The following is a 69,992-nucleotide window of genomic DNA, read 5'->3' on the forward strand; positions in this document are numbered from 1 at the left end:
TTCTGTGAAGCGGACACGATGTTCTGCCAGACTAAAAGAGGGTGTCCATCAGTTATCAGTGTTTTCACTAATGGACAAATGGAGAGCTATATGAGAAAGCTTCTGCACATTAAAACGGCTGCAGTTTCTTAGCAAACGTGATGGTGCACTTTGGTTTCAACGCCACAGGAGTTATTTGTTAGCACAGGATGAAAACCCCAAAGATGAAAAACTAACAGAGAACTAGTACTGACCACCATGCATGTTTTTTCGTTTTGGGAAAAAAATATCCCCCGGCATTCAAATTACTTTCAAGGGCCACTTCATGAACAAGCAAGGAACCATACAAACATTCTAATCCCATGCAGCGGGATTGCTCCTGAGATCACCACGTCTTCTCTGGAACATCTGCGGTCAACTTGAGTGACTTTACACTATCAGGTCTCCCAGAACTGGGAAAAAAAACCTTCCAAAGTAAACACTCACCCACTCACTTACATAGAGCCCCCAAAACAGGGCTTTTTTCCTGGAAAAGTCTGGGGGCATTGTTTATGCCTCGAGTTTACGCTATAAGAGTTTGTGAGGACACAAAATGATTACAAGAACACTGACCAAATTGCCCAAGCTCCCTTGTGAAAACAGTGCGACACAAAACCATGACCCCCCCCCTCCCCTCCTCATACACACACAAACACAACCGCTCACAAAAGTATTGAAATGAGGTCAAATGACTTGTGTGTTGTCTGAATTAGCTGTATGTGTTATCCACGAAGCTAAATTAATCTTCGACATCCCCATCTCGAGTATGCCAAACATTCCTACCATCTATGTATACAACCTCTGATTTGAGTGAAGAGAGCTTTGATGGCGTGCAGGCCGTGCCCCTGGGGTTCGACATCCTTTGGAGTTCCCCTCGTACGGACAGACAATCCAGCTGCATCACTACAACTGACGTACATGGCGTTTTGTTTTGTCCCCCCAAATTAGCATGGAAATGAAGTGGAAAATGGGATATAAATGGCAGTGTGGGTGAGAGAGGGCTTGTGGCCACAATAGGAGCGTATACACAAAACCAGCACTGTGTGGGGAGAGAGAGAGAAAGAGAGGGGAGATACATCAACAAGGCTCCCCTCTGTCTTCTCCTCAAAGCCACTCTGCTTTTAGAACAAAACAATGTCTCCCCACCACCACAATCTTTGGTCTCCCCCATATGCCACTGGCAAATAAATGAAGGCTGGGTTAAAAGTGTACTTGTGCATGTGTGTAGTGTGCGCGTGTGCATAAAACGTGTTAAACCACATGAACCGCAGCATCCCTATTGTGAGGTGAACAATCTACGATCTACAAGCTCTCCAAAGAGATTTGGTGTAGAGGGAAATAAGTATGGGACCAAAATAAATATAGAGCCCTGGGGGACCCTGGTCAACTAAGTATATAGGGCTAAAGGTTATAGGTTTTTATCTTTATCTTACTACTGCAATTATTAAGTGAAATAATCTACCATTTGGCTGAGATTGGCTTGTTTCAGTGTTGCATGAACAGTTTGAAGCAAATAATGCAATTGCCCCTTGTTTCAAGAAAGTGGCTTGGTTAAGACTAGCTAAGTTGTGTTGTAAAGCCACATATGGCTCTTTGCTTGTTAAAGCTGTGTTGTGCTTTTTAAAGCTGTATTATGTAAGTCTTTTTAGTGAATGAAATGTTATTTTGTCCAATCAGTATGGTGAGTATGTTAATAGAATATAACTTATACAATGGGGGTGGTTCTATTTGGTCTCCCTGATCTTCTATTGAGACATTTAGAACTGTATTTAGGCTAGACACGACATTTGACACAATCCTGTTTCTGGTTTGACACAAATTGAATTTTCACACAAAGGTCAAAACGATGGTCAAAATTCAATTTCCCAGCCCGGACCGCAATCCTAGGCTACAATGTAGCCTGACAGCGTGTTGCGGGTTCGAGTCCTGATCCCGACGGCTTTTGATGTGTGTCACTCCCCATCTCTCTCCCCCCATTTCCTGTCAGCCTACTGACCTATCAACAATAAAGGCATAAAAAGACCAAAAATAAATCTTTTTTAAAAAGCAAGCAGGCAGGTATTATTTGCTCAGTGGTAAAAAAGTAAAATAATAATCATTTTAGCACCTTTGCAGGAGACCCAGGTTCAAATCCGGGGTAGAACAGGATAGTTACTTCAATTACCATCACATAATAATTTTTCCATTTTCGTTTGTGTTTGTTGTACAGCTCATATTTATCTGTATCCTACTGCTTTAATATCAGTGGTGGAGTTTTGCTGAACTTAATGGGAAACCATTCTGTCGTTACAGTACGTCAAGGCTTCAAATCTACAGCAGCATTTCAGCTCATTCCATGCTAGCGTGGATACAAAATTAACAAAAGATACTGAATGTTACACACAAAAATGTTACACTTAAATAGTGAGTCTGAAAAACAGACTTCTGAAAATGTTTGAAGCCTTCCGAGACAGTAACATCATCTCAGATGGAGTTGATTGAACTTCCATCAGAAACTCCTATTCTGAGGCAAGTAACTGTTGAATTCTGGGAAACTGTGTTTTCTACCCTTAAACGCATGACATCAAAAACTCAATCTGTTATTTCTAACACAGGTGGAAGCATTTCTGAGTAGCCACCCACAACTAGATCAAAGTCAAATTTAAAGAGGATTATTGAAGTCAAGGAAAGCTAAAAGTCCCACTGAGTCAAAAGCAGCAATATGCACAATAATTGGTCTAATCAAAGTCTTGTGAATAGTCATTGCAAGTAAATGTATTATGTACATTTTTATTGTCACTGTCTGTCTGTACACGAGCGCTCTTGTGCGTGTGTGCGTGCGTGCGTGCGTGCGTGCGTGCGTGCGTGCGTGCGTGCGTGCGTGCGTGCGTGCGTGCGTGCGTGCGTGCGTGCGTGCGTGCGTGCGTGCGTGCGTGTTTGCGCGTGCGTGCGTGCGTGTGTGAGAGAGAGTGTTTGTGCCCGTGTATAGCCTATGTATATGATGTGGCTCTTTGCAGTTGTGTTTTCTTTCATGCTCTCATGCATGCATGCAGGCACACACACACACAAACACACACACACACACACACACACACACACACACACACACACACACACACACACACACACACACACACACACACACACACACACACACACCATACAAAAGCAGGGAGCTTTAGAGTTAGCTGGCAGCTGAGCTCGGCCAGTGCAGCTGCATGCTAGCTACTTTTCCACAGGGCTCCCCAGTCAAAAACAACCCTATAAACACTATTGTGCTCACCTGATTGATCTTTCATAGGCCCGGGGCAGGCCAGACAGGCAGACTTTGGTGGGGAATGGTGGGACTGGCTGGTGAACAAACAAACGGACCAGTGTCTGCAGCGGAGGAGGCTGGGCCGCAGGTGGCTAGGAGGCACGCTTGGGTTGGCGCACTAGCCCTCCTCAGATGCCAGCAGTGACATTTCCTGACTATGCCTATACACAAGCAGGCATCCCGGCAACAGTGCCGTGTCCTGGGGGAATGAAGAGCAGGCCCCTGGGCGTCCCCATAGCACACACAGCGACAGAGAGGAACAAGGAGTTTAGACATGTGTGTGTATGTGACGGCACGCACAAAAAGGCACATATACATTAAACATTAAGGTGCACACACACATTCTTTTCTCATTTGCGAACTAAAGAACTAAAGAAAGACCCCCTTTCTCCGTTTCTTTTACACACAGACAAGCTCTCTCTCTCTAACACACACACACACACACACACACACACACACACACACACACACACACACACACACACACACACACACACACACACACACACACACACACACACACACACACACACACACAAACAGACACCCCTGTCGAAGCTCATCCGTTGTTGAGGACAAGCAGGGCAGGGCTCTCTGTGGAGAGAGTGTCGGGGGCGCTGACTGAACTGAAGCTTGCTGCCAGGAATTCCACAGGGGTGCTGCAGAAGTGGGAAATCAATTTATGTGTCCCTGTGGTCTAAAACAAGCATGCAGTGACAGTCCGTCCGACCCCTCCACTCTTCCATCCCCAACACACCAGTCCCTAGGACAGAGATGTAAATCATCCCACACACACACCGCCTCCCTTGACTTACTACCAATCATGTCGACGAAAGTTACTCACAAATCATCTTTTGTGCCTGTCTGTGCTGCTCGGGGAAGCTTTCCAAAGAGCCACACATGGTACTGTGTAATACAGTCGTCATAGCTCCTTCAACAATGAGGAGCAGTCCAGGAAGGTTGAACGTTCAAATACTCGTGTGTGTGTGACCTCTCAAGGAAGTGCTCCTTTCCGTATTAAAAAAACAATCCTGCGATAAACATAGGTGTCTCTGTTTTGTCTGTGGTTATTTTCAGGTGTGCAATGCATTGTTTGCTTTCCAAGAGGATGGAGGAAATTGTCCCCTAGATGCAAATCCGAGCACCTTGGGAAGAACTTTTTTGGAGCAGGCAGGACACTGGGCAGCCCTCCTCGGCCCTCATTTGGCAGTTCAGCACGGTGAGGATGTGAGATAAAGTCGGCAGCCTTATGCGTGGAGCTGGGAGATTATTTTTGGTCACCCTGTAAACGAAACTACAAAAGGTTAGTCACTGCGGGCTACGCGCACAAGTGAGTTGCAAGGACACGCACAGCATAAATAGGCGCACACATACACCCAGGCCCTGGTTTCACACGATGTCTGTTTGCATTGGGAATCATCTTCCAGTTGACATGGCATGTGAGAGCAGGCAGCTCTTCCTCGGAAGCTCGTTCCCCACTCCAAACAACCCAGCCTCCCTGTCTCTCCTGGCCACCGCCTGCAGCCTGGGAGTATGTCCTGTTTATTTTAATGGCCTAGCGATGCCCATGCAGTGGCCTCGCTGAGAACCAGTGTCCTCCATGTATAGTGGATGTCTCCCAACACCATTATGATTGATGCCAACTTTAAAGCTGCACTGCGTTATACTTTAAATGCAGAGCATAACTCACTATCAGTTTAAATATAATTTAAACTGGTCTGTATTTGAGTCATTGACTTAATTTGACCTTGAAGTAACCAATGGGTTGATTTTTTTTTTATTTAAAGTAGTCCTGAAACTAAATGTGTGTCATGGGGAATATCTAATCACACTTTTCAGTAATTGTATCATGATAAAGCATGAGTTTAATATGGAGATTACATGGTTTATTGGTGTAACTTGTATTTTTTAATGAAATGTTTTTAAGTCCATAAACATGAATAAGGACACTTATAACGGAATATATGAAAATGTTCTGTTGGCATGGGAGAAAGATTTGTGCGTGGACACACATGGTTTGAGTATAGCCCATATGGTTTGGTTTTGGCATGGTCTAGTTGGCCAGGCATGGCATGGCTCTGGTATGGGAGTTCATTACATTCCCAGTAGGGGTGAGGCCTGACACACACTATGGACCACTCTGGCCCAGCAGGGCAAGCTGCTGTCTCAGCTGTAAATACAAAACCCACAGGGTGGCAACTAGCCATGTAGTTTTGAGGGGAGCACACCTAAATCAAGCTTAAATGGCAGCTTTTTTAAAGCTTATGTAGCCTTATTTTTGATGTTTTACATTATTGGATACTATATCTACAGTATGTGGACCAGGCCTCAAAGGTGATTTGTGTCACAGACAAAGAATCATTGTGGTGATATTGACAAATAATTGTGTTGTTAAAATAGGGATGCCAAGTTTAATGTGGTTAAGTCTAACAAAACTGTTCATTTCTAAAAAAAAAAATATGGCTGTCATCAGGCACATTTTATTTTATATAATATATATATAATAACTTCATGGTAAATTGCTAAATTCATGTTCAAGTGCAAAATCAATTCTGAACCAGTGGTGTATGGCATAATTCCAGATCAACGTAACTGTCATTAGACTGGTGAATAGCTAGCAAAAACAGCATTGTAAAAAATACATTTATATGATTCTGAAATTATATTTATATTTATTTAAAAATAAATACAAGCAGCAGTTTGTCTTATAATAATTGACAATTGTTGAGTCAGGCGACTCACGTGATTTAAAAATATATATTTAATTATTATATATCAGATTAATTCATCAGTGGCTGGATGCTTGCTGGTGTGAGCAGCAGGTAAATAGCATAATTAGACAGTAATTGTGCTTTATTGTGTATAATATACGTTTTATTGACCTCTACATTACTAATGATGACATAGCCATTTTTTTAAATGAACAGTTGTATTAGACTTAACCACATTAAGCCTAATGGCCCTCCTTTTGGTATATGCGGCGATGTGTGTGCCGAGTTTGAAGTTGATCGTTTGGGCGGTACACAAAGACAGACTGACAAAGATTTCACGCATTTAGGATGTCATAGGCTTATATATATATATATATATATATATATATATATATATATATATATATATATATATATATATATATATATATATATATATATATATATATATATATATATATATATATATATATATGTTTTGTGTCAACATAGAAACATATATATATATATTATTTTTTAAATATATACTATATATATATATATATATATATATATATATATATATATATATATATATATATATATATATTAAAAATAGCCAATCTACAAGCTCAAACCGCGTTGTTTCTTCTTCTCTATATTGTATCGCAATTTTGACACTGTCCAGGTGTATTTAAAAGCAGCTCCGTATACTAAAGGAGCCACAATTAACACTGTGTCAGCAGCCACAGAATATACATTCAGTTTATAAGTTGAGTATCTTACCACATCCCAGCACTACAAAAATCTATATTGATATAATAATTTGGTCATTAAAGTAATACTCTCACTTTGATAAAGTCTTGCACGTGGGCAATGATGGGATGTTTTTCATGGGGAGTGTTGCTTCCAGTAAGTCCCCGCATGATGTCCTTGGGTTGTCAAAGATCTCCATTCATTTATCAGTCACCATCAGCCTTATCGGGAGTGAGGGAGGAGGTGGGAGGAGAGAAAAGGAAGTTGTTCCAGAGAGAGGAAGAGGAGAGTGATGGGAGAGGTGTTGCCAACGAAGGCTTCCACGCCCCCATCCCCCACGGAGAACAGTCTCCCTTGTGCTTTCATTTCCCTCTTTTCCTCCCACCTTTCTTTGAGTTTCTTTCTTTCCTCAGTTTCCCCTTTCTTTCTTTCTTTCTTTCTTTCTTTCTTTCTTTCTTTCTTTCTTTCTCTCCTTCCTTCTTTTTACTTTATTTTGGTTGAAATGCCTCCCCCCTCTCTCTTTTTATCCATTCTTTCTAGTTCTCTTTGAATCTCTGTCTCTTACAAACACTGGATGCTCACATCTGTTTTTACTCTCACACGCACGCACGCACGGACGCACGCATACACACACACACACACACACACACACACACACACACACACACACACACACACACACACACACACACCTCTCTGTTGTTGTACGAATGGAACAGTTGAGTTGAAGCTCCTAATAACATTGTAGCCGTCCATCAAGCATGGCTCACTGTGATCAATAAGCACTTTGAGAGTACTCCACATACCGCACCAAGCTCACAATGCCTCTCTGGCCATACTTATCACACTGCTGACGAAGCCCTATTAGACCCAGTGCTGGACATCTATTACAGTACATTTAACAATATGTTTTAGTGCTACGGTGTGTTTGCAGCATCAGTGTAATACCTAATGGATCTCAGGCAATCAGCTGTTTTCTTTCCCCATTTCAATTCATCATAGTGAAGATTCAAGAAGTACTCAATAAATATGGTAGATGTGCGCGATGGCGTTTAATCAGTGTTTTAGTGTTTTGCATCACTGACATTATTGGCGACAAAAGTAATTGGAACTGAACTGACCTCACAGGTTTGTCTTTCAAATACATCATTCGGTTTGTTCAGTCCTATCCCGTTCAATAATGTATGCCGGTTATAGCTTCTCATAGTTCAAAAAGCATGCTTGCAAACTGGACATGCTCTCCCCTCCTCTAGTAAATACTGTCAGAATACCACTGAGCATTGCACTTAACCCCTTTAAGTGGAGATGCATCCCAACCAGTGCAACAGTGCCTATATGCAGTATGCCTAAGTACAGTACACGTGTGTGTGTGTGTGTGTAGTACGGTCAAAATATGCAAAGTGTTAAATAATGAGATACAGTAGGTGGTTGAGGAGTGCTACTGCATGTGCGATTGTCTGTGTGTAGCTGCCTCTACACACAGGCAACATAAGGGTTTAAAAGACATACATTATATTATCTACATAATAATTATTATAGAATCAAGCCTTGCCATTATCCAATATGTGTGTCTGTCTGTATATATATATATATATAGAGAGAGAGAGAGAGAGAGAGAGAGAGAGAGAGAGAGAGAGAGAGAGAGAGAGAGAGAGAGAGCAAACAAATGGCTCATGGTACACACAAAAACGTAACAATTAATAGTATGGTCAGGTCAGTTCAGTGTTGTTTTTTGTGTGTGAGGCTATCACTTCATGTAAAAGAATTATGGAAAATTCAAGTCTGAAGCGTGGGAATTGAATACATATTTTCCTTTAGATGGTGAAGTGGTTAAGATCCCTGCCTGTAGGCCTAGAACTGAATCCTGACAGTCTGCTCCAAGTCCTGGCTTATAAAATTTTTTAAAAAATAGCAAGGAGTGTGGGCTGTCCACTTTTTAAAAGAAAAAAGGTTTGGCTCTAGTTGAGCTCAGTTTAAAAACAAATCATAAGACTATTCTGGAGGATATAACACAGGGCAGAACAAATTCCTTATGGTTTTCATGTGGTATAAAAACCACAAAAATACACAGCCCAGAACTAATCTGGGTGTTCATTTTTGATGCATAGGTATAGAGGCGTTTAGCTCTTCTGTGCCTGGTTTCTTTCCATCACCAAGGAAATAACTTTACTTGTAATAAATTATAGGGTTAGGGAGACGTGCAAGAAGGTAAACAAACTAAGTCCTTTGACTGTGTCTGGGCAAGAGTAGAGAAAAACAAGTCGGGACATTCATGTTAGGGCAGGTTTTTATGAATGGAAGTTTTTTCTCTCTCTCTCTCTAAACTTTCCCTCTCTCCTTTTTTGTGAATGAAAAACAACTGGAAAATCCAGTATAAAAGCCCGCAGAATTCTTGGTGTGGATTGGCTGTCGCGACGCTAGCTCCGCCCCTTGTTGCTAGGTACCGTGACTTTCGGGTCGCTGATTGGTCGACAGGGGGAAACCGAGATTTCATTCATAAGTCGGGGCATTCATCAGGACAAAGACGGAGAAACTCGAGCCCCTGAAAGAGGAAATCCACCAATCAAAGTAAGACAGACAGAGAGCGAGAAAAGCAAGTCTTCCTATTTATACCCAAATCAACACTTTGAATTGACACGGCAGTAACTGGTATTCAAAATGACTTCACAGTGTGGTCGAATTCAACTCATTTTAACAAAATAAGTGTAGTCATTGTCGCATAGTTAATGGTTTAAATTGAATACTTTTCAGATCTGCGTGAGACGCCGCACACACACATATGTTTCTTTTCACGCCATGCCAGTTTCCTTCTCTCGCACGGCGCCGAGCTCTCTGTTCCCCCCAAAGCTAAACTAAACGTAGGCTGAAAGTCAACAGAAGTTGCAAATGTCACATCAGTGCTGAATAAATAGCTGCCATTTCACTTTGGGGGGTTTTACAGCGTGTGGAAACAAATGTGTATTTAATTGTATTAAGCCCATAATCCCTATTGATTGATTGATTGAATACTTTATTAACAGTTAGGCAAAAAAAAAGCACAAAGTATAGTTCTATTCAAAAGAATGCTAAACCTAAGAAAGCACTATGGCTTGTTTCCATTGGGGTCCTGTGTATTCAATTCATCGAAACATTGAATGACAAGACAAATATACAATACTATGCAAAAACATATATAATGTAACATTTCCATCTACACTTAACGCTGTATGTAATAGGCTACATTTAAAAGAAAGAAGGGTAAATAGCCTACTAAAGCCTACCTACACAAATCATTTTGGAACTCCGATAGTGTAGCTACTAGCTACAAATGTAACCAAATGGACCACTCGGTTACATTTGTTTACACGCTCTCGGGGAGTTGGGTTAAAACTTGAGGATTTTACACTGTTTATCTCTACCTACTAGGCTGCCTAACATGTCCTGATGTCCTGACGAGACATTAGAAGGAAAAACACAGCAGATCTGTAGTATACTGTAAAGAGGGCAGCGGCAGGCAGTCCCCGCTGGGTAATAATCACTTGCCGTCGCTTCTCCTTGCTGTGTTTTTTTTGTGAATGGGGCTCATTATGCATGCAGCCTCCACGCAGCTCCATTCACAACTAACCTCGTCCCTCCGTCTCTCTCCCTGCAGGCTGGATCGCAACTCAGCCTAAATGACCACAAACGGTTAACGCATGGATTATAAGATGGATGGATATTTGGATCAGCAAGTGCCTTACACTTTAGCAAATGTACGTATGGATGAACTCTTTTCGTTACATTCTTTGCACTAATTTTTAGGGACTTTATGGCTGCCTTTGGCTTTCTCTTTCGATCGTTTTTCTCCACTGAGTTTTGTTTCAAGCAAGTCATAATATGCGCGATGGAAACTAATTTTCAATTCGCTGTGAGCTATCGCAAGATCGCCACCGACTGCTGCAGTGACTAAACATAGTAATTATTGCATTTTACAGTGTTTTGTCAATGTTCTGCTTTTGGTGTGAGAAGCCATCAGTTTGTATGCCAAATGGTCAATGTAGTTGAGGCGCCGAGAGCGCATTTGTTTTTCCGATGTTGGGATAGCCTGCATGCTGTTTAAGTTCACCTTAGCTTAAATGTAGATATGTTTTGGCTCTTAAACATGTAAGTGTGTAAGATCCTTGTGACATAATAAATATAAAACATGAAACAATATATTTTTAAGGAATAATAATAATCATTATAATAATAATAATAATATTTATTGATTACATTGTGTTGTATTGTTAGTTGTTAATTTATGAATCACTTTAGTGTGATGGTACTACAGTAGACATGATCTATATTGGCATTATCTGCTGTATTTGACCTATTGGGAGTTTGTTTTTTCCTCTCACTTCTGTTAAATGTTTGTTATTCTGCAGAAGTCACAAGGAAATGGGCCCCTAAATAGACTGTTGATGGCAGCGAAAAGGAAATACATGGACACAGAATTACCCCCTCAGGAATCAGAAGGTAAAGTACAGTTAGAACTCGGAGGGAGCTGCAATGGCCTCAAGCCCCTTTACGATTATGTGACACAGGCTTACTTTGATATATATGGGAGATGTCCCATCTAAGTACTTGGATATTATGGAGATGATATGAGGCAAACTAGACTTTAAGTTGTCAACATTGTGACTAAGTACGGGTCTAGTAGTGAGTGAGTAACTTTCTTGAGAAGCTTTGATGTTGTGGTGCTGCAAGGGATTAATCCTATTCTTCCTATTTGTCTTTTCAGACCTCTTTCAGGATTTAAGCCAACTCCAAGAGACATGGCTCACAGAAGGTGAGACTTGCCTGCAGGCAGCGTTTACTTTAATTTGCATGCTTCACTGAAGAATATTGCTCCATTTGTGGCATTTGTGGATGATAAGGCTGACTTGTGTGGCTTGGGAAATGTCAACGTGATGAATTAAGAAAATGTGAGAGAGGATATGAAAAATCGGACTATTCTATTCACCGTATAATGACATGTTATGTATTACACACTCACACACTCACAGTTCTTTCAATAATGTTTTCCACTGCGGAACCGGCCGTGAATGTGTCTTATGTCAAAACGGGGCTAATAACCTGATTTCCCGTTTCCTCATTATTAGTGTGTGCACAGCATTTTTAACGTGGTGTTAGAAATTGCCACAGATGTTTGGGTTGTCTTGTTTTCTGTGTAGCATTTCAGAGGAATGCTGGAGGCTAGTCCACTCTTTGAGTGTAGCAACCTTCTGGTATAAAGATGACCTTTTCAGTTTAGGAGGGTTGAATTTGCAGTAAAGAGTCTCGTGGGGAGCCAAAACGCTCTGATGCAACACACATGCTCATAAACTTTACAACAGCACAAAGAAAGAAGCAAAAAAAAAAAAATGTAAATTTAGAGTGAACACAGACCAGAAGAGTATTAGCTTTTGAGCATGTCCTATTTTGGCCATGTTGGCATGTACTCTGCATGCCAAGCCTGCAGCCAATGCAAACAAACAGTGTATTTGGCTTGTGTCACTCAAGGCACATAGCGATGAAATGGAGGCCAGTCGGAGGCAATTGTCAGCCTGTAGACTTTATAAGTGCAACGTTGACGTGAGCTCTAATGGAGCAATTATATGTCAGGACGGGACAACAACGCTGTGGCATGAGTCATTAGGCCTGTTTGGTAATGTTTGCTAAACCTCGTGCACAGCGGCAGCAGGAACATAGGCCTGTGTGCTGCAAACAGTAACAAGAAAGGATGAGTGCTTTAAAAGGGTTATTTGTTAGCTGGTTGATTTGATGCATTTTTATTAACCAATTTCAACCCGGTGTACCTATTTTGTCCATGTAATTATAGGCAACATTTTTCGAAACATTTCCAGAAATCTAAAATGAATGAAATAAAAAATATATTTTATTACATTTTTTACAATTTGCAAAAATGGTGGAAATAGCCATTCTACAAGCTCACCACGCATCATGACAGCAAGTGATGAGTTGTGAACGTGTAGATTGGCTTGTGAGCTTGTAGATGGGATATTTTCGCTATTCGTCTACGACCAAGTAGGGCGTAAACTGGCAATGCCACTGAGTTTTGACATTTTACACAGTATGGTTACCCATGTTCTGTTGATCTTATTTAGTTTTGGCTGTGGAAAAAAAATGTTGCATGTTGAGTGTAAATATTTCCCTTCTCATGCAGTGAGGAAATCGGTACATGTTGAATGGGTGGTGCCCTCAGTGCTGTTGTTGTGGCCAAAGGGGATTTCTTCATATTCCTAAGCACGAGAAATTGCTTATGTCGCCGTAACTCGTTGCAGCCTTTCAAACGGCGTGTCCTGGCATTGACTCTGAGTCATGTATAAAGGGAAGTAGGGAAGTCAATAGCAGATGCCCAGAGAGACACTTTGAGGAAGCGGCCGTGTGTGTGCTGGAGTTGAGCAAGACGTTTTAGCCAGGGCCCAGGGCCTACACCCTGACAGGACTAGCTGTTTATGGTGCGAGCCGGGCAAACAATCCCGGACCCACACCTCAGGTTCCTCACCTAATTCTCATGCAGCGTCAAAGCAGCAAGTTCATTTCACACCAGTGTTTCGCAGACAAAGATAAAGCCAATGGCCAATAAAACAGGCAACAATGGGAGACGCTTCAAAGTGTCATTCCATTGATGGACATTTATTTGTATTCATGCACTTGGCCACAAAGGCCTGCACAGTGTTGAGATATTAGGCACTGTGCCTCCGTTACAAATTGGGCGGCGGTGGATCAGCGTGAGAGAGAGACGGAGACAGAATCAGGGGTGGAAGTTGGTAGTGTAACTTTATCAAAGTGTTATTTAACCCTAAGTACCGGCTTGTTTTTCAGCCTCCCCGGCTAAGACCTCTCCTTTCCTGTTGAATTAATTAAAGACCTTATCACGCCTGATTGTGGTTATGAGGGATTCACCAAGATTGTAAAAACTGGGTAGCTGGAGGGTTTTCTTTTTTTTTTTTTTTACTAAAAGAGAGCGGAAGAGACGGAGAGAGAGAAAGGGGGAGGGAGGGGAGAAAAGTTCTGAATGGTGAGAGTTCAGGAGCTTGTCACATCTTGCCACAGTGGCCTTTAGCTTTATATGACTGAGAGCTCTGGCTCCGCCCAGGATCTCCCATTGAGAAAAAAAAAGTCATTCAAGGTGCTTGGAAGCACCGAGGGCAACATGCGTCCACACTCGTATAAACGCACTCTCCTTCTTGTGCTGACTTGCATCTCAAAGCCCCTGACGAGGTGTTCCTGGAAGCGAACCTTGTACGCGTGCACACACACACACACACACAGACGCACAACGACGAGTGTACAATCACAAGTACATACACATGCACAAGCAAAGTCAAGCATGCATGTGCGTAGAGGCCACGGAGACATGCACACAAAAGTAAAGCGCGCGCGCACACTCATTGAAGCCATGTACACAACAGGAACACACACAGACACCCACACGCACACTTCCTAAGAATCAGGGTCTTGATCTTGTCTGTGAGCCAGTTGCTCTGACGTTCAGACATCCTTAATGTTTTTAGTATTTTTTTCTCCTTCTCTTTCTGAGCGCTGTCCAGTGTATTCCATTTTAGACATGTTGAAACCAGTGGGAAATGATTTATATTTGATCTGTTGGACTAAATATTGGCCTCTGGTCTGTCTCATAAAACAGCTTTATTCTTCTCCTCGGGGGCAAAAGGCTGAAAAGTTAAAGCGGGGGTAATAGTATTACCGTATAGCAAGCCACAGAACGTGGCATTATACAAGAAATCAATGTCATTTATCTGAACATGCTCCAAAACGCTATCATCCGGTTTCCTCTGCACAGGAAGCAGGGGCAGGACTACAAGCAAGAAAGTGGATTTGAATTTCTTATTTCCTCTTTTTTTTCTTGGTGTCCTTAACCAGCCTCTCTCTCAGTTGGTCTCCATCTCTGTGTTTTGGTTTCCATGCTGGCGTTTTCATGGTGCGGAACCCATAAGTGGACTTAGTGTGAGAGAGAAGAGGCTGCTGAGGTTGATGATTGGTTGTCTGGGCTCCGTTCTTTTGCTCGCTTGGGTGAGGTCACAGTCCCAGAACTTGGCAGAATGTGGTTACTGTGGACTCTGAACCTACCACTTTTAGAGAAATACAGAAGTAACTGCAACTCCTACCAGGAAGCTGCGTTTGGTCAATACTTAAGATTTGAGAGAGAATGTCGTTGGTGTCACATGGTCCTGTGTAGTGAGCTAAAGATGCTGAGGGGTTTATGATTGCCCACAGTGTGGTGCCATTTTATTTTTGTTAGCCATCATGGTCCAGATTGGGTTCATGATATTTAATGATAGCCATCAACTTTTCCCTACCAGTTAGCTTGCACCATGACGTAAGTGCGAGGCCCGAGCAATGGAAACACTTTAGAAAACCCAGAAAGCCTTGTGGACTTGGACCGATGCCAGATTAGAAGTTTGCTGGCCCTGGCTCCGCTCTAGGTTTGGGGTTAGGCCATTAAGCCCAGGACAACGAATCGAATGCCAGTGTGCTCATGGCTCAGCGGGTGAATTTGACCTTTTCACCCCTATTTGGGCATTTGGCGGTCGGATGATGGGGGGCTTTTCTGACCTGTTTGTGCGAGTCAAAATCCAAAGCTCCAAATGCACAATTGTGAATGGGTTGGTATTCCTACAATTAGGGCCACACAATAGCGTCTGTCTAGCTCCACTGCACCTGGGCTTGGCATCACTGACTGCACTAATTCAGTTAGGCTCTAAATGAGCCTCATTATGAGAGAACACGTAATCAGGAACATTGATACTTGAAACTGTATCCCTGCAGAAAACCAACTGGGTAACAGTATCCCAGTGCCAAATAACACGGTACACATACTATATCTACGTATTGACTTATCTATTTTTGAAAATCAGTATTTACTGTAAGCTCACTGTATATTGTTTCTGAGGACTATATACATTGTGGGACAGCAAACGCTTATATAACGCATTGTAACGGATACAGGGTGATATATGAACTGTAGCTCGCTACATTTACTCCTTGGCAGGAAAAGTACGCCGATCACGTCTTTCCGACATGATTAAGTACTGCCGCAGAAAACACGTCATTAATTCACAAGAGATAATGGCCGGGTGACAAAAGTTCTAAGTAGCTTTAACCTTAACTTGCCCTCTCGGTTCATCCACACTTCCCCTCTTTTCTTTGGTCTCTTTGGTTTCCTTGCCTCTCCATAAACACTTCTAGTTTGACCTCAAGGGTGACTCCGGAGCACCTCTCAAAGCAGATGACAAACTCCAGAGAGCTTTCTAGCCCCAGAAAATGTCCCCAATCAACCTCAGATGGATGGGAAGAGAGGGCTACTTAGTCATACCACATTGACAGATCCTCACTTGTTTAGCTTGAACAGCCTGTTTAGTCCGCCTGAGTTTCTGTGATCAAAAATAATTAACCAAATGAACCTTAACGTACCTCTTCTGGGCATGTCATAATAGGCGAACATTCTGTGAAAATAGCAGATCGGCTATTTTCAGTAATGACATTTGGTGTAGACTGAAAAATGAGCTGTCCAAGGATATATACCTCCTGCGGGACTCCGGTTAACTAAGTATACAGCAGGCCAGTTCCTTTTAGTTTTTGTCAAACTGACCAGGGTTAAAGTGAGTTTTATGATTTGCCGGTGGTTTGTGTAGAATGGTACACAGTAAAATTCTTAGTGTTAAAATAACCCTGTGACTCTCAGCGTCGGATCAACTGTGACACTTACAGGTCAATTTACACTCTAGTTAAATTAACACTGAGGATTTTACAGTGTAGTGACTATCTGCCGTGGGGTCCATTATTAAGCGGATGGTGAAAAGATAGCTTTGCCTCCCTATTGATCTGCCATCAGCTTGGTTCAATAGGTAGTCTGTGTGAGTGACAGTAACTCTGGCTCCACTATAAGTGCTGCTCTTAAAGTCTTAAATCACCCCGTGGCTTTCATAGCGATGCGTCAACTTGAATCATCGGTCATGAACGATGCTCAACGACAATGGTCTCACAAACCAGTATTTACCGCTCCGCTCGCGATGGGGACCACCGGACATTTAAAAACTCTTAATACCGAAATTGTAAATATTGACGAGCAACGAAGGTTACGTCCCAATTTTATGGCATACGTATGACTTTTCATGTGCTTAAATCTCATACAAAGGCCAATGCCAGCAGGTTAACCACTTTCAACCTGAAATCCTATAGGCAGAAACTTTAAAAGTGAAAAAACTAACAATAAACTTAAATAAATATATACTGTAAATAGGAGATATTCAAGCCCACAACATGGCACACACACAGCGACACGTGAGTAGATTGGCTATTTTTGTGGCATTTTTTTCTCTGCCTGACACCATAGTACGACTACAAACTATAAAACATGGCTTAAGTGGTTAGCAGTCATCACCGAGGATGTTCGGGAGATCCTCTCAACCTAACTATGGTGTATTGATCACAGAGAAGTGCTGGCACACAGTAAAAGTTGGGTGGAGGAGGTGAAGGTCACTTGGTTGCACAGAGGTTAGGCCTCGCTGTGGCTCGTGTTTCAAGCCCAAGAAAGAGAGAGAGAGAGAGAGAGAGTTTGTCACCCAACAACTCCTATCCTAACAGCTTCTGTTTTCTCCTCTAATTTCAGCTCAGGTCCCTGACAGTGACGAGCAGTTTGTTCCTGATTTCCACTCCGAGAACTGTAAGTACACAACTCTCAGAAATGTGCGTGCTCATGTGTGTCTTTGAGCGAGTATATAGGGTTGCACCTGTGTGAAGCTGGATGTGAACACACAATTCGGACCCACACCACATAACAGGATGGTCTCGCCACACTATGAGATATGGTCAGAAAAACTGTATTAGGTCCCTCTGCCGTGAATCCATTATGTGCGCTTGCCTTGTCTGTGTGTCCTTTGTGTCTTTTCTCTTTTGTATCTGAGTGGCATGTGTGTGTGGTGTACTTATGATGAAGTGAGAGTGAAACCAGCGGTATAGGGTTAGGTTTGTGCTGTGGAACTGCCAGAGGCTAGGGTGAGGATACTGTAACTTGGTGGTGATGTTACAGTAATGTCCTTTTGGAGAACAAAGCGTTGCTGAGACATGGGGCACTAATGACCCAGTGGTCCTGAAATGCATTTCGATGCCAGCATTGTAAGCCACCGTCGCCCATTTGCATGGCTTTGAAAAGCTGAATGGGTACAGCACAGGAAACCAGTATAAGATCATTCAAGGGGCCAGGTACAAACATCGGCCTTTGTGCTCGTCGGAAGGTGTAAAATGGGAAAGCAAATTCCAGGGCCGCACGGACTGGAGTGGCTGCTATTTGAATGGTTTTCCCTTTTTCGTTGCATGTCTAAACAATGGCAATTCAGGATCTGTATGGGGGTGTATGTGGTGCTGTACAGCACACTGCTAACACTTGGGTTTTCTGCCATTCAGAGAACTACGGTATTCTCCGTTCTTGGCAACGCTGCTGACGTCAGTATACTTAACCACTTTCAACTTGACATCCCTATTTTGGGCATATTTTCCAAAAAACATTAAAAAAGAAAATCAAAAAACGTAAAATTTCGAATCTCAAACATATTAAACTTTTTTTAAACAGCGAAAATATCAGATCTACACGCTCGCAAGCTTGGGCTTAACAACATTGTCATTCGTGATTGATTTTAAATGAAACGTAAATAATCCTTAGATTCTAATCTCAAAAGTATAGGTGTCAACTACCTGTCAACCTCAGTCAATGCCACTTCCTCCCATGCCAAGCCCCATACAGCTTTTGTGGGTAAACATTGTGTGGTTTAACCGTCCCTAAGTCACAACTGGCGAACCCCTCGGTGACACATGCCCTGTAGAAACATTGTCCCCGTCTGTCGGCCAACAATGGGCAGGAGGAAGTGGAGATGAACCCTGGGGCACGCAGAGGTCATGTCTACTTAACCCCCGCGGCCCCGTCATCCAATCAGCTGTCAGGGTCCCGCTCGCGGACGACGGTATGATCCGCAGGGTCAGGGGGCCAGGGGTTTGACGGGCAGCTCACTTATAAGCAGCAGAGACGGTTCTGCGCTGACAGACAGTGCCCCCGCTGTTCACAGTCAATGGGCCCACAGAGCGCAGTTGGTGCATCTCTATTCAGCTCGGCTTGATGGGAAAGCGAGGCTGACAAGCTGCCAAAAATATATTCATCTGCGCATTTGTGGTACGCCCCTGCGACGGATCTGTCAAAGCCGACAGTGTTAGCTGTATAGAAAAAAGGGCTTAAATGTTTTTCCCATGCCAAGGTTCCATTGACGGTTCTGGGTACATAGTGTTGCTCTACCCCCACCCCCCCAAAAAAAAAATAGAAAACAAAAAGACAAACTATGCAGGTGAGTCATTTGTTTTGGAAACTCTGTCACGGTAAAAAAAAAGACAAGCACAGAGCAAAGCTCTTAATCCCTGGTGACCGAAATATAATTGAAGGCTTGAATTGAAAAGGCGCCGTGGTAAAATTAAACATTGTTGTTTACTGAGTCAGGTAGTTACCTGCATGGGCGTGGTGGAGTCAACAGAGGGAGGGAAACGGTAATGCCTGATTTATTACAATTGGTTGTGCGCTGGTTTCGTGCACTGAAAATGGCAGATCTAAAAGCCCACAACGCATCGCGATGCAACGCGTTGTGTACTTGTACATCGGCTAGTTGGGAGTATAAATCAGACATAAAAACAAAATGCAGAGAGAGCTGTGACACAGACGGCGAGGTGAGAAAACGTTGGGACGTAACGGAATGCTAGATCAAGAAAGAAGACAAAGAAGAAGGGGGGGGGGGGGGGTTGGAAGGCATGGTGGGGGGGTGAGAGCAGGGATTGTGCAATACCTGCAACATCTGCTAAATCTATCTGATCTCGTCCATTCTCCCCTCACTTAATGGCTAACAAGCGTTGCTCTGTCCGTGCGCTGCCATTGAGGGTAGGTTATGCAAACACGTGACTTTTATGTACTTGACTGGCACACGTGTGTGAGTCTAAACTGTAATTGAGCCATTGTTGATAACGGCATAATATAACTTTCCCCTCAGTGTGCACGATTGGGCCAGTAAAGACAAAAAAAAAAAAAAAAATCATAAAGAAAAAGTTTACTGGTGTATTTGATATCTGCGGACTGACAGCAGCGTCGAGGGGTGGGGGGGCTAGACACGAGGGTTGTCGTACCGAATTCTGTTTCCTGCCCATGGACAAATAACCACGGGAAGGCATCAGCAGAGAGCAAAAACATTCACCTACTTCTAATAATTTGTGAAAAGATAAAATCCCACCTAACCACTTAAGACCTATACTTAGGCATACAGTGAATAGAGAAAATAGGCTATCTACATTGTGTTTGCATTGTGACACGTTGTGAGCTTGTAGAATGGCTCACAATTTTTGCACATGTTTGACATTTTGAAAGATTATTATATTGATACGTTTAGATATATTTTTTAGAATATTTAAATCACATATGGACACCAGGTTGAAAGAGATTAAAACACACATGTAGCAGCATTGTCCACGTCGTCCGCCTGAGTTAAAGAGCTCAGTGCGAGTCAGTCGCCCCGAAGAGGACGGCCCTCTTTGTCCAAGTATGTTGTTTACACTCGCAGAGATGTGACCCATTCATAAATTTTCTCCTCGGTGTAGAAGAGGAAGTGTGCCTCAACCTCCCTCCTGCTCCCCCCACCTCCTCCTTTGCTCTCCTTCAATCCCCATTCATAAAAAAAGCCCTACAGTACTACAGACCTCCCCCTGCCCCCCACTCCCTTCATTCCTCCTCCTCTCTCCAAGTGGATACTCTAAACCCCTCCCTCCCTTCCTGTGCCTGTACAAACTAAAGCCCAATTTAAAAATCTGGACACCCTTCCCCCCTTCTCTCTCTCTCTCTCTCTCTCTCTCTCTCTCTCTCTCTCTCTCTCTCTCTCTCTCTCTCCCCCCCCCCCCCCCCCCCACTCTCTACACATTGAGTGTTCCAAGATGTGAACTAATCCAGTGATTTCTGAGCTGTGTGGGCCGATTGTTTAGATTTGTGTCTTGTAGTAATTATATAGGAAGTCGTGGCTATAGAATGCTGTTACGTTTCTTTTCTTTTCTTTTGGTGGGGTGGGGGGGGGGGGGCAGTGAAAAACAAGTATGAGCGAGATAAAGAGACAGAATCGAGACTGGAAAGGGCAGAGAGAGAGAGAGAGAGAGAGAGAGAGTAAAGAAACATTGAGGCATTGAGGAGAGTTAGAGAAAAGAGGACAATTACACTGTGATTTTGACCAAAAAAATAAAAAAGGGAAGCCGTGAAAGAGAGTAATAAAAAGAAAGAAAGAAACGGCTAAAAGAGGAGAAGCTACAGTAAGCCAGTTCTGTCCAGTTCTGTATGTTTCCCAGCAGTCTGTCTGTCTCTCTGGCTGTGTGCGTTTCTGCCTCGTCATGGATTCACATCCTTTCTCTCCCCCCACCCCCACCCCTCCCTCTCTCTCTCTCTCTCTCTCTCTCTCTCTCTCTCTCTCTTCCTCACGGTCTGTCTGGTCATTTGGGTTGATTTTCCTCCCATTGCTCGCTTCAGATCAGAGCTGGCCCAATCAGTCCCCATTTGGAGTGCAGAGGAGAGAGTGAATGGGTGAACCCCTCCCTCTCTCTCTTCCTCTCTTCGCTGAAAAGAGAAGCATGCGTCCCTGTGTTCTCTCGGCTTTCCAAAATACAGCTGCTACGCAACAAAGTCGGCAAAAACAGCCAGGTGACTGCTTGATACACGCAGATTCTGCTAGCTCTGGGGAGGCCATCACTCGTGTGTGTGTGTGTGTGTGTGTGTGTGTACTTGTAGTACTATACTTGTGAGGGCCAAATGTCGCAGCGACCCGTTGTGAGCTTGTAGATCTGCTATTTTCGGCGTTAGGGTTCAAAATGGCAACTATTAATGGCCTTCATTAAATCACCGTCCTAAAATGTTGATGTCCTCACAAGTGTAGTAATACAAACGCGTGTGTGTGTGTGTGTGTGTGTGTGTGTGTGTGTGTGTGTTCCTAAATATGAGAGGTTGTTTAATTGGCCTTGACAGGCACTCATCCATCCAGGCATGCACATTGGAACACTTGCACACCCATGCAAACATACTCAAATGCACATATGTATGTACAAGGAAACTTTCTGCACATGCTTTCTACCGGTACGCACACACATACTTTCGACACTCTCCCCATACTACATGCATGCTTTCTACTCATACTTTATGTGCACACACACACGCACGCACGCGCACGCGCACACACGCACACACTTGAGCCCCAGGGTTTTATGAATGGGCTGGTTGTGAGAGACTGGCTGAGGCAGCAGATTGAGTTAAGGGGAGTGAACCTCCATTCATGAAAAGCGGGGAGTGGGGGCGTTTTGGGGGGCTGCTACTCCAGGAGAAAATGCTCAGCTAGTATGTTCCCTTGTCACTCTACATTGGACAGAGCTTTAGTATTCATACTATCATGTATTGATTTTCTGTGTTTTAAAAATATTAAGTTTTAATGGACACGCAACTACCATTTATTTCCAGCTGACCCTGAAAAAGTGTTATTAGTAGTTGTACTAAATGTTTTCTCCCCAGAACAAATTGTAGAACAACAACAAAAACTGTAAAAAAGAAAAAAAAACTTAAATTCTACCCTTTTTACCCCTGTTTATATACAATACTGTATCTCCGTGGGCTGCCGCCCGAACTCGATGAAACTGGCTCAGCGACGGTCAGACGCGCAGGCTAATAGGCGTGTAACAGCCTCCAGTGGGGAAGAGAAAAGCAGTACTCTGCCGTGTTGATTCAGTGCAGTGCTGTCAAAGCCAGTGGCTGCGGGGATTTGAGCCAGGCAGGCCTAGCCCGGTGTTACAGCAGCACCGCTCTGTGAATGGACGGCACTGTGTGTTTTATTTTATTACAAGACAGAGAGAAGGGGAGTTGTGTGTGTGTGTGTGTGTGTGTGTGTGTGTGTGTGTCTGTCTGTGAAAGAGGGATGCAGAAAAAGAGTGAGAATGTTTGCCTATGCGTGCATGGGGAGAGAAAAGTGAAACAGGAAAATAGAGCGCATGTGTGCTTGTTCCTGTACATGTACATGCATGCGCCAGAGAAGCCCCCCCATACCACCCCCACCCCCCCACCCGAACGGATGGCTGTGTTTTAACGTTTTCTACAGCTGGAGTGTTTTTTCCTCTCTCGAAAGCGAGCGCAGAACAAGGCGTAGAACAGATGCCGTAAAGGAGCGGGAGAGATGCTAAAAAATAATGGTAGTCGCGCGTTAAGAGCAACAAGCAGCCAGACACCAGGAAACGTGTTAAGTACGCATAAACACATTGTGATGTATTTTACCCTGTCTGTCACGTTCTGGACACACAACGTGCACAAGCGCGTCACGGTCACGCACGTACAGTATGTAGACACATGGAGACACGCACGAGTGTGCGTGGACACACGCACACACACACATAGAAGAATTAAATACAGTATAATCCACAACCACGACACCACTGGTTCTCAACGTGGGGTCCAGCTAAATGATTGATAAGAGCTAAATAGACCTCTGAGAGTGTACAAATGGACCCTTAAGCAGCCCATTATGGTTCCATTTGTACATGAGTTAAATTAACACTGAGGATTTTACAGTGTAGATTGTGGTCCAAGAGATAAACACATAATTGTATCAAATGGGGGGGGGGGGGGGGGTCCATGGCCTTATGCATATCAAATGAAAAATGTTTGAGAATCACCGCACTACGGCGAAATCTGCAGCATTAACTTAGCTCTATGAGTTTAAAGATGGACCCAAATGGACCCATACACAATCACATCCATGTCTACTACACATGCGTGTCCGAACACAAAAGCCCACAGGACATGCGACGTAGCGAGAATGGACCTGCTGTAACTTGCTGACACAGAGAGACAGGGAGGTGTGTGGAGTGAGTGAGAGCCATCGTATGGAGCTATCGATCCAGGCAGAGAGAGGGAGGCTTTGATAGATGGACGGATAAAGATAAAGCACGGATAAATCAGGACCAGGGGGAGATAAGGGGGCAAGAGTGGGTCAAACGTGCCACGCGGGGGCCGTTACGATCAAGATCCAGATCAAGACATGGAGAGAGGGGGGAGGAGGAGGAGGAGGAGGGGGGAAAATAGAGGGCGAGATTGCGAGGAGTGATGAAGAAGCGCAGAGGGAATTGTGTGGACGTGGCGTGGGCTCCGATAATTAAGAGCAAGGTGTCCAGGCCTTTCTGGAGCCTGACGGAAACTCGATGTTGCATGTGTTATCTCATTTAGATAAGACGGATTCCTGCCCCGGACTCTCACACACTCTAAACACGTATGCCCCACACACACACACACACACACACACACACACACACACACACACACACACACACACACACACACACAGGCATGTGTGTACACGCAGATGTGCACATGTGCTTGCTCATACACAAAGGGATATGCACACTTGCATGGAGAGGCACTGCACTCATGTGCTCTCACACACACACACACACACACACACACACACACACACACACACACACACACACACACACACACACACACACACACACACACACACACACTCTCTGCCTCGCTTGCACAATATGATGGCGGACAGTAGGAGCTCATTATATCATTTCAGTAACAGTGCTGGGGGGGGATCGATTGCTACATTAAACATTAAGAGGGGACAGCTATATTGGGGGTGAGGGATGGTGAGCGAGGAGTCAATATTGTGCCAGATTAATTACATACCCCCCATCGCCTGCCCGCGGAGCGTCCCTCGCGCTGCACGTGTCCTACAACGGGGATGTATTGTATCGGGGCGGGGGGGCTACGCTAAACTGCAATGGCAGAGATGAGATTTATGAACAGTCAATGGCCAATTTATAAAGAGCCAACGCAGCGCGATTGGAACCGTAATGGACAAGTGAAGGGAACACACGTGAAAGACTGAAGGGGTTGATAGATACATGTTGTGATCTGCTGCGATGGGCTACGTGAAGTTTGATACATTGTAGTACAATCTGAAGTGTTAACCACTTAAGCCATATTTACTTGATGTGCTGCGATGGGACGTGTTGTGAGCTTCTAGATCAGCTATTGTTGCTATTTTTGGAAGGTTTTAGAAATTTGTCTAAAAAGTGATAATTTAGAAACAATTTGAAATGTTTTTTTTTTGTTTTTGCCTGTAAAACATGTCCAAAGTAGAGACACCAGGTTCAAAGTGGTTAATTTATGAGAGTAAAAAAAACATTCTAATAGGACATTCTAAATTAATTGTAAAATTAAGACTTTGGTCTTTACTGTGTACTACCACTGTTGAATTTGTTCCCCATGTGCACAGCATAGAGCAGGACTTTGCAATTACAATTAACAGGAGTTCATACTATATTGTTTGTGTATGACTGATGTGCGATGATACTTGTGCAGGTCGATATTTGCTTGTTCATTGAGAAGATTCAAAGCCAGCTGGGCCAGAGATCATTCAATGAGCTGACTTCGCTTCTTGACCACCGGACGTATCACGCACACATGCACACAATCAAACAGACCCACACAGCGCTGAGGAACCTGGGGTCACGGTACTTGGAACTGACAAGAACATTCCCACCAACCTAAAGGACATCGTGACCTAATTTGAGATATTTTGAGATACTTGGAAAAGGAGAAGCGAAACTTTGATGTTTGCGAAAGCCGTCGCGGCAGTTTCTTCTCGTGATCCACATTCTGAAAGCTGACGCAACAAATACTAACGTCTAAATTAAAACATGTCATTATTCGCACAACCTCCTCCACAACGGCCAGACCATCGGCACTCTTAGTTTTTTGTTTGTTTGTTGCATTAACGCAAATCAAAAGGGGTCACACGTAGCTCTCCTGGAGCCGTCACTCCTCCCCGCTGATTCCACTGTACTTTCCATCAATCTGGCTTGGCTCGTTTGGCAGGTATCTGACAACAATGCTTTAAATATTCAAGGAAGCTGAACCATTATCAGATGAGAGAGGGCGACCTGTAAATCAGATCAGGGCAGACACTAATGGATGCAGCGCTGCTGGTCGCCCTGAGAGCAGGCAGATACTGAAGCCACTCAGGGGCCCGTCGACTCCCAGAGATGAGGACGAGTTGTCGATTGTGGGCCAGGTTCAGCTCAGCGCTCTCACTCCATTTCTGTTTCCTTCTGTGTTTCTGATTTGTTGTCTCACACACACTCCGTCTCAGTCTGACTCTCTCTTACCAGACTCTGCTTGGCTCTCTCTCACTTCCTCTCTTTCTCTCTCTCACTCCGTCTTTCTCTGTCTCCTCTCTGACCAGGCTCATCTTGGCTGTCTCTCGCTTTCTCTCTCTTTCTCCCATTTAGCATGTTCTTTCTCTCTCCCTCTGTCTCTTCCTCTCTGTCTCCCTGTCTTCCTGAATCTGCAGTGACCTGAGAAGCATGTGCGCCCACACAGTCACACACACACACACACACACACACACACACACACACATACACACATGTCCTGCACATGTTTCCATGCACCAGTGGAATGGCTGGATCGAAATGGTCGAAAACGCTCGCTAATACATATCGTAACACCTCACTTCCCTTTTTGCTCTCTCTTCATTTATGTCTGTGTTGCTTCATCTCTCTGTCTCCTCTCTCTGTTATCTACCTTCCTTCCTTTCTCTGTCTTTCTACCCAGACTCTGTGTCATTCACTGTCTACCTCAGCTCTCAGGATTTTCCACTATACATTTTGGACTTTCTTTGAGTGTGAGTTACGCATATTTAAAGTGTTGCTGTTAGCATAAAAAAAGAGTGTCTCAAGAGTAAGTTGAACAACATTTAATTGCAAAAACATTCATATTATAATAATTGATAGAAACGGCACCCTCTGCACTGAAAGCACAACGTAGAGTGTCAGATCGAGCATACGGCCTAGCTTTAAGATTCCCTACAAAGTATACTGTAGGTTAAATCTGAGCATGTAACAATATGTAACCTGAGTTGACAGGCAAATATTTTCAAGTTACACCGTTGCTCTACTCTTCTTCTGCCTCCCTCAATCGCCACAACAGTGGAATCGCGAGTCGAGAGCGAGTAATGCTATTTGTCGCCGCGCTGAATCAATACCTTCCTTTTTAACCTTTAAAGGCTTTGTGACATAATTGGGGGTCCTTGTTGGTTAATTGATCTGCCGCCCTCCATAAGGGATCAGTTGGCTAGCAGGGAGCCATGTGTACCCAAGCACACTTTCTGAATTTCGATTCCACGTGGGGCAGTATGCTGTGCACATATGTACTAAATTTGAGGTATGCACCATTTCCCCTAAATCCGAGAGATAATTCCCACACCACCCCTATAAAAACTGAGAGGTCTGAGTCTGTGTGACAATTGACCTGTGAACTATGATTTTACATGATAAGTATTTACTCGATGTTCGCGTGTTGTACTCCCATTTAGCTAGCTTAGCGCTCACCCTGTTTGACACAGGGAGCTGAGCTGGGTTCTGACCCGCTAAAGTGATGAGTTAAGTGCGAGCCAGGCTGTCGTGTGCTGCAGACTTCCAGAGACTTAAGACTTGGCTCTGCTGCAGATAAACATCCATGGTAAGACTCTCCAGATCCACTCCAGACTTCGGGCTGGATTTCCCCACACCAGGCCCTTTAATGGTAGGAAACATTGGTTCTAAAATAAGACGGGAGTTCATGGGACGGTCCCCAACGCCGCTGCCTTGTGCACAGGTGGCGTGTAACATGTTTCACGCACTCTCACGGCGACTACACTGCACGTATTCCACCACCACCTCTAAACAAGATTTCCTAAGTAAATCTAACCAAAGTTCCTACGGGTCCTGAGAACAGGACTTGCATTTGAACCTGTTATTCTTTAAGTTCAGACATGCCCATGAATGGATATTGGATTTGAATGCATTTATTGAATTTACTTAATGGAGATACAGTAGTTGTTCTGGGGGGAAAAACAATCTTTTAAAGTTTTATATGGAATTGGGCTAGAACCTATTACTGAGGTGAAAAACATTATCACACTTTAAATGCAGTTTTCTCGTGATTTCATTGATCGCGACCCTTCATGGTTCTTATTTGCTTCTTTCCATTACGCGGTAAATCTTCTGTGTCAGTCTATAGTATTGTAGCCTGTGGTGCTTACAGCTACAGACGAGACGACAACCCCCGTAAGAATACTATAGTGCTGTTCCTTCCAGCTCCCGCTGCCTCCATATGTCCCAGCTGGAGGAGGCCATTGTATGACCAAGAGGTTGGGTGGTTTTAGACTGAGTGATGAGGGTTCTCAGGGTGCCATCTCTTGCTCCTGGGATTTGTTTGTGGTGGGTATCTACTGAATAGCACCCCCACCCCCAACTCCACCACCCCTTGTATGTAATGATCCCTCTACTTCCTAAAGCACTCAACCATGACCATCACCTTTCACCCTGCCTCCTCCTCCCTCCTCTAACCCCACCCACCCACCATTTACATTATGTAAAAAAGGCCCTCTTCCAACCGACCTTTAGCTGTTAGGGGGGTGTTGTCTCTATAGATGGCGCTCAGAATGGGGAGTGAATGGCGGACAGCTGAAGAAAGCCTGGAAATCAGGAAGGAGGAGATAAAACAAGCCCCCCCAGCCACCCCCGACCGTATCTTATAGTTTAGGATGTGTGGAGAATCCGCCCAATGTTCCATTCGAAAGCATGCGTGTCCACAGCCTGCACATACGCACACACACAAATACACACACACACACCTAGGGCTAGGCGTTATAGACAAAATCTAATATTTCAATATTATTTGACCAAATACCTCAATATCAAGTAACGATAATATTGTATTGTGACAGTATAATACATTTTTTCACATGTCTCGATGCAGCTATTTTTGCCGTTTTTGAAAGGAGAAAAAAAAGGATAAATGGGGCTTAAGTGATTAAAACCAGGAAGTGACACTTCACAATATTACGTATCCAAAATCCCAGACGATATTTAGTCTCATATCACTATATCGACTATATATAATATGGACATATTGCCTAGCCCTACACATTCTACCCATATAACTCTGGAGGGTGTACCGTATGTATACGTCTTTGAAGGTCTAAACTTCTATCAGGGCCATCATGCTCTGTGTCCATCGATGTTCACCAACCCCCACCCGCTTTACCACACCCTACCCCACCTCACTCCCATGTTCTGTAGAAACTCTATGAAACATGAGGATCTTTGAGAAGGGGTGATGTAACACTTGAACAGCGCTGTTAAAGGAGGGAACCAGAGCCGTGAGAGCCCGGGGTCATATTGCCCCAAATAAAACCAGGAAGAGAGCGTTGAACGGCGTGAACATAACTCTGCTCCGGTTCTATTTACAAGACTGCCACTTCCTTATAAACCTTTGCAGCAAATTTGACATCATCTGGAGCAGGGAGATTTACTGCTATACTCGAGAGAGTTTGAAATACTTGTTAGAGCCTCGGGGGGGTTTGTTTTGATTTAAAACAGCTCCGGGAAATCAGAACGTTCCTTAAAATAATTCTCTGTACCTTAAACTTTTTTTCCTAAGCGATCATTATGTGAATAGGCATGAACCGGGGGTCTCTCTGCGTGTTTTCAGTGGAGCGATTATGTTGAGTTATACCAATCTCTGCATGATGCTTTGATCCCTGGCTCCATTAATTAGAGTATTCTGTGTCTAGGGATTCGTTAATCAGCCAAGTGGCTAATTGAAAAAGCATGCCAGGCAACAGGCTGGAACACCAATGACACAGGCACACACATGCACTTGTACACACAGACGCACACACTCACTCACTCACTCAGTGCTGTCCCAATCACTTGTTTACCATGGTTATTAAATATCGAAGATGAACACGCACACACACACAAACACACACACCTGTGTGTACATTCAATGTCATTCCTAGGCTGCAGTGTTTTCAAATGCAGCATGTTCTCGAGGCGTCCTCATAAAGCAACGGGGCCACATCAAAAGGCCGTATCCCTGCCAATCGCATTAGCGGCTTCGCTTGGCTGCATTGTGAGTGGACTTGTGTACACACACACCACCACTTGTTTGCAGTTCACGGCCACACCAGAGAAAGGGGAATGCGCCGGTAGACAAACACGCGCTGGGCTTTTATCAGAGCGGCGGTCATGTGCCGCCCTCTGTTATGGGAGCAGACGAGCCGGCGGAGACTTAGAGGAGCTTCTGGAATCCCGTTGTGTCTGTCGGGGAAATCTGCCTAAATGCCCTCTAATGCCGTTGATCCTCTGCTAAAGCCAAAACTTCCTCACCTGCCTGCCAGTCATGGGAGAGTGAGTCGATGTCCCAGGCCAGAAGGGTTAGCATGTTGACGTGGCACTGTGTGATGTGAAGCTTTCCCCCTTTTTAACTCCGAGGCAAACAAACAAACAAACATACAACTGAACTGACTGCTAACATCTGGCTACCGATAGGAAAGAATGCTGAGTTGGATATACAATGTATATTCTGTTGTAAAAGAGGTGTGACATTGTTAGTAATACGTGTCTGTGGGATGGTTCAGATGTGTTGTACCTCAACGGGTGTACCTCATGCTCAAAAAAATCTTGGGGGCCTCTAAATGTTAATTCTATTGTATGCTTTCATATCTAATTTTCAATCTGTCTGATGACTCTTTTTGGTAGAATTCTGCAGCCAACTGTTTGCGACTGGTGGGCATGTGCCCGTGATTTATTCCCTTATATTTTGGTGATGCCTCATTCATACAGGATGATGATTTTATTCACGCTATTAAAACATTGTTACGTCACTTAGTCGCCCGTTATAATCACGCTCTGTGTGCATATACACACATAACCTAAACGGCTGTAAATGAATGCGAATTAATCGCACAAAATATCCTGGTGTGTACGGAGTACGGACCTTAAGGCCACGTGTCCGTTTTCAGAACACTCTGCCTTTTTGTGAAGCCCTGTCTGACTCTGAGCACTTCAAGTTAAAGTGAACTTTTTCAAATAAACTTTTGAGATGCTCTGTGCTCATCAATGACACAATTGGAGGAAAAACTCATATTAGCAGTATCTTCTTCTATGTAGTTATAGGACATGGCCCACAGAATTACTGTAACCACAAACAACAAAGTTAAAAAAAATACTTTGTGGGAGCACGCACAGCACATACAGATTACCAAACACTGTGCATTTTACCCACCATGTCCTAAGCACCTCTGGGCGTTTGTTCTCCGTCCTTTTAGCCTTGTTCATGGAAGTAGTTTGTAGAACTCAATGAACTGACCTCCAATGTTGCCCATTCTGGGGACAAAGTCAACTATTTATTTTTTGCTCTTACATCTTGAAAGTTGTACTTCAAACACAGAAAGTTTTAAATGGATCTCTCCTCAATTTTTCAATGGAGGTACATGGGCTGAAAAGTGAAAACTGTCCTACCAAACTGAAGCACACTGTAAAATACTCAGTGTTAATTATCCATTGTAACTCTCAGAGTTGGATTAACACTGAGGATTTTAATGTGTAGGATCGTTTCAATCTAATCTCCCCCATTGTCTGTTGACGTTGTTTCCATGTGATTTTGCTCTCTGGTTTTTGTGGGACAGATCGGCTCAGGCTATGTAGTCAGCCAGCCGCTCGCTGCATTTCTTTCCTCTCCTCCCTTTTTTGTGAATGGGCTACAGTATGTAATTACCTGGGCTCAGCTTTCAGTGTGGCCTGTTCCAGCAGGTCCACACCCACTGCAGACATGCACACACACACACACACACACACACACACACACACACACACACACACACACACACACACACACACACACACACACACACACACACAGGCATAAACACAGGCCTCCCCAGCTGGAAGTGCACAGCTGCTGCTGTTTACCGTGTCGAGACCAGAAAAACATCCTGTACAGTTCTCTGGGTGAAAACCTCCCCTCGCATAATAAACACGCGGGCCCTCGGCACAGTTTGAAGCTCCACACTGGGTGGTTTCTGTGGCCCTTGAGTCAAAAGGTCCCCTCCTGTAGTCCAGGCTTGATGGACAGATCTCCGTCTTGCCGGGAAGCTGGAAGAAATTGGAGTAACAAAGAAAATTATGATATATTGCATCAGAAAACCAGCAAGGAAACGTCAAATTGTGGTTCAACCACATTAACCCTAGCCTCCCTTTCCTGTGAATATCATAATGGGCGAACGTTCAGTGGAAATGGCAGATCTACAATGCGTCGCATTGCGATGGGTTGCAAGCTTTTTTAAGCAAAGGGATTTAGTGGAGGGAAGAAAGGAAGGGACATTGTATAGACCACTGTGGGACCCTGTTAAAAAAAGTTTACCCTGGTCAACTTATTCAGCGATTTTTTCCTTTTCTTTTGCCGATGGGTTCCCAGATTGTTGTGAGCTTGACCAATAGCAATAATCCTTGTGTGCATTTGGTCCATTTATTTGCATCAGCCCAACTCATGTGATGTAATGTAACTACTTTTTATTTTTTCAACATTTCTCCCCCACAATTTTGTCATAAGTTTTCAGTTTTTCAACAATCGTCCAATCTGGGCAAAAAGGAAAAAAGAAATTGTTCGACAAGCTCACAAGGCGTCACGGTGCATGTGAACATGTCAGTCGGCTATTCTCAAATGGCAGAAGTATAACACAGGGCTTAAGTGATTAAGGAAAGAGAATACGGCACTGTATTTGTCTTTCACGTAGCGACAAAACGCATACTTCTATTTTAAGCACAAACTCTCCTCCTTGTTTCATTCTTTTACTTTTTTTTTTAGATAATCAAATAAACCCTGCTGCTAACATCTGGGTCCCGATAGGAAAGAATGCTGAGTCACATATATACAGTGTATGTGCATTTCTCACAGAGGTGTGACATTGCCTTTCATCAGCAGAGAGGACGCTTTGCTGGCCCGTACAGTTGTTTAGGTTTGAGCTTGACTTTGACTGGGGGTAGTTATGGCTGCTGTTGTGTCTGGCAGAGAGCAAAGAAGTGGGCGAGGACACGCTGCACTTCCAAACGACTGCTGGAATGCCGTCGTGTATGTGTGTGAGTGTGCGTCAATACGTGTGCAGTTTGTTAGTATGTGTGAGTGTGAGAGAGAGGGAGCTCGTGCGTGCGTGCGTGTGTGAGAGAGAGGGAGCCTGTCTGGGAGAGACAGCGAGAGAGAGCTTTTTTTATGTGTGTGCTAGATTGTCGGTGTGTGTGTGTGCCTGTGTGTGCGTATGTGCCAACGCACACCAGTGTGTTTACATTTGTCTGTCAGCCTCCTGATGGTTTCAATTGACTGTCTCTTAAGCACTCTGGCTGGCATGTCAGCCGGATTCCTGTGTGGACAGAAGTATTTGCTTTTGCATCCCAGCCTTTGACGGCAGTCGTATCAGGAGAGGGGGGGGTGTCTATCTTCTGTATGACAGTGTTTCTAAAACATTTTCAAGGCAAGGACCCCCAAATTAATGTTTTGCTGCGTACCTCCATCTGAAAATATTTTGTGCCAGGGTTCCCCCCATACTTACGATTTGTCTTGTTGAAATGTTTTTAAAAAATTGCTATTTTCAAATGTATCTGATGTATACAGGGTTAAAGTGGTTAAACTGATTTAGATGTTATATTAAATCATTTTACTGGAACCCCGTCAAGGACCCCTGGGGGTCCCCGGACCCCACTGTGAGAGCCACTGCTGTACAGAGGCAATGTTTTTATGTACTGTTCTAGGACCCCCTCGAAAACGAAATGCTACATCTCAAGGGGTTATTCCTAATAAAGAATTTCAATCATCATGTAATTACTAACCCGTCTGTTTCTCCTTTCTGTCTCCCCCTGTATAGCGGTGGCGTTCCATAGCCCACCGGTCACCATCAAGAAAGAGCCCCAGAGCCCAGGCTCTGACCCCAGCCAGTCCTGTAGCCACAAGCAGAGCTTCAGTTACCCCAGCGGAGAGCAGTGCCTTTACGCCAGGTAAAAAACACCCCACGCAGAGGTCACATTGTAACTACATCACAGCATGGGCTGTATTTGAGCATGGTTTCAAGCGATTATAAACACAAGTATAGATGCGTCGTCAGTGTTTAATCCATTCAATCCAGGAACGCATCTGTGTAATTTTTAGATTCATTTGGCTATTCAAAAATAGCAGATATACAAGCTCATAGTGCGGCACAGAGTGCCGCACTATGGATTAGGATTTAGAAGACATTTGTAGAATCCCCAGAAGCAAAGATTTTAATAAAAAATGTTCGCTTTAAAAAAATATATATACCGTAATTTTCGCACTATAAGCCGCACCTGAATATAAGCCGCAGCAGCTAAATTGAATGATTTGTACATATATAAGCCGCACTGGACTATAAGCCGCGTGTGTAAAATCCATAGATTTAGGAGGTCCCCTAGTGGCCGTTAGCTGTAAAAATCCATAGATAAGCCGCACCGTTATATAAGCCGCAGGATCGAAAAATGGGAAAAAGTCGCGGCTTATAGTCCGAAATTTACGGTATTCAAAGATTGTTCGTAGCGTGGCACTCAGTCCCACGCTAGCCCAAAGTATAAAATAATGGTTATAGCTAAAAATCTAAAATGACACGGCTATGCGTTCCCGGATTGAATGGGTTAATAAAAGGCTGTATTATGGCTCTTGTCTGTGAGGGTTTGTGCAGTCTGTCCAGCTACATAAAAACAGAACAAGGACGTGGTAGCACTATGTTCAGGAAACCAAACCCTGGTCAGCTCTCATGCATAAGTCAACACAGCAAAGAGAGTGACCACATGCTATTGACCACCACAAGCCTCACTACACAGCTCCCATTAGCCTGCTTTGTCGTATTGACTCATGAAACCCTGTGCCTCTTCCACGCACAACCGTCTCCGAACATGTGGATCACGTGTGTGTTTGTGTTAACCACTTAAAAGCCCTATTTTATACTTCGCCATAACGTAATGTCGCGCGAAGAAAATGGCCGATCTACTGCAAATCTTGGGAGATTTTCGGTTATAATGACATGCCCAAAACAGGAATGCCAGGGTTAATGTGGTTATTGTGTGTGTGTGTGTGTGTGTGTGTGTGTGTGTGTTTCGGGCGTGCTTTCGTTTTCCAGTGCCTATGAGCAGAAAAGGGCTGCAGGGGGAGGAAAGAGCTCCTGCCCGGGAACGCCCATGTCACCCATGCAGCAGCATTACTCCCCCAAACCTGCTGTGGCCGGACGGCCCGACGCTGGCTACATGAACCCTGCTGCCTCCACCCAGCCACTGCCTAGCCACAGCTACCCCATCAATCCCAGGTGACACACACTGATGGCATTCATGACAGGGCTTCGTATCAAATGCACAAAACCTCTGTGTGCAGACACGCACAACGACATATGAACATATGATTTGTTATAGATTTAGTGACAACCCCACATCAAGTAATCAATGCCCGAATCAAAGCCTGATTCAAGGTCCCCTCTGACAAGCCAGAGTTACAACAATTATTGCAATGATGTGTATAGATAATATATATATAGACATATTGACAATACTCAAAAAAATCACACCCTGTGTGAAGTGGGCGGTGTCTTGCTAGCTAATCACAATACTGAATGGAGTCAACCAATCATGTACAAAAAATAAATACATTTATTGAAACACTTTATGACACATGTGCATAGCCCTATATAAGAAACCATAACTTAAAATGGTTTCTTATATAGGGCTATGCACATGTGTCATGTGACACTGGCCAATCACAGTCCTGAATAGACTGTGATTGGCCAATCACGGTGCAGGGTTAGGCGGGGTACTTTTTGGCCAATCACAGCGCAGGATAATTGTACAAATATCCAAACCTCACTTATAGGGGCGGTTTCACCGCCCAAAAATATATATAACTAGAAAATGTGCTCCTCGGAGCACAAGTCTCCGCCAGCAGACTATAGCAATTATATTATCATAGCAATAACTAATGAGATACAGTAGAGTAAAAGATATATACTGTAGTTAAATAAAAAGGTGTATGTTAAAGAAATATTTATTAAAAAAAAAATGATTTAAAAATCATATTGTCTTCTAATGTTTAAAAATATGTTTAAAAAAATGTTTAAAAAAAGATAGGATGAAAAAAAGAGATTCCAAAAGTTATTTATGTATTTCTGACAAAAATGTATATACTATGACGCATCTGATATATATATCAATTATATTATAATAGCAATAACTAATGTGATACAGTAGGGTAAAATATATATCTTTTAGTTAAACAAAAAGTTCTAATACTTGTTTTCCAATGTTAAAAATAAAATAAGATGAAAAAAGAGATTAAAAAAAGATTAATATATTTACGTAATATTTACGTATTCCTTAAAATAGAACAGACAATAATATTAAATTAAATTGGGTTTTTTGAAGTGACACACCTATTTATAGAATTGTATTTCGTCATGCATTCCTCTAGCCAATCAAAGGCATTGGTGTCAACATATTAACACGTATTAAGATTTCGGTCTTGTTGTATTCAACTCTAGTCCTCTTCTGTGTTACTGTTGTAGATGAGTATGCTTTCTTAGCTTTGGCCTTCTGCGCCTTTGCTTGACCAATGTCAGGTGTTCTCAAAGGGACACACACACGCACGGACGGGTGATTTGGACTAGAAGATACTGTTCCAATCAAGACTAATTGATCCTGTCTTACCTCGCTTCAAAATGTAAACGGCTTTTTTAAGTGACACACACTTTTATTATAGGATTGTATTTCGTCATGCGTCCCTCTAGCCAATCAGAGACATTGATGTCAACATATTGACACGTATTAAGAGTTAGGCTTTGTTGTGGGATCATTTCAACTCTAGTCTTCTTCTACGTTACAATTGTAGATGAGTATGCTTTCTTAGCTTTGGCCTTCTGCGCCTTTGCTTGACCAATGTTAGGTGTTCTCAGAGGGAAACACACACGCACAGACGGGTGACTTGGACTTACTGAAGGTACTGTTCCAATCAAGTCTGATTGATCCTGTTTTACCTCACTTCAAAAAGTAGTGGCTTCTTGAAGTGACACACCTTTTTATAGAATTTTATTTCGTCACGCGTCCCTCTAGCCAATCAGAGACATTGGTGTCGACATATTGACACGTGTCACGTGGAGCTTGCCCAATGTTAGCTTGGCTAACAATGTTTGCTCACACAAAGCGAAAACATATTCTCCACCTTCGGCGGAGACAATTAGGAAGCCAAACCTTAGTTAATAATCTGGTCTCTCAGTTCCAGGTACCAGGGCCCTTCATCAGACCCCATGTGCACCCAGTTCCCACCACAGGGGCAGCAGGCCTTCCAACGCATGCAGCCTGCCCCGGCCGCAGGCCCCCATGCCGGGGGTGGTGGTGGAGGAGGAGGGGGCGGAGGACCGGGAGGTGGTGGTGGTGGTGGAGGAGGAGGAGGGGGAGGAGGAGGAGGTGGTGTGTACCATCGACAGCACTCCGACCCTTGCCTGCCCTACCTGCAGCAGAGCTTTAAGCAGGAGTACCTGGACCCCCTGTACGAACGGGCCGCCCACATGGCGGCGGGGGGCCCGGTCCCTGGGCCTCACCCCCAGACCCACCCTCACCCTCACCAACACCAACACCCTCATCCACACCCCCACCAACACAGGTTCCCACCGGCCCACATGATGGTCAAACAGGAGCCCACGGACTACACATATGACCCTGGTGAGTGACAGTCAGAGAACACGCTCCACTGCATAGAGACTCTTCCTTAAGGGCAAATCTATAGGGGGAAAGAACTGCCATTTTAATTAGGGAACATGTTGAGCCAAAAGCCACATTTAAATGTTTCAATACCTACTGCCATATCTTTGGTGTTTTTTCAGTTTTTTTTTTGTTTGTCTAAGGACTCTACGTTACTTATCTAGATCGCCTGAGGATGTCTTGCTTGTGTATTTTCAGTTGCAAGCTTCTCTGGCAAACGGGTGAATTGGAACGGACCATGTACCTCCCCTCATGTCTTTACATTTGCCTAATATTAAATAGGGTTGCTCAAAAAAACAAAAGGTATAAAAACTAAATGCACCTCGACAATCAAGAAATGTGAAAGTAGTCAAGAGAAGCTTGCGTTAATAAATGTGTACGGCTAATGTCTTATAGTTATTACAAAAGGCGAAGTGATCAAAAGGAGACAGGCAGGTAGGGAGAGGAGTGGGGGGGGGTGCAAGTGACAAAGTAAAATCCGGTATTTTTTAACCCAAGCATCTGTGTCATTTTAGATTTTAGCTATATATATATATATGTAGCAACATACGTTTTTCAGAAAACGCTTAGGATTTAGAACGGTGGTTCTCAAAGATAGCAGATGCAAGCTCAAGCTTGTACGTCTGCTTCTTGAAAGTGTTTGAAAAATGTTGAATGATTTTAACGCAAATGTTCTGGGGGTCCCTGGCACAAAACATTTTCAGATGGGGGACCACGGCCACATATATATAATTTTGGGGGGCCTTGGCACGGGAAAGTTTGAGAACCACTGATTTAGAAGGCATTTGTAGAATCGGCTCATAAATGTACTGAAAAAAGGGGATATATAACAGGGATAACTTCCCTCATTATCAAGCTGGCTCAAGGACTTTAATCACTTAAGCCCGATATATACTTAATCAAAAGACAAATAGTAAGAATAGCCGATCTAAAAGCTCACACAAAATTGTGAGCTTGTAGTTCTGTTATTTTTGCAAAAATGTGCTTTAAAAAAAGACCACACAACAGGGTCGACAGGGTTAATGTGGTTAAACAAACGCGTCATGGCATTTTCTCTAGTTGTTTGCAAGCGTGTCAAGCTGAAAATGCGTCTGGCCCGTCGGAAGCGTTAAGCCTCACGGTGTTTGCGCGGTGCAGCAGTTTTTTGTTTTTTTTTGCTTTCGCCTCCACAAGAGTCTCTTTGAAGACAAATCCTCCCCTGGCGTGTGTGCAGCCAACCTTAGAACAAAATGTCCAAAAAGCCAAAACACGCTCCCTTTTTACTGTATCGGCTCCTAGACTTCCACCCCCTCCTCCTCCTCGCAAACTCCTCCTTTCAACTCTATGACACTTTGCAAAGCAAAAAAAATGTTCTTTTTTCTCTCTTCACTATAGTTCTCTCTTGCCTGGTCTCTGAGAGAGAGAGAGAGGGAGAGAGAATGAGAGAGGGAGGGAGAGAGAGGGAGAGAGAATGAGAGAGGGAGGGAGAGAGAGAGAGGCAGAGGAATTTCATTGAGAAAATGGAGGGCATAGGAAAGACTAGCGTCCCCGGCGGAGTGCTCCAGGGTTTCAGGTTGCACTGTTGGCTTCCTTTTTCTGCAGGCAGATGAACTCATAATGGAAAAATGAGCGTGGCCGCAGCAACCTGAGATGCTCACTGGCTGGCCTGGAGGGGAGAGGGGGGCTTAGGTTGAAGGGATTGAGGGGGGGAGGTGGGGTGGTAAGCAAGCAGCCTTCCCTGTTAGGTAGCATGACAACTAACTACGCTGTAAAAATCCTGAGTATTAATGTAACTCTTGGCCGTGTAACAATTTACCTGTACGTGTGTGTAGCCACAGAGCATTGCTCCACCCTCGCTCTCGCTCTCGCTCTCTCTCGCTCTCTCTCTATCTCACCCCCCCCCCCCCCCCCTGAGAATGATGACAAGGGAGGGGTGGTGAGATATCGTGAAACACTAAGAGCTTCATTTACCGTGTTCTGGCTGATATACACGGTAAAATCCAGAGTGTTGAATTGACTCTGTGAGACTGTAAAAACTGCTGCCCTCTATATAAGCACAGGAATGGGTGCTTCCGAGCTCTGAAACTGGCATACTTTATGCATAATGAACACCCGAGGATCGTCGACCTAAATTCCATTTAGAATTTTTTTTCTTTACTTTTTTGTTAATGTTTTTCTTTTTGTACCCATACCTTTTGATAGGGAGTGGAAGACGGATAGCCCTGACAAAGTTGAGCTTTGTGCTTTCAGAGAGCCTTGAGGAGGGACTAGAGAAAGACCAACAAAAGGATGTTTGTCTGTGGATAAAAGTGTGTGTGTTGCTGGGAGGCCATGGCCGCCAGAGAGGTGTGTCTGTGAAATGCTTAATTTATAGTCCATCGTACGAATGTGTCACGCGCCGAAAATAGCTGATTTATATGCTCACAACGCATGACGGATGCGACCCGGTGTGAGCTTGTAGATCGGCACCACTTGAGAAGGTGTCTGCTGGACGAAATGGTTATGTGTGTGTGTGACAGCACTTTCACTTCGTACGACGATAGCCAGCTGCAGTTTCCTGATCACAAATAATAACCGTTGCAGGGCAACAAAGAAATAGATTGTAGTGCCGTTTATCGCTCGCCTAATTTCTCTGCTAATGTAAACGCTCTTTTAGACTGCTGTTCAAAAGATTCAATGCCTCCTATAGGCCATCACTCAGGCCTTAATGTCAGTGATGAAAAGCATTTGTCCTGTAGAGTGAACAAGTAATGTTCTCTCCCTTGAGCTAGGCACTTTCACCACAACTGTTCACTACGTGGCTTCATAAAGAAAATGCGTTTGGGTGATTATAGGATGTCCATTGAATCTGAGGCTCCACTTCACACATCACTGTTAACCCAAATTACAAAAACATGCTCTACCTGTAGCAGTAAATGTAATATGGTCGGTTAAATTCCTAAATATGCCAAGAATCAAGAGGTTTTATTTATCGCTACTCATACAGGTACAAGCAGCTAAATGCTAGTGTGACAAGGTCCGCAAGACTGTGATAACACAACTGCAACAAACCACCTGCTGTAGGATCCTGGGAATGCTATTTCTTTACCATGCAGTGATGGCTAAAGTCAAGATGCTCTGGGTGGTAGCAGAGTGGAAGGACTTCAGAACGTTCTGTGACACCATGAATGTCGTTAAAGGGACTACACCATGGATTTGAACTTTTTCTTCTTTTTTGTGTGTTTTTGGTCTCCTCTACCTCTCTTCTATCCCCCAAAATACCCCAGTTTGAACACTCAGGCTTTCACAGCAAATCTGGGGTTTTCTGTAAATTGTTCTCAAAACAGGCCAAACTGATTTGCACCCTGACGCGACGTCACGTCAGGGTACAATCCCTCCCGTTTTTCAGTTCCAACCAAAAAAAAATATATATATATATATATATATATATATATATATTATTATTATTATTATTTTTTTCTTTACTTTTTCCACACGGAACCAGGAGATAACAAGCATACAAATTGGCTCAATAGCGCCCCGTGCTAAACAGGACAATATGGTATTGCAGGTGAAAGTGCTTTATAAGCCAGAGAGAAGTTGAGTATATCTGAGGCTTGATTTAGGCTCAAACCTTTTGAAAAACGTTTGAGGGACATAAACAATATGATATTAAATATTATTATATTATTATTTTTTAAATTCATGGTGTAGATCCTTTAACTGTCTGAGGTGGTACAGATGTTGTCTGGCTTTCTTGGCCAAAGACTCTCTGTGTGCATTCTCCAGGTCAGGTCTTCTGTCACCGAGTTACTTGAAGCTATTCACTGGTTCCCCATTGATCAAGAGGGGTGTATAGGACCTCTGTCATTTCCCGCAGATATAGTTGACATTAGCGACACCGTGGTGCTTCGCTCCAAGTTGCTGTTTGATGTTACATTTCTGATGTCATCAATGCCTGACCTATAACATAAAAAATAAGACTAAGGGAAATGCTAAGGGAAATGAAATCTAAAACCGAGGTATACACCGTAGAGGCTGAGCGTTAAATCCCTGAGTCTGTGTAGGTCTGAGAACCAATTTCACATACAAATTGGCATCCCGTCACCTAATCACTGCCATTGTGTGAGATGAAAGACACAAAATGACCACGACACTGCGCACAATTGACCCTGGCGCTCTCACACCAGACACCCGCCACCCACCACCCCACCCCCCGTCACTCGCTCCCCCGGTGGGTGAGGCCTGCTGTCGCTGGCAGGCAGATTAGTTACAGTGTGATCGAGCGCTGCTGCTCCTGCCTCCCCGAAATGGAGGGCTTCATTTTCCCCCAGTGGCGTCTTATCGTGGCCACAGCGCTGCAACTGCATTCCCCAGGAGTGAGTCACAGGCCCCCAGCCAGAGGCACCTTTTTAGACACTACACAGCTAAAGACTCATTGTTCATTTCACATTGAGAGTGTAAAATCAGTGTCCGTTTAACTCAGAGGGTCCATTTGGGTCAGTTTTTACACACTTTTGCTGTCTTTAACTCATACAGTCAAGTACAGACAGACAGCACCCTGAAAGCTCTCCTCAGCACGTACCGACTCCTCACAACATGTTACGAGGGCGCTACACAAGTGTTCCAGCTTGCTAAGAATTTGCTGGGAGGTTAATGAGGGAAATATAAAATCTATTTTGGCGAATGCAGCTATTTGAGACCGTCAATGATGTGCCCGGACAAAGCACAGACATTGTATACTGTACAGCTTTTTTTCCTTCTGGCCGGGCGCAGGTGCTTGGCCTAAAAATACCAGCAGAGACAAGACAAGTGATACGATGATAAATGCAGAGTTTTGTCCTTGCAGGAGCGCTATAGGGATGAGCCCTCTGACATATTCACATACTGTAATACCAAATGGATGATTTGTGATTATGTTTGGACAAATCTCTGTAGAGAAGCCCTGCTTTGGGGTGAAAGTGTTTTATCCACTTAGGGTTGGCTACAGTTATACTGAGTGCTTTTTTTCTCTCCTTTTTAGTAAAACATGAATTCAATTGAACTAAATTCCTTTTAGTGTCATTACAGGTGCAACAAACTAAAACTAATTAAAATGAAGAGAAATTGAGACATTTCAACCTATAATATTTAAAGCAAAGAAAGTATTTAAAAATACAAATGTAACAAAACATTTAAATATAAAGTTAAACTATTGTCCATAGTAGACACACACTATCATTGTCCATATTGTGCTTGTAGACACACTGTCATTGGCGGTATTGTACTTGGGGATAGAGAGAATGAGAGAGAGACAGACAGAGAGAGAGAGAGAGGGAGAGAGAGATATTGTTGTGAGATTGTTGCAGTGGGGGCAACACGAACAATTTTGTCCACAAAGGGTTACAGGTCCATTTTTTGAGTTCCTTGGTAAATGGAACCAATGTTGTAAGCACCAGTCCACTGATGTGTGCTAATGGGTTTCAGATGTGCCTGGCTGTCCCTCTATGTACCACCACAATGAGGGCTACTCCAACCCCCAGCACAGCAATGAAGGTAAGGCATAATGTTAATCTAATCTGCATGCCTTCTATCCACTGTACACTTTTATCAGAAAGAGTTATAGTTTGCTCCATGCATACAGTATATGGCTCCCAAAAAGATTCTTAGTGGAAATTTTATGTAAGACATTTATGAAGATCTCACATGGTTCTCTTTTAGAACCATTTTAGATTTATAGAATGTTCTATATGGAACATTTTTATGAATTAATTAACTCTCGGGTCCAATAGAAACTCTGGGTGTGTGAGGTAAATGTGCTTTCATCTTGTCCATTGTAACGTACAGGCTCAAGTGTAAAAGGCTTGTTAAACAAGAGTCATTTAAGAGTTAAAGATGATGTCGACGTGATGGGAGTCTTTCGATTGCACGTACCAGATCTCCCTCCCCGCCCATCCTTTATCATAACGGAGCCTGGCCTGGCTGGAGCCTTGCGGTCATTGGCTAACCGGCCTGGAGTGTCCGTGTTTCCATTGGCTAACCGGCGGTGTGCCTGTGTTTCCATTGGCAGGGGCCCTGGCCTCACCCCCCGCCTCAAGAATCCCTGGATAAATATTACTCCTGGAAAAAGCTAAAGTATTTTTCCTAGTGAGAAAAGGGAAAACAATCCTCCCATTCACTCCCATTGTTTGTGACACCGTTTGTAGCTACTTTGCCCCACGTTCAGCCAGTCAGGACAGTGGAAGACCTTTTAACCACTTAAAACCCTAAATACTTAGTTGACCGGAGTCCCCCAGGGGTCTATAATAGTTCTCCTCCTTTGTTCCTTCTAATCTACACCAAATATATATGGGTGAAAATAGCCAATCTACAAGCTCACAACGTGATGCATCATCAGCTTGTAGATCTGCTATTTACGCTAAATGAATAAGGCCTCTGAATCGAGGCGCTACGTTTCATGTGGTCCAAAACTAAATCTGATGAGGGGAATTAACAGGAGTGTTGCTCAGAAGTTTACCGGTCCTGGAATCGAACAGGACCATCCTGTGACCGTCCGTCACAGATATTTGCAGAGGGTGAAATGCTCTCGCTCTCAAGAAGCCCTCCTCCACTCTACTTTTGGTGGAGTGGATCAGGAGGACACACTTACTGCCGTAATGTTATTCATGGGTGAATACACCCTTGTATTTTGTTGAGATGTTATTCATTAAGCCTGGCGTGGATCCCAAATGGCCAATTTGACTGTAATTGTAAGAGCAAGGCCACTTGAAACACTCACACGCCCCCCCCCCCCCCCCCCCCCCCCCGCCCTTATCTTTGCAGGCTATCTGTTTGAAAACGATTCCCGAGTGGTTCCAGAGAAATTTGAGGGTGAGTCATGATTAATAATTCCTGTACATGCATGCTTGCACTAATACACAAAGGCTTTGGTCAAACCAACATGTAGCAGTATGAACAACAACACACACACACACACACTCTATTACCTTGACACACCACAATCCACTTGGGAAGGTGTCAGTTGGACGAAATAGTTATGGGTGACAGCACTTTAGAGTATCTATCTCTATTAGAGAAACACAAGCCACACAAAAGCAGGCATAGTTGGCTCTGTGCTCGGCATCGAATCCCTATCTCCATCTGGAATCGGTATTGGAGCTCCCTGTGTATCAGCTAGCATCCCTCTACACAATAAGCACTGGAGGGTCCGTACGTAACAGGTGAACTACATCAGGTAGGAGCTCAGCTAGTTGGGTCTGGTTTCTCTGTGGTACAACGTGCAGGGCTCCTATGTCAGGGTGGGAACGGTGACAGCCAGTTTCCCATGCGTTCTTTCGAGATTGACGCTAAAGGAGATTGAGTGGAGAGCCTGAAGGCTTTAGCACTGGTTGAACAACCAAGTGCACCAGTAACATAGCCGAGGTCCTCATGTTCCCACACTTGTGTACCGAGGATCCAGTAACCGGTAAATAACTAACTCTATAGCCAAACACATATCGGTGACAATTAGCATATTGCCCATCCCCTGTTTTTTGTCTCACACATTCCTTTTCTTACATTTCGGTTGGTTGGTGTACAGTATAAATCCCAGTCCAACAACTTGATACTAATGTATGTGGACGATACTAACTTAAGTAGAATTGGTAAAACATCTAAGGATGAACGATATTTTTTATTGTCATTCCAGAGCATGTTTTACATGAAAGGGAACAAAATGAGGCTCTCAGGTCCTGGTGCAGATAATATGGAATAAAACTTTAGAAAATAAACTATGCAAATATAAATCTAAAAGAAAAACTAGGTGGCCAAGTGGACCCAAAGTGCAGCAATGCCCTAGTATGAAACGGCATAATGATACTAATACTAAATGGCAGCAATTGATGAGTGAGATGCAGAATCAGTATCACAGCATCATGGAAGAGCCTCAGCCTTGTTGCTGCGTGGCCTCCTGCCTGATGGGAGGAGGTGCAGGGTGGGTACAGTGCGTGGCCTCCTGCCTGATGGGAGGAGGTGCGCGGTGGGTACAGTGCGTGGCCTCCTGCCTGATGGGAGGAGGTGCAGGGTGGGTACAGTCCCTCATGATGCAGGACGCCTTTTCCCTGCACCTGCTTTTGTATACATCACCGATGGTGGCTGGTGGGTATACTGCTGCCAATGACCGTAATCTATTAAGACCGGGAACGCATCTGTGTCATTTTAAGATTTCTTTGGCTATTCAAAAAATAGCAGAGATACAAGCTCATAGCGCAGCACTCAAGCTTGTAGATCTGTTTTTTTTTTTTATCGTGAACATTTGTACAAATCTTTAGTTTGAGTATATATATTTTTCTAAAGCGAATCTTTGCTTCTGGGGATTCTACAAATGTCTTCTAAATCCCAACAGGTTTCTGAAAAACATTTATTACATGTATTTGTCCTCCGACCCCATCTCAAAATATGTTGTTCCAGGGACCCCCAGAAGCAAAGATTTGAGTTACACATTTTCGCTTAAAAAATATATATATATTCAAAGATTTTTCTAAAAATAGCAGATCTTTTAATGGCCAAAGAAATCAAAAAATGACACAGATGCTTTCCCGGTCTTAATGGATTCAAGTTGTCAAATCATTCCATAGGCTGTCAATAAGGATTTGATTGAATCACTTTAACCCTGGTGTCTCAGTTTTGGACATGTAGGCGTAGATATAGGCGGGGGAAAAAATCTAATCATGTGGATCTCGTCTAAGACATATCTATGATGTATGGCTCCAAATGTGGGCAAGCTAGGTTTCATTCCATTCACAGCCCCTTGACTTCCATTCATGAAATGAAAGTTAAATATTTCAAAAAGTTTAAAACCTAATTATGTGAAAACAAAACCGGTCCAGCGGTTTGCGAGATTGCCTCTGGAAACACAGACACACATATTCACATTGTCTTAGAGACAGATAGTCTCCTGCAGAGCCACACCTTTAAAAAAAACATTCAAATTATATCATTTTTTTTTTTAATAGCAATTTTTTAAACATTTCAAGTCATTTTTAGGGCTTGTCTGCCTTTATTGATAGTACAGTGGAGATTAGACAGGAAACCAGGTGAGAGAGTCGGTTACTGACATGCAGCAAATGGTCCGCGCGGCTCAGGACTCGAACCGGGGACTCGCTTCAGGCATCATCAGATGTGCACCTTAATGACTCGGCTAATGGTGCAAGTTCTGAAAACATTTTTAACATTAATTTGTAGAGTGCATATCTCAGACTGGTAACATCAAGCGGTCCCCGCCCGGTGATCCTCAGGAGTGAGAGTGTCGCTGAGTATTATTATAATATAATATTATTATTATTATTTCAGGTGAAGTGAAGCAGGAAGGAGGTGGCGTGTTTCGTGAGGGTGCGCCCTACCAGCGCCGTGGATCACTGCAGCTCTGGCAGTTCCTGGTGGCACTGCTGGACGACCCCGGCAACTCCAGCTTCATCGCCTGGACCGGCCGTGGCATGGAGTTCAAACTCATCGAACCCGAGGAGGTATGCATCTTTAGTCACGGATCTGATTTTTTTTAAATAAATGTATAATGAGGTTTTTCCAGCGTCAGATACAACACACAACTTAATTTATGGAGGCTAACCTTTTTCTTGGTTTTTACAATGTCCTTGTTTTTTTTGTGTCTATTGAGTGGAGGTTTTTAAGATTCGTGTTGGCAATTAACTCTTTATTTTGTTTTTCTTTGGTGCTCTTGAATGAATGTGCTGTAAAACATGAACACGTGAAAAACACAACATCAATAACACAATACAGTAGGTAGATGAATCAATAGATACTATATTGATTCCAAAGGAAATTCCAGGATGGAGATAAGAACATAGCAGTGTTCAAATGACACCCTGATGGCTTTTGGGGTAATCGTATTTGTCAGGGGTGGGACGGTAATGTATACATGCAAGCACATGAATGTGCCCGGTGAAGATACACTATCAATACATTTCAATTCATACAGATTTAGCATGGGACAACAAAGAAACTGAAAAGGAATTCACCCCTGCAACAGGCTGTGTAAACAGACCAGTCCTAGGTTGCATCCTTTGACAATTATGAACATACCCATCCATGGTGTGTAATGCTTAATTAACATTTTGCATCCAGGATGCATCGTGTGATTACATAGATCAGCTATTTTCTGTGCGCGACACCATTGTACGACGAAGTAAATCGTGCGTTGAGTGTGCACTCAAGGATGGCTGGAGCAGCAATAGACAACATTGTGTTTATTAGACAAAAATGATCGGAAATTGCTATAAACGTGCACGTTTACAATTGCTTTACTAGTGCTTTACTATAAGCCTACTGTGTTTTTTTCAGGAACCTAAATACAGTATACAGGAAAATGTAAATAATCCTTTGTATCTGAGTTTAGCACAATAGTTTTATCTATGGAAACCTTGTATGTCCATATAGCTAAATCAATGCTAGTGGCCATCATTTATGTGTGTCTGCTGGTTTTACAAATATTTAACCAATTAAAAGTATTAACAAGAGCCTGTCACTAAATCTCTCAACTCTACCTGGTCCATTATACATAATAATATACGTATGGCAATACGTACATATAAAAGTACGTTTTAATTTTTCTACATACAAGGTTTCCGCATGTCATTCTATGATCCTTTGAGGTCGATTCCTTGTCACCGCTTTTCTTTGCATCTGAACAATGTTGATAGGGAGGTGATGAGGAGGGCGTTGGGATCTGAGTTGTGATGAATTCATGTTAGCAGACGGGTTTTAAAACAAAGCACAGATCACAATGATTAGAAGTGAGATCTGGCCTCTGTCCTCACAATGCTCTGTACTCTGATCCCTGCTCCATTAGTCTCCCATTCATTATTCAGCACATGAAACAATAGATTGATACAAAATGAAGGACAAGCTCTATCGCCGAATCATGCACCCCCTCCCCTTCTCTTTCTCTCTCTCTCCCTCTCACCTCCTCACATTTCTTCAGGTCTGGACATTTTTTCGCAATGTTTAAGTCTGCGGCTTGATTGGCCGTATCAGCCGGATGGTCCATTTAGATGGGGCCCAGTACGCTAGATAGGCAGGCCTACTGTCATTTCCATTATCTTTTTTACTGTACATTAAAAATGAATGGGTCCAGGAGTTTTTACAAGAGGCAATTAGGGCTGAGTGCTCAGAGATCAAACGGAGCCTCTGGCTGGCCAGCCACCGTGGGATATGACCCGTCTCCTACTGAGTCATAAGCCTCCTCTCCTCTCTTTATGTCTCTCCTCTGAGTGTCTCCTTCTGCTCCTGTGCTCTCCCTGCCCAAATCTTTACAACCTCCTCCAGCGCTTTACACGCCCACACCCCTGCACACACCCACCTACTCGCAATATCCCAAGACGTTTGTCAACAGAAGGATTCACATCTCCTAAATAATAATGGGATTCACCCACCTTCCCTCACTTGGGATGAGAGACTATAGCGAGAGGTTAGTGGGCTGCTGCTGCTGTCGGCCCTAAGTTCAACCTGGGTTTGGGGACGGTATTTCATAGTCTGCCCATGACAAGCAGCCGCTGACTCTTATTTCACTGCACACACTGTGGGACTCTGGTTGCATTCAAGTGGTAATGGGTTACATAAAAAGGAAGTGAATCCACATGTTGGGGACTCGCCCTGCTTTGGGCATGCCGACACAGATGGAGGAAGAACTGAGGCCTTTGACTTATCGCTGAGGACCCCTAGTGGTTAAAGGGCAGAGTTGTGACTCGCAGCGTTGGGTTATCGTTGCTGTGGTTCAATGGGACAATCATTGTTCCGCCAAAGGAGCTCCACTTACAATTGTTTCAGGGGGAAAAAAAACGTATGCTGAAACATCTTTTAGAAAAAGAAGACTGTGTTCTTTGAAGCCTTCTAAAGTGTACCCGATTGTCCATTCAGTCACCCATGAAGGAACCCAGGCCCCAGCCACCAGAGCTGAACCATCCCAGATGCGTAACCACCTCTTTTCTTCTCCCTCCCTCATTCTCGCACTCCCTTTATTCTCCTGCTCTGCTATTCTTCCTCTGCGGTTTTCTCCCTCCTTTCTCTTCCTCCTGCCGTAGGTAAAATTCAGACCGCTGCAATATTTCTCCACAGTGTTCTAAATGCTTGATTTATGCTGCGTCGTACGACAGTGTCATGCACCGAAAATAGATGATCTGCGAGCTTGTAGCTCGTAGATTGGCTAATTTCGGCATGCGTGACGGTCGTACGACGAAGTATGGGGCTTAACAAAGTGATTTCGGCTCATCACGATTCTTTGGTCTGAAGTTAACTAGGCTTTATTGTGTCTCCTCAGGTTGCCAGGCTGTGGGGCATGCAGAAGAACCGTCCGGCCATGAACTACGACAAACTCAGCCGCTCTCTGCGGTACTACTATGAGAAGGGAATCATGCAGAAGGTATTTGTTCACATTAGCTTGAGGGACACATTTACAGCTCTAATGGAAATGTTCTAGTTTCCTTTGCTTTTTCCTTTGCTTTTTTTATTGCTTTAATTATCACACTTGGACTTTAGCGGCTGCAGGTTGCAAGGGTTATAAGGTTCTGTAGAAATGTCCTTACTATCGGTGCACAACACAATAGCATTTTACGAAACAAAACAAATCGGAAATGCATGTCACAAAGCAAATGAGTGAAACAGAAAACACGACATTTCACAAAACAAAATAGCAAGGCAGAAAACATATGTTGCAAAATGAATTAGGTGAAAAAACGCAGAACACAGAACGGGTACAAACTAAATCAGTTACTGATTTGACATTTGATGTTAGTCTGGATAACAAGACAAAGAACGATGATCAATGGTTCCTCTGCCTTAAAAATAAAAGCGTATAATCTGTGGAAATCTTTTCTTGAAAAGAGGTAATAACATTGTATTTCATTATTGTGCTTTCATATTTTTTTTATATCGTCGCTGTCGGGCAGAAACCAGCTATCTCCATTTTTCAACTTTTTAATGTCTTTTAATAAATCGGTGCTATTGAACAGCCTTTATGTCTGTGTGTGGGTTTCACAAATATTGAACCAATGAAAACTTGAAAAGCGCATCTGACTAAACCTAACTCCATTGGACCCTCAAACTGTCGTTCAAACCACCTAACTCAAACTTGTGGAGATAGTTGTTAATCTCCACATTAATGGTCAAAAACCTCATAACTCCACTTGAGCTGTATTTGGGTAAAGTGATGATAATATAATGACACATTCAAGTATCTGACAATGTATAAAGTCACCATACCAACTTTGATGAGGCAGTATTGTGTTGTTCTACAAACATTTTTTTTTTTTTTTCCTTTCCTGAAAAGTTAATATTTTGGGTCCGGGCCTTTTTCCGCATGTTTTATATGAATAGAAGTCAATGGGGTCGGATCGGGCTGAAACCTTGCCCAAATTTGGAGTCATACGTCATAGATAGCCTACACCACATCAGAAAAGACGGGCTGTGATCGGCCAATAGTCGCTGTGATTGCCAGCTTGTCCCTTGTTCAAGTATTGGGCAGACTCCTAACCTTTCCCTTAGCTACGCTCAACTCTCACAAGCTTCTTCTTATCCTTTTAACTTTTGATCTATCTACCTAAATACAAAATAGAACGGAGCAGAATGGTCTGCCACTACCACTGTAAGAAAATGTTTAACCCTTTTTTTTTTAACTCTCTGTGTCCGTAGGTGGCAGGGGAGCGCTACGTTTACAAGTTTGTGTGCGAGCCTGAGGCCCTCATTTCCCTGGCCTTCCCTGACAATCAACGGCCCAGTCTGAAGGCTGAGTTTGAGCGCTACGTCAACGAGGAGGACACAGTGCCTCTGTCACACCTGGATGAGGCTGTCTCCTATCCCCCGGAGCAAGGCTCCCAAAACATGGGGCCCCAGCCCTACTCCAAAGGATACATGTACTAATGGCAACCCCACCCTCCTGCCTTCAGAAACCTTACTCTTGTCCCTACCCATCATCATACATGCCCCAATCCCCCATCTCTTGCACATGCCCACCCCATCCACGTGTATATAAGGCTACGGTGTTTTTTTTGTTTTTTGTTTTTTGTTTAAATTAATCTCGATAGGGATCTTTTTTTTTTTTTTTTTTTTTTTTGAGTTTGTAAGAGCTGCATTCCTCTCACTTCTGAGGCCTATTCAATCCATAAACATGATTGTGGTTAAAGAGATTGCTTAATAAAGACCCATATTACTACTCTAAGAAGACTCCAAGCTGCTCTTTCTTCTGTTACATGTGACCGAACACAGTGCTTGGTGCAGGTGCATGTAGGCCTTGTAGGCCCTGGTAATTTTTCAGCTTTTTACATATTATGAAGGTACAGAATATAATCTTTCAAATGATGTGTTATACATTGAAATCTGAAAATACTTTTGCGACGTGTGTGAGTAAATGGCAATTTTAAGTGCTCCCCATGCATGTGAGATGCATGTGTGTCCAGTGTTATTTTTTTCAAGAGAAACAAGCGGCCAGGTCTACAAAAACAAGCCCAAAAGAAGCGACTAAGCTGCATGATCACACACATGATCCCCAGCAACACACAACACAGAGTTAATATAGCATAAAAATCTGTTTTACCACTTGAACCCTATCTACATAGCCTATTCGAAAATAGACACGCTTGTACATCATTTCTTTTTAAACTTGGGGGGGAAAAAACATTTTGGTAACACTTGCTATGCATACCATGTTTATACAACATCAGGAAGGAAGCCCAAATAAGCAACTACAATCCAGAAACGGCCCAAAACGCAACCTGCAACTACCAATTTTTACAAGCGACTTTACAGAAAAACAAGCCCAAAGTTGCTTGCTGTGCATAGTGGGACAGATGTGATACAGTACTGACATGATACTGACCATGATACCGACATGATACTGACCATGATATATCATGGTATCAAAATTTGAAAATAAGCATACAAGTTACTTGCATACTTTATATTAATATTATAATATATTATATTCTTTTGAGGATCTAGTCTAAACTTTATGGTTTTATTCAATATTGATAGAATATTTGGAGGAATGATGGCAAAAATGTCAATTGGTGTAACAAAAAAAAAAACACCCTATCAACTAGTTGGGCATGATCTTACATTAGGAACCACGTTTGAACTGAACTGAAGCCAAACTAAAAGATGAACTGAGAGGTAAAATCATGCAATTACCATTCTCTGATTCCACAGCAACCAGTAGAACTGATTTTTTTTTAAAAAAACATGCACAGTGCATTTAGCTATGACAGTGGAGTCATATGACTATGACTGACACCACTTGCTCAGTTCAAGGTGGTCTTATGAAAGATGTCACTAAATCCGTGTAGCTTTCTAAACCAGCAACCAGTATATTGTGCTTGGGTAGCTCAGTTAGCAAAGCATTCACCTTTGAATCATACTTTTTTCTGTTAATACTGGGCACACTGCCAGCTCAGTCAGTGTATGATTATTCAATGTCAACAGATAAGATAAATAATCAACTAATAAGTTTTCTTTATAATTTGTTGTATAACTGTTGTTGTGTTGGTGTTGATTTAATTTTTCAGGGCTGGTTTGTCACCACCTGTAGCCTATATGCCTAACTTATTTTTAGCATCACATACAGAAGACGATATCATTTGTGTTCATGAGTTTGAGTTACTTGGGCTACAGGTTAGGAAAAGTAATCTAGAAACTAACATTTCCAATCAAAAATCTCTGCCCACTGGGCCATACAACGTCAATACAACGTCAAAGTCGACCTCTGTAACCACCAACCAACGCCGGAAAAAGACGTCCATACAGCATCGATACGACGTCCAAGTCAGACCTACAGGTCACAGACTGACGCTGATGGGATTACTGAAAATGAATTAAGAAATGGTAATCAATAAAGAAAAGATATGAATATGTTTGCTATTAACTACCATTGCTATTAACTATTAACTTGCCTATATATATATTTGAATTATAAAAAGTTAATGCGTCAAAACATTCCCTTTAAATGTCCATTGCCATTGCCATTGCCATTGCCATTGGGTGCTTAAAGTTAAATATAAAAAAAACTTCAAATTATTTCAAAGTAAAAATCTCAAGCATACATGTCCACAGTAAGGTGGAATTTTTAAATTGTGAATCAAGTTTATAGGTTAACGTATGAAAAATGCTTTTTTGAGGTGCCTATGAAACATTTCAAATATTCATGTTCAGGCAAACATTTTAAAGTTTGAATGGGGTTTCAATAATTTGTAGTTTTTGAAATATTTAACTTTAAGCGCCCAATGCATTGTCAATGGCAATGGACATTTAAACAGATATATTCCAGTAGGTGGTGGTAATGCAACAATTACGGATGCTAACTGCCATAAAACACCAAAGTAGTAGAAGAAGAAGAAGAAGAATCTGGTTTATGTTGTCCCCAAATTAGAGCCAGGGAGAGGATACTGTATATCAGCATGTAACCCTGTTAAAAACAAGAAAGTTAATGTGTTTGGAGCTGGGTTTTCAGTCAGTATTTGTACCATAACCAGCTGACCTGAATAACTTATACAGCCTACTGTGGTGGGTTGTGGTGAGTACTAGGCCTGTCACAATTATTACATAATCGTCGAATTTTTTTTTTGATTATAAATATTTAACCAAAGAAAAGTATACTATATACGCGTCAATACTGATGCGTGTAGATCTGATATTTTTTGACAAGTGACACCGTTGTATGACAAAGTGTGAATCAAGCTTCAGCGTACGAGTGTTCAGAAATCTGATTAGAATTTCAGCTCATTTCAAACCACTTCCAAGTGCCTTTAAATATTTGGGGGGAATGACCATCACGTTCATGTACAATGTACAATATAAAAAAAACTTCAAATTATTTCAAAGAAAAAATCTCAAGCATGCATGTCCACAGTAAGGTAGATTTTTTGAACTGTGAATGGAGTTTCTAGGTGAAAGTGTTTTTTTGAGGTCCCAAATTCGTCCAACGACCTCCATTATAAATCTCTGAACTTTTAAAGGAGTACAATTCTAAAACTATTAAACATTTCAAAGATTCCTTTTCAGGCAAACATGTCCACAGTAAGATGAACATTTTAAAGTATGAATGGGGTTACTAGCAGTAAGTATGTAGGATTAGTAGCCTGTACTCGTTTCCCTTTAAATGTCCATTGCCGCATTGACAATGCATTGGGTGCTTAAAGTTAAATATCTCCCAAACTACAAATGATTTCAAAGAAAAAATCTCAAGCATGCATGTCCACAGTAGGGTGGACTTTTTGAACTGTGAATGGAGTTTCTAGGTGAAAGTGTTTTTATGAGGTCCCAAATTCGTCCATAGACCTCCATTATAAATCTCTGAACTTTTAAAGGAGTACAATTATAAAACTATTAAACATTTCAAAGATTCCTTTTCAGGCAAACATGTCCACAGTAAGATGAACATTTTAAAGTATGAATGGGGTTACTAGCAGTAAGTATGTAGGATTAGTAGCCTGTACTCGTTTCCCTTTAAATGTCCATTGCCGCATTGACAATGCATTGGGCGCTTAAAGTTAAATATCTCCCAAACTACAAATGATTTCAAAGAAAAAATCTCAAGCATGCATGTCCACAGTAGGGTAGATTTTTTGAACTGTGAATGGAGTTTCTAGGTGAAAGTGTTTCTTTGAGGTCCCAAATTCGTCCATCGACCTCCATTATAAATCTCTGAACTTTTAAAGGAGTACAATTCTAAAACTATTAAACATTTCAAAGATTCCTTTTCAGGCAAACATGTCCACAGTAAGATGAACATTTTAAAGTATGAATGGGGTTACTAGCAGTAAGTATGTAGGATTAGTAGCCTGTACTCGTTTCCCTTTAAATGTCCATTGCCGCATTGACAATGCATTGGGCGCTTAAAGTTAAATATCTCCCAAACTACAAATGATTTCAAAGAAAAAAATCTCAAGCATGCATGTCCACAGTAAGGTAGATTTTTTGAACTGTGAATGGAGTTTCTAGGTGAAAGTGTTTTTTTGAGGTCCCAAATTCGTCCATCGACCTCCATTATAAATCTCTGAACTTTTAAAGGAGTACAATTCTAAAACTATTAAACATTTCAAAGATTCCTTGTCAGGCAAACATGTCCACAGTAAGATGAACATTTTAAAGTATGAATGGGGTTACTAGCAGTAAGTATGTAGGATTAGTAGCCTGTACTCGTTTCCCTTTAAATGTCCATTGCCGCATTGACAATGCATTGGGCGCTTAAAGTTAAATATCTCCCAAACTACAAATGATTTCAAAGAAAAAATCTCAAGCATGCATGTCCACAGTAGGGTGGACTTTTTTAACTGTGAATGGAGTTTCTAGGTGAAAGTGTTTTTATGAGGTCCCAAATTCGTCCATAGACCTCCATTATAAATCTCTGAACTTTTAAAGGAGTACAATTATAAAACTATTAAACATTTCAAAGATTCCTTTTCAGGCAAACATGTCCACAGTAAGATGAACATTTTAAAGTATGAATGGGGTTACTAGCAGTAAGTATGTAGGATTAGTAGCCTGTACTCGTTTCCCTTTAAATGTCCATTGCCGCATTGACAATGCATTGGGTGCTTAAAGTTAAATATCTCCCAAACTACAAATGATTTCAAAGAAAAAATCTCAAGCATGCATGTCCACAGTAGGGTGGACTTTTTGAACTGTGAATGGAGTTTCTAGGTGAAAGTGTTTTTATGAGGTCCCAAATTCGTCCATAGACCTCCATTATAAATCTCTGAACTTTTAAAGGAGTACAATTCTAAAACTATTAAACATTTCAAAGATTCCTTTTCAGGCAAACATGTCCACAGTAAGATGAACATTTTAAAGTATGAATGGGGTTACTAGCAGTAAGTATGTAGGATTAGTAGCCTGTACTCGTTTCCCTTTAAATGTCCATTGCCGCATTGACAATGCATTGGGCGCTTAAAGTTAAATATCTCCCAAACTACAAATGATTTCAAAGAAAAAATCTCAAGCATGCATGTCCACAGTAGGGTGGACTTTTTGAACTGTGAATGGAGTTTCTAGGTGAAAGTGTTTTTATGAGGTCCCAAATTCGTCCATAGACCTCCATTATAAATCTCTGAACTTTTAAAGGAGTACAATTCTAAAACTGTTAAACATTTCAAAGATTCCTTTTCGGGCAAACATGTCCACGGTAAGATGAACATTTTAAAGTATGAATGGGGTTACTAGCAGTAAGTATGTAGGATTAGTAGCCTGTACTCGTTTCCCTTTAAATGTCCATTGCCGCATTGACAATGCATTGGGCGCTTAAAGTTAAATATCTCCCAAACTACAAATGATTTCAAAGAAAAAAATCTCAAGCATGCATGTCCACAGTAAGGTAGATTTTTTTAACTGTGAATGGAGTTTCTAGGTGAAAGTGTTTTTTTGAGGTCCCAAATTCGTCCATCGACCTCCATTATAAATCTCTGAACTTTTAAAGGAGTACAATTCTAAAACTATTAAACATTTCAAAGATTCCTTGTCAGGCAAACATGTCCACAGTAAGATGAACATTTTAAAGTATGAATGGGGTTACTAGCAGTAAGTATGTAGGATTAGTAGCCTGTACTCGTTTCCCTTTAAATGTCCATTGCCGCATTGACAATGCATTGGGCGCTTAAAGTTAAATATCTCCCAAACTACAAATGATTTCAAAGAAAAAATCTCAAGCATGCATGTCCACAGTAGGGTGGACTTTTTGAACTGTGAATGGAGTTTCTAGGTGAAAGTGTTTTTATGAGGTCCCAAATTCGTCCATAGACCTCCATTATAAATCTCTGAACTTTTAAAGGAGTACAATTATAAAACTATTAAACATTTCAAAGATTCCTTTTCAGGCAAACATGTCCACAGTAAGATGAACATTTTAAAGTATGAATGGGGTTACTAGCAGTAAGTATGTAGGATTAGTAGCCTGTACTCGTTTCCCTTTAAATGTCCATTGCCGCATTGACAATGCATTGATTGGGCGCTTAAAGTTAAATATCTCCCAAACTACAAATGATTTCAAAGAAAAAATCTCAAGCATGCATGTCCACAGTAGGGTGGACTTTTTGAACTGTGAATGGAGTTTCTAGGTGAAAGTGTTTTTATGAGGTCCCAAATTCGTCCATAGACCTCCATTATAAATCTCTGAACTTTTAAAGGAGTACAATTATAAAACTATTAAACATTTCAAAGATTCCTTTTCAGGCAAACATGTCCACAGTAAGATGAACATTTTAAAGTATGAATGGGGTTACTAGCAGTAAGTATGTAGGATTAGTAGCCTGTACTCGTTTCCCTTTAAATGTCCATTGCCGCATTGACAATGCATTGGGCGCTTAAAGTTAAATATCTCCCAAACTACAAATGATTTCAAAGAAAAAATCTCAAGCATGCATGTCCACAGTAGGGTGGACTTTTTGAACTGTGAATGGAGTTTCTAGGTGAAAGTGTTTTTATGAGGTCCCAAATTCGTCCATAGACCTCCATTATAAATCTCTGAACTTTTAAAGGAGTACAATTCTAAAACTGTTAAACATTTCAAAGATTCCTTTTCGGGCAAACATGTCCACGGTAAGATGAACATTTTAAAGTATGAATGGGGTTACTAGCAGTAAGTATGTAGGATTAGTAGCCTGTACTCGTTTCCCTTTAAATGTCCATTGCCGCATTGACAATGCATTGGGCGCTTAAAGTTAAATATCTCCCAAACTACAAATGATTTCAAAGAAAAAAATCTCAAGCATGCATGTCCACAGTAAGGTAGATTTTTTTAACTGTGAATGGAGTTTCTAGGTGAAAGTGTTTTTTTGAGGTCCCAAATTCGTCCATCGACCTCCATTATAAATCTCTGAACTTTTAAAGGAGTACAATTCTAAAACTATTAAACATTTCAAAGATTCCTTGTCAGGCAAACATGTCCACAGTAAGATGAACATTTTAAAGTATGAATGGGGTTACTAGCAGTAAGTATGTAGGATTAGTAGCCTGTACTCGTTTCCCTTTAAATGTCCATTGCCGCATTGACAATGCATTGGGCGCTTAAAGTTAAATATCTCCCAAACTACAAATGATTTCAAAGAAAAAATCTCAAGCATGCATGTCCACAGTAGGGTGGACTTTTTGAACTGTGAATGGAGTTTCTAGGTGAAAGTGTTTTTATGAGGTCCCAAATTCGTCCATAGACCTCCATTATAAATCTCTGAACTTTTAAAGGAGTACAATTATAAAACTATTAAACATTTCAAAGATTCCTTTTCAGGCAAACATGTCCACAGTAAGATGAACATTTTAAAGTATGAATGGGGTTACTAGCAGTAAGTATGTAGGATTAGTAGCCTGTACTCGTTTCCCTTTAAATGTCCATTGCCGCATTGACAATGCATTGGGCGCTTAAAGTTAAATATCTCCCAAACTACAAATGATTTCAAAGAAAAAATCTCAAGCATGCATGTCCACAGTAGGGTGGACTTTTTGAACTGTGAATGGAGTTTCTAGGTGAAAGTGTTTTTATGAGGTCCCAAATTCGTCCATAGACCTCCATTATAAATCTCTGAACTTTTAAAGGAGTACAATTATAAAACTATTAAACATTTCAAAGATTCCTTTTCAGGCAAACATGTCCACAGTAAGATGAACATTTTAAAGTATGAATGGGGTTACTAGCAGTAAGTATGTAGGATTAGTAGCCTGTACTCGTTTCCCTTTAAATGTCCATTGCCGCATTGACAATGCATTGGGCGCTTAAAGTTAAATATCTCCCAAACTACAAATGATTTCAAAGAAAAAATCTCAAGCATGCATGTCCACAGTAGGGTGGACTTTTTGAACTGTGAATGGAGTTTCTAGGTGAAAGTGTTTTTATGAGGTCCCAAATTCGTCCATAGACCTCCATTATAAATCTCTGAACTTTTAAAGGAGTACAATTCTAAAACTGTTAAACATTTCAAAGATTCCTTTTCGGGCAAACATGTCCACGGTAAGATGAACATTTTAAAGTATGAATGGGGTTACTAGCAGTAAGTATGTAGGATTAGTAGCCTGTACTCGTTTCCCTTTAAATGTCCATTGCCGCATTGACAATGCATTGGGCGCTTAAAGTTAAATATCTCCCAAACTACAAATGATTTCGAAGAAAAAAATCTCAAGCATGCATGTCCACAGTAAGGTAGATTTTTTGAACTGTGAATGGAGTTTCTAGGTGAAAGTGTTTTTTTGAGGTCCCAAATTCGTCCATCGACCTCCATTATAAATCTCTGAACTTTTAAAGGAGTACAATTCTAAAACTATTAAACATTTCAAAGATTCCTTGTCAGGCAAACATGTCCACAGTAAGATGAACATTTTAAAGTATGAATGGGGTTACTAGCAGTAAGTATGTAGGATTAGTAGCCTGTACTCGTTTCCCTTTAAATGTCCATTGCCGCATTGACAATGCATTGGGCGCTTAAAGTTAAATATCTCCCAAACTACAAATGATTTCAAAGAAAAAATCTCAAGCATGCATGTCCACAGTAGGGTGGAATTTTTGAACTGTGAATGGAGTTTCTAGGTGAAAGTGTTTTTTTGAGGACCCAAATTCGTCCAACGACCTCCATTATAAATCTCTGAACTTTTAAAGGAGTACAATTATAAAACTATTAAACATTTCAAAGATTCCTTTTCAGGCAAACATGTCCACAGTAAGATGAACATTTTAAAGTATGATTGGGGTTACTAGCAGTAAGTATGTAGGATTAGTAGCCTGTACTCGTTTCCCTTTAAATGTCCATTGCCGCATTGACAATGCATTGGGCGCTTAAAGTTAAATATCTCCCAAACTACAAATGATTTCAAAGAAAAAATCTCAAGCATGCATGTCCACAGTAGGGTGGACTTTTTGAACTGTGAATGGAGTTTCTAGGTGAAAGTGTTTTTATGAGGTCCCAAATTCGTCCATAGACCTCCATTATAAATCTCTGAACTTTTAAAGGAGTACAATTATAAAACTATTAAACATTTCAAAGATTCCTTTTCAGGCAAACATGTCCACAGTAAGATGAACATTTTAAAGTATGAATGGGGTTACTAGCAGTAAGTATGTAGGATTAGTAGCCTGTACTCGTTTCCCTTTAAATGTCCATTGCCGCATTGACAATGCATTGGGCGCTTAAAGTTAAATATCTCCCAAACTACAAATGATTTCAAAGAAAAAATCTCAAGCATGCATGTCCACAGTAGGGTGGACTTTTTGAACTGTGAATGGAGTTTCTAGGTGAAAGTGTTTTTATGAGGTCCCAAATTCGTCCATAGACCTCCATTATAAATCTCTGAACTTTTAAAGGAGTACAATTCTAAAACTGTTAAACATTTCAAAGATTCCTTTTCGGGCAAACATGTCCACGGTAAGATGAACATTTTAAAGTATGAATGGGGTTACTAGCAGTAAGTATGTAGGATTAGTAGCCTGTACTCGTTTCCCTTTAAATGTCCATTGCCGCATTGACAATGCATTGGGCGCTTAAAGTTAAATATCTCCCAAACTACAAATGATTTCAAAGAAAAAAATCTCAAGCATGCATGTCCACAGTAAGGTAGATTTTTTTAACTGTGAATGGAGTTTCTAGGTGAAAGTGTTTTTTTGAGGTCCCAAATTCGTCCATCGACCTCCATTATAAATCTCTGAACTTTTAAAGGAGTACAATTCTAAAACTATTAAACATTTCAAAGATTCCTTGTCAGGCAAACATGTCCACAGTAAGATGAACATTTTAAAGTATGAATGGGGTTACTAGCAGTAAGTATGTAGGATTAGTAGCCTGTACTCGTTTCCCTTTAAATGTCCATTGCCGCATTGACAATGCATTGGGCGCTTAAAGTTAAATATCTCCCAAACTACAAATGATTTCAAAGAAAAAATCTCAAGCATGCATGTCCACAGTAGGGTGGAATTTTTGAACTGTGAATGGAGTTTCTAGGTGAAAGTGTTTTTATGAGGTCCCAAATTCGTCCATAGACCTCCATTATAAATCTCTGAACTTTTAAAGGAGTACAATTATAAAACTATTAAACATTTCAAAGATTCCTTTTCAGGCAAACATGTCCACAGTAAGATGAACATTTTAAAGTATGAATGGGGTTACTAGCAGTAAGTATGTAGGATTAGTAGCCTGTACTCGTTTCCCTTTAAATGTCCATTGCCGCATTGACAATGCATTGGGCGCTTAAAGTTAAATATCTCCCAAACTACAAATGATTTCAAAGAAAAAATCTCAAGCATGCATGTCCACAGTAGGGTGGACTTTTTGAACTGTGAATGGAGTTTCTAGGTGAAAGTGTTTTTATGAGGTCCCAAATTCGTCCATAGACCTCCATTATAAATCTCTGAACTTTTAAAGGAGTACAATTATAAAACTATTAAACATTTCAAAGATTCCTTTTCAGGCAAACATGTCCACAGTAAGATGAACATTTTAAAGTATGATTGGGGTTACTAGCAGTAAGTATGTAGGATTAGTAGCCTGTACTCGTTTCCCTTTAAATGTCCATTGCCGCATTGACAATGCATTGGGCGCTTAAAGTTAAATATCTCCCAAACTACAAATGATTTCAAAGAAAAAATCTCAAGCATGCATGTCCACAGTAGGGTGGACTTTTTGAACTGTGAATGGAGTTTCTAGGTGAAAGTGTTTTTATGAGGTCCCAAATTCGTCCATAGACCTCCATTATAAATCTCTGAACTTTTAAAGGAGTACAATTATAAAACTATTAAACATTTCAAAGATTCCTTTTCAGGCAAACATGTCCACAGTAAGATGAACATTTTAAAGTATGAATGGGGTTACTAGCAGTAAGTATGTAGGATTAGTAGCCTGTACTCGTTTCCCTTTAAATGTCCATTGCCGCATTGACAATGCATTGGGCGCTTAAAGTTAAATATCTCCCAAACTACAAATGATTTCAAAGAAAAAATCTCAAGCATGCATGTCCACAGTAGGGTGGACTTTTTGAACTGTGAATGGAGTTTCTAGGTGAAAGTGTTTTTATGAGGTCCCAAATTCGTCCATAGACCTCCATTATAAATCTCTGAACTTTTAAAGGAGTACAATTATAAAACTATTAAACATTTCAAAGATTCCTTTTCAGGCAAACATGTCCACAGTAAGATGAACATTTTAAAGTATGAATGGGGTTACTAGCAGTAAGTATGTAGGATTAGTAGCCTGTACTCGTTTCCCTTTAAATGTCCATTGCCGCATTGACAATGCATTGGGCGCTTAAAGTTAAATATCTCCCAAACTACAAATGATTTCAAAGAAAAAATCTCAAGCATGCATGTCCACAGTAGGGTGGACTTTTTGAACTGTGAATGGAGTTTCTAGGTGAAAGTGTTTTTATGAGGTCCCAAATTCGTCCATAGACCTCCATTATAAATCTCTGAACTTTTAAAGGAGTACAATTCTAAAACTGTTAAACATTTCAAAGATTCCTTTTCGGGCAAACATGTCCACGGTAAGATGAACATTTTAAAGTATGAATGGGGTTACTAGCAGTAAGTATGTAGGATTAGTAGCCTGTACTCGTTTCCCTTTAAATGTCCATTGCCGCATTGACAATGCATTGGGCGCTTAAAGTTAAATATCTCCCAAACTACAAATGATTTCAAAGAAAAAAATCTCAAGCATGCATGTCCACAGTAAGGTAGATTTTTTGAACTGTGAATGGAGTTTCTAGGTGAAAGTGTTTTTTTGAGGTCCCAAATTCGTCCATCGACCTCCATTATAAATCTCTGAACTTTTAAAGGAGTACAATTCTAAAACTATTAAACATTTCAAAGATTCCTTGTCAGGCAAACATGTCCACAGTAAGATGAACATTTTAAAGTATGAATGGGGTTACTAGCAGTAAGTATGTAGGATTAGTAGCCTGTACTCGTTTCCCTTTAAATGTCCATTGCCGCATTGACAATGCATTGGGCGCTTAAAGTTAAATATCTCCCAAACTACAAATGATTTCAAAGAAAAAATCTCAAGCATGCATGTCCACAGTAGGGTGGAATTTTTGAACTGTGAATGGAGTTTCTAGGTGAAAGTGTTTTTTTGAGGACCCAAATTCGTCCAACGACCTCCATTATAAATCTCTGAACTTTTAAAGGAGTACAATTATAAAACTATTAAACATTTCAAAGATTCCTTTTCAGGCAAACATGTCCACAGTAAGATGAACATTTTAAAGTATGAATGGGGTTACTAGCAGTAAGTATGTAGGATTAGTAGCCTGTACTCGTTTCCCTTTAAATGTCCATTGCCGCATTGACAATGCATTGGGCGCTTAAAGTTAAATATCTCCCAAACTACAAATGATTTCAAAGAAAAAATCTCAAGCATGCATGTCCACAGTAGGGTGGACTTTTTGAACTGTGAATGGAGTTTCTAGGTGAAAGTGTTTTTATGAGGTCCCAAATTCGTCCATAGACCTCCATTATAAATCTCTGAACTTTTAAAGGAGTACAATTATAAAACTATTAAACATTTCAAAGATTCCTTTTCAGGCAAACATGTCCACAGTAAGATGAACATTTTAAAGTATGAATGGGGTTACTAGCAGTAAGTATGTAGGATTAGTAGCCTGTACTCGTTTCCCTTTAAATGTCCATTGCCGCATTGACAATGCATTGGGCGCTTAAAGTTAAATATCTCCCAAACTACAAATGATTTCAAAGAAAAAATCTCAAGCATGCATGTCCACAGTAGGGTGGACTTTTTGAACTGTGAATGGAGTTTCTAGGTGAAAGTGTTTTTATGAGGTCCCAAATTCGTCCATAGACCTCCATTATAAATCTCTGAACTTTTAAAGGAGTACAATTATAAAACTATTAAACATTTCAAAGATTCCTTTTCAGGCAAACATGTCCACAGTAAGATGAACATTTTAAAGTATGAATGGGGTTACTAGCAGTAAGTATGTAGGATTAGTAGCCTGTACTCGTTTCCCTTTAAATGTCCATTGCCGCATTGACAATGCATTGGGCGCTTAAAGTTAAATATCTCCCAAACTACAAATGATTTCAAAGAAAAAATCTCAAGCATGCATGTCCACAGTAGGGTGGACTTTTTGAACTGTGAATGGAGTTTCTAGGTGAAAGTGTTTTTATGAGGTCCCAAATTCGTCCATAGACCTCCATTATAAATCTCTGAACTTTTAAAGGAGTACAATTCTAAAACTGTTAAACATTTCAAAGATTCCTTTTCGGGCAAACATGTCCACGGTAAGATGAACATTTTAAAGTATGAATGGGGTTACTAGCAGTAAGTATGTAGGATTAGTAGCCTGTACTCGTTTCCCTTTAAATGTCCATTGCCGCATTGACAATGCATTGGGCGCTTAAAGTTAAATATCTCCCAAACTACAAATGATTTCAAAGAAAAAAATCTCAAGCATGCATGTCCACAGTAAGGTAGATTTTTTGAACTGTGAATGGAGTTTCTAGGTGAAAGTGTTTTTTTGAGGTCCCAAATTCGTCCATCGACCTCCATTATAAATCTCTGAACTTTTAAAGGAGTACAATTCTAAAACTATTAAACATTTCAAAGATTCCTTGTCAGGCAAACATGTCCACAGTAAGATGAACATTTTAAAGTATGAATGGGGTTACTAGCAGTAAGTATGTAGGATTAGTAGCCTGTACTCGTTTCCCTTTAAATGTCCATTGCCGCATTGACAATGCATTGGGCGCTTAAAGTTAAATATCTCCCAAACTACAAATGATTTCAAAGAAAAAATCTCAAGCATGCATGTCCACAGTAGGGTGGAATTTTTGAACTGTGAATGGAGTTTCTAGGTGAAAGTGTTTTTTTGAGGACCCAAATTCGTCCAACGACCTCCATTATAAATCTCTGAACTTTTAAAGGAGTACAATTCTAAAACTATTAAACATTTCAAAGATTCCTTTTCAGGCAAACATGTCCACAGTAAGATGAACATTTTAAAGTATGAATGGGGTTACTAGCAGTAAGTATGTAGGATTAGTAGCCTGTACTCGTTTCCCTTTAAATGTCCATTGCCGCATTGACAATGCATTGGGCGCTTAAAGTTAAATATCTCCCAAACTACAAATGATTTCAAAGAAAAAATCTCAAGCATGCATGTCCACAGTAGGGTGGACTTTTTGAACTGTGAATGGAGTTTCTAGGTGAAAGTGTTTTTATGAGGTCCCAAATTCGTCCATAGACCTCCATTATAAATCTCTGAACTTTTAAAGGAGTACAATTCTAAAACTGTTAAACATTTCAAAGATTCCTTTTCGGGCAAACATGTCCACGGTAAGATGAACATTTTAAAGTATGAATGGGGTTACTAGCAGTAAGTATGTAGGATTAGTAGCCTGTACTCGTTTCCCTTTAAATGTCCATTGCCGCATTGACAATGCATTGGGCGCTTAAAGTTAAATATCTCCCAAACTACAAATGATTTCAAAGAAAAAAATCTCAAGCATGCATGTCCACAGTAAGGTAGATTTTTTGAACTGTGAATGGAGTTTCTAGGTGAAAGTGTTTTTTTGAGGTCCCAAATTCGTCCATCGACCTCCATTATAAATCTCTGAACTTTTAAAGGAGTACAATTCTAAAACTATTAAACATTTCAAAGATTCCTTGTCAGGCAAACATGTCCACAGTAAGATGAACATTTTAAAGTATGAATGGGGTTACTAGCAGTAAGTATGTAGGATTAGTAGCCTGTACTCGTTTCCCTTTAAATGTCCATTGCCGCATTGACAATGCATTGGGCGCTTAAAGTTAAATATCTCCCAAACTACAAATGATTTCAAAGAAAAAATCTCAAGCATGCATGTCCACAGTAGGGTGGAATTTTTGAACTGTGAATGGAGTTTCTAGGTGAAAGTGTTTTTTTGAGGACCCAAATTCGTCCAACGACCTCCATTATAAATCTCTGAACTTTTAAAGGAGTACAATTCTAAAACTATTAAACATTTCAAAGATTCCTTTTCAGGCAAACATGTCCACAGTAAGATGAACATTTTAAAGTATGAATGGGGTTACTAGCAGTAAGTATGTAGGATTAGTAGCCTGTACTCGTTTCCCTTTAAATGTCCATTGCCGCATTGACAATGCATTGGGCGCTTAAAGTTAAATATCTCCCAAACTACAAATGATTTCAAAGAAAAAATCTCAAGCATGCATGTCCACAGTAGGGTGGAATTTTTTAACTGTGAATGGAGTTTCTAGGTGAAAGTGTTTTTTTTAGGTCCCAAATTCGTCCATCGACCTCCATTATAAATCTCTGAACTTTTAAAGGAGTACAATTCCAGCGCCGGAGGAAGCCATTCCCAGTTGGGGGGGACATATTTGTACCGGCCCACGAAGTCGCGTGCGCGCGCGCAGCGCGCGTGCGCACCCCCATCCTCTGAGAAAGGATCACCAAATGTTTTTATCTTTTTTCCCCCGACTGCACGAGACCTGTATGTGTGAAATGAGGGGATCACCGTGAGGACGGCGATCACCGAAAATATCTTGTGACCACTTGAAAAAGGCCCAAAATGTTTTTAAAATCCTGGCACTCAACGTATAATATTTTAATAAACCTCTGGCACCCCAAGTGTTAAGTGGTTAACTTAAAAAAAGGTGCACATTTTAAAATGACTGCAGTGCTATTAACAATGTAAAAACAAGAATTAATATATTGCATTCCAGTGCAGTTCATTTGCGGTTATTTCTTTTTATAACTCTTAATAAATGTGATTGTGCCGCTCTTCCACCTTCAAGCCTCTTCTTTTCGCAGATAAGTGAGGCTGGGACCGAGGCTACCTTCAAGCAGCTCACAGCAGCTCACAGCAGCTCACAGCAGCAGCCAGCAGCCCTCCCTTCCAGGCAGCGGCCGCGGGGTCCTAGTGCCGGCCTCATTTGAGGCTTTTTTTTCCTCCTCTTTTTCCCCGTGGCCTCGCGGCCCAAATACCGGTTCGCGGCCCACACGAGGCCGCTCCGCGGCCCGCGGGGGACGAGTCCCCCCCGTCCCCCCCGTCTGCTACGGCCCTGTACAATTCAAAAACTATTAAACATTTCAAAGATTCCTTTTCAGGCAAACATGTCCACAGTAAGATGAACATTTTAAAGTATGAATGGGGTTACTAGCAGTAAGTGTGTAGGATTAGTAGCCTGTACTCGTTTCCCTTTAAATGTCCATTGCCGCATTGACAATGCATTGGGCGCTTAAAGTTAAATATCTCCCAAACTACAAATGATTTCAAAGAAAAAATCTCAAGCATGCATATCCACAGTAAGGTAGATTTTTTGAACTGTGAATGGAGTTTCTAGGTGAAAGTGTTTTTTTTAGGTCCCAAATTCGTCCATCGACCTCCATTATAAATCTCTGAACTTTTAAAGGAGTACAATTCTAAAACTATTAAACATTTCAAAGATTCCTTTTCAGGCAAACATGTCCACGGTAAGATGAACATTTTAAAGTATGAATGGGGTTACTAGCAGTAAGTATGTAGGATTAGTAGCCTGTACTCGTTTCCCTTTAAATGTCCATTGCCACATTGACAATGCATTGGGCGCTTAAAGTTAAATATCTCCCAAACTACAAATGATTTCAAAGAAAAAATCTCAAGCATGCATGTCCACAGTAGGGTGGAATTTTTTAACTGTGAATGGAGTTTCTAGGTGAAAGTGTTTTTTTGAGGTCCCAAATTCGTCCATCGACCTCCATTATAAATCTCTGAACTTTTAAAGGAGTACAATTCTAAAACTATTAAACATTTCAAAGATTCCTTTTCAGGCAAACATGTCCACAGTAAGATGAACATTTTAAAGTATGAATGGGGTTACTAGCAGTAAGTATGTAGGATTAGTAGCCTGTACTCGTTTCCCTTTAAATGTCCATTGCCGCATTGACAATGCATTGGGCGCTTAAAGTTAAATATCTCCCAAACTACAAATGATTTCAAAGAAAAAATCTCAAGCATGCATGTCCACAGTAAGGTAGATTTTTTGAACTGTGAATGGAGTTTCTAGGTGAAAGTGTTTTTTTGAGGTCCCAAATTCGTCCATTGACCTCCATTATAAATCTCTGAACTTTTAAAGGAGTACAATTCTAAAACTATTAAACATTTCAAAGATTCCTTTTCAGGCAAACATGTCCACAGTAAGATGAACATTTTAAAGTATGAATGGGGTTACTAGCAGTAAGTATGTAGGATTAGTAGCCTGTACTCGTTTCCCTTTAAATGTCCATTGCCGCATTGACAATGCATTGGGCGCTTAAAGTTAAATATCTCCCAAACTACAAATGATTTCAAAGAAAAAATCTCAAGCATGCATGTCCACAGTAGGGTGGAATTTTTTAACTGTGAATGGAGTTTCTAGGTGAAAGTGTTTTTATGAGGTCCCAAATTCGTCCATCGACCTCCATTATAAATCTCTGAACTTTTAAAGGAGTACAATTCTAAAACTGTTAAACATTTCAAAGATTCCTTTTCGGGCAAACATGTCCACGGTAAGATGAACATTTTAAAGTATGAATGGGGTTACTAGCAGTAAGTATGTAGGATTAGTAGCCTGTACTCGTTTCCCTTTAAATGTCCATTGCCGCATTGACAATGCAGTGGGCGCTTAAAGTTAAATATCTCCCAAACTACAAATGATTTAAAAGAAAAAATCTCAAGCATGCATATCCACAGTAAGGTAGATTTTTTGAACTGTGAATGGAGTTTCTAGGTGAAAGTGTTTTTTTGAGGTCCCAAATTCGTCCATCGACCTCCATTATAAATCTCTGAACTTTTAAAGGAGTACAATTCTAAAACTATTAAACATTTCAAAGATTCCTTTTCAGGCAAACATGTCCACGGTAAGATGAACATTTTAAAGTATGAATGGGGTTACTAGCAGTAAGTATGTAGGATTAGTAGCCTGTACTCGTTTCCCTTTAAATGTCCATTGCCGCATTGACAATGCATTGGGCGCTTAAAGTTAAATATCTCCCAAACTACAAATGATTTCAAAGAAAAAATCTCAAGCATGCATGTCCACAGTAGGGTGGAATTTTTGAACTGTGAATGGAGTTTCTAGGTGAAAGTGTTTTTTTTGAGGTCCCAAATTCGTCCATCGACCTCCATTATAAATCTCTGAACTTTTAAAGGAGTACAATTCTAAAACTATTAAACATTTCAAAGATTCCTTTTCAGGCAAACATGTCCACAGTAAGATGAACATTTTAAAGTATGAATGGGGTTACTAGCAGTAAGTATGTAGGATTAGTAGCCTGTACTCGTTTCCCTTTAAATGTCCATTGCCGCATTGACAATGCATTGGGCGCTTAAAGTTAAATATCTCCCAAACTACAAATGATTTCAAAGAAAAAATCTCAAGCATGCATGTCCACATTAAGGTGGAATTTTTGAACTGTGAATGGAGTTTCTAGGTGAAAGTGTTTTTTTGAGGTCCCAAATTCGTCCATCGACCTCCATTATAAATCTCTGAACTTTTAAAGGAGTACAATTCTAAAACTATTAAATATTTCAAAGATTCCTTTTCAGGCAAATATGTCCACAGTAAGATGAACATTTTAAAGTATGAATGGGGTTACTAGCAGTAAGT

The 69,992-nt window shown here is 41.7% G+C and overlaps 1 protein-coding gene across 2 annotated transcripts; it reads left to right on the forward strand.

The window, feature by feature from the left end:
- Positions 1-9,267: 9,267 nt before the first annotated feature.
- Positions 9,268-51,601, forward strand: etv4 (ETS variant transcription factor 4). Of its 2 annotated transcripts, XM_080456152.1 has the most exons (13): positions 9,268-9,327; positions 10,391-10,490; positions 11,142-11,232; positions 11,498-11,545; positions 17,393-17,446; positions 33,582-33,711; positions 34,845-35,027; positions 36,980-37,425; positions 42,889-42,957; positions 44,224-44,271; positions 46,732-46,904; positions 49,712-49,813; positions 51,082-51,601. In XM_080456152.1, the coding sequence occupies exons 2-13, from the start codon at positions 10,434-10,436 to the stop codon at positions 51,307-51,309; spliced, it is 1,629 nt and encodes a 542-aa protein (XP_080312278.1). In that variant the 5' UTR covers positions 9,268-9,327; positions 10,391-10,433; the 3' UTR covers positions 51,310-51,601. The 2 variants fall into 2 exon arrangements, with proteins under 2 accessions (XP_080312278.1, XP_080312279.1); XM_080456153.1 differs by lacking the exons at positions 9,268-9,327; positions 10,391-10,490 and adding an exon at positions 10,507-10,692.
- Positions 51,602-69,992: the final 18,391 nt, after the last annotated feature.

Source organism: Gymnoscopelus braueri (genome assembly GCF_963280865.1).
Source record: "Gymnoscopelus braueri genome assembly, chromosome: 17".
Taxonomy (NCBI): Eukaryota; Metazoa; Chordata; class Actinopteri; order Myctophiformes; family Myctophidae; genus Gymnoscopelus; species Gymnoscopelus braueri.

Bases quoted from the DNA above. Each gene is read 5' to 3' on its own strand.
- etv4 (XM_080456152.1), top strand. From the start codon at position 10,434: ATGGATTATAAGATGGATGGATATTTGGATCAGCAAGTGCCTTACACT. The intron at 33,712-34,844 runs GTAAAAAACACC...TTCGTTTTCCAG, and splicing joins GAGCAGTGCCTTTACGCCAG to TGCCTATGAGCAGAAAAGGG. The intron at 42,958-44,223 runs GTAAGGCATAAT...TTATCTTTGCAG, and splicing joins CCCCCAGCACAGCAATGAAG to GCTATCTGTTTGAAAACGAT.